We start from the raw sequence: 72,089 nt of genomic DNA, 5'->3' as shown, positions 1-72,089 counted from the left end.
TCTCTCAGTAGCCTCAGCTAAGCATCAATGTTGAGAGTTGTAGGGAACTCTGGCCATCATGAATATCTTTGCTCAACAAATTTTCCTGAATTCTCTAAAGGCTATTTTAGATTGCATTTGGATTATAATAAAATGAATTGTAAAACATTAATATGAAAAACTAAGTTTAATTTTCTTCAAAATGTTTACTTGTTTAATTTAAAAAATAGGTTTTTTACAATTTAGCTAGTCCAGGTTTGTTTTAAATTATAGACTAAGAAATGTTAGATTTTTTAATCTAAAGATTTGATATTCAAAATTATGTTGTCAAGAAAGCAATGCTCTATTTTATTAAAATGTTAATTAGAAAAGAAATGTGTAAAATGTTTGAGGGTTGAATTTGTTCTATATATAAGGATCTGAGAAAAATACCCTGTAAAATTTGATTTGCATTTCCTTGGGTGTGTTAGGAGACATTGTACACAAAATAAAATATTTAGTGTTTGGGAATTTGTATGCATGGTCTTTAAGCCCAGGAACATAACTCTATGTTCCTTTATAATTTAGTCTTTCAAGAAATTATTCTTGGGCAATGATAGAAGCTGTAAGGGTAACAAAATAATTACACACAAACATATACATACACACAAATATACACAAATGATTGTTTTATCTCATAAGCTTACATCTTAGTGTATCAGAAATAATTAATGGAGATACTATATCTAAAATTCTCAACAAAGGTCAATACTCAATAGAGAGGAGGTGTTGTTATCATGGTCAAAATGAGGAACATTTTGAAATGCAGAAGAGAATTTCTTTTTCTTATGAGAACCCATTAGATTCAAATTTAAAAAAATATATATATATAGGTTTTGGTTACTGGGCTTCTACTTAGGATTTAGAAAGTGGAAATGAGCAACACTCTCACCATTGTAATAAAAATAACAGAAAACCTCCACGTTCACAACTTTTCTGACACTAATCAGAGAGCTACGGTAAAAGGGCAACAAACTAAGTGAAAATCTGAGGAAAGACAGGTGCCTCGAATGAGTGAAGAGACACAATAACTCCCTTTCTGAGGGAAGATGCCACGAGACAACAGTAGCAGTTTTGTATCATTAATTGAAATTAGATTTTTGTTTATGCATATACACTTCTTTTACATACTATACAATGTCAAACACCTTAACATTTGAGAATTTTCTAAAATTGGTATTAAATAACAGGGTTAGCCGGACGCAGTGGCTCACGCCTGTAATCCTAGCACTTTGTGAGACTGGGATGGGTGGATCACGAGGTCAGGAGATAGAGAACATCCTGGCTAACATGGAGAAACTCCTTCTCTACTAAAAATACAGGAGAAAAAAAAAAAATTAGCCAGACGTGGTGGCAGGCGCCAGTAATCCCAGCTACTCGGAGGCTGAGACAGGAGAATGGCGTGATCCTGGGAAGCAGAGCTTGCAGTGAGCCAAGATGGGGCCACTGGACTCCAGCCTGAGTGACAGAGACTCAGTCTCAAAAAAAAAAAAAAAAAAAAAAAAAAAAAAAAAGGCACAACCTCCACCTGGACCCTTGTGTATTCCTGCTATGGAACAAAAGCCCTAAACCAGTGAGAAAAAAGGCAAAAGGGACTGTTCCCTTAGGCCCCTCGTGAAAGCCCGTTGCAGTCAAGAAAAGAGAATAGTAAAATACTCTCAGTCCTTAGCAGGAATATATGTTGGGCCCCAACTTGTAGCTTAGGAAGGCAGACTCACTAAGGCGGCCCATCCTCAAGACCTAGAAGCAAAGTACCTGCCTAATATTCAAGTTAATCAGAACAACACAACAGAGAACAACCTTCTACCACCACCACACATACAAATTTTCCATCACTGAGTTAACAAATGTCAACTGTCAAGTGGCAAATTCACCACTGGAGAGGGTCAAGAGCATAAAGAGAAGCTATCTTTGAGGCACAGCACAAATGTAAGGCTTAAAGTTGTGGATGGAGGAGACATTAAGAAAACATCTCAGACAAACCAGCCCCTACCTTAAACATAAGGTAATGCCAGGGGAATTTGAAGTGTGTTGTATACTGAGGATAAACATAAAAACAACAAAACCCAAACACAGCTTAACTACTGATGAAATGTATTAAATACTCTATAGAAGAAAATGGGTGCTCATATCTAGGCATACACATTTTACGTAACTCAGTCTCTACTGTCCTACACAAACTGTCTAGCTTCAACAAAAAATTACAAGATGAGAAAAGAAGAAAAAAAATACTGTTGAGAGGTAAACAATAGAATAGGACTCAGATATGATATAGATATTATAATTATTAAATACAGGATTTAAAATAATTATTATGAATAGGTTAAGACCTCTAGTAGAAAAGGTGGACAACATAAATGATCAGGTGGGTAATTTCAGTAGAGAGATGAAAACTATAAGAAAGGTTTAAAAATGCTAGAACAAAAAACAGTATGAAAGATGAGAAATGCTTTTGATGGGCTCATCAGGTCATCATAGCGGAGGAATTAATAAACTTGAAAACAAGTCAATACGTTTACTCAAAATGAAACATGAAGGAAAAAAGGAATTAAAAGAGGAAGAGAGTATCCGGGAGCTACGGGATAATATTTAATGGCCTAATAAATATTTATTTGGAATCTCAGAAGGAGAAGATACACAAGTGAGAAAAATTATTTGAAAAAATAGTGACTGAGAATTTTTCCAAAATTAATGAGATACCACAGTATGTGCTGAGGATCTCAGAGGACACAAATTGGATACATTTCAAAACAAACAAAATGCCAACAGAAACACAAATATTCAGGTATAACTTCTCCAAACCAAAGACAAAGACAAAATGTTTAGCATTACAGCAGATCTTACATCAGAATCTATGCAAGATAAATGATGGAATAACATTTTTAAAATGCTTATGAAAAAGAATTTTTAATCTAAAATTCTATATAAAATGAACATATATTTCAAATTTTTTAAAATAAAAGATTTTTGTCAGACCAAAAATTACTGAGTGAAAGTATTGCCAGAACTACTCGGAACTACAAAAAATTAAAGAAAGTTCTTCAGGCAAAGCAGTAAAATACAAATAAAAGATGTGGATCTAGAGGAGGTGAAGCAAGATGGCTGAATAAAACTCTCCAGGAATCATCCCCCTGCAGGAAAATTAAATAGAAAAATTATCCACACAAGAAAGCACCTTCATGAGAACCAAAAATCAGGTGAGCAATCACAGTACCTGGTTTTAAATACAAGAGGCCCTGAACAAGGTAGGAAAGAGGCTTGAATCACTGACATCACAGCTCCCTAATCCGCCAGCAGTGGCCATGTGGCATGGAGAGAGATCTGTGTGCTTGGAAGACAGAGAGCAAAGTGATTGCATTGGAATTTAGTGCTGCATGTCACAGTGGAAAGCAACACAAGGTAGAATTCAACCAGTGACCAAGGAAGAAGCATTTAGACCAACCCTAGCCATAAGGGAATAGTCCATCCCAGCAGTCAAAACCTGAGTTTCAGCCACCACTTCAGGGTAAATAGCTCTGGGGTTCTAAATAAACTTGAAAGACACTCTAGGCCACAAAGACTGCTATTCCTGGGCAAGTCCCTTGTGCAATTCTGGGACTCAGAGACAGTGGAATTGGAGTGCATGTGACATAGTGAGCCACTAGCTGGGGCAGCCAAGGGAGTGCTTGTGTCATCCCTCCCTCACCCAAGTCAGTACAACCTGCAGGACCAGAAGGCATCCTTCCTTCTGCTTGACGAGAGGAGAGGGGAGTGTAAGGGGACTATGTCTTACAACTTAGATGTGAGCTCAGCCTCAGTAGCATAGGGCACTAACAGATTCATGAAGACTCTATTCCAGGCCCTAGCTCCCAGATGACATTTCTAGACACACCCTGGGCCAGAAGGGAACCTGTTGCCTTGAAGGGAAGGATCAAGTTCTGGAAGAATCCACTACATACTGACTAAAGAGTCCCTTGGCATTGAACAAACATTAATAGTTGCATGGTACTACTTGCCATGGGCTATAGGTGAGACCCAGTGATGTGCTAGCTTCAGACGTGATCCAGAACATTCTCAACTGCTGGTGGTCATGGGGAGAGACTCCTGCTGATTCATGAAATGAGAGAGAAGAGTAAAGGGGACTTTGTCTTGCAGCTTAGCCACAGTGGGGTAGAGCACCAAGCAGGCTCCTGGGACCCTGATTCCAGGCATTGGCTACTGGATGGAATTTCTGCACCCACCCTGGGCCAGAGAGGAGACCATTGTTCTGAAAAAAAGAGACCCAGACCTGATAGAATTTACCATAAGGTAACCGAAGAGCCTGTAGGCATTGAGTGAACATTGACAGTTGTCATGCAATACTCCCTGCAGGGCTAGGGCAGGAGTGGCTATGAGGAGACTCCCATTGCTTAAGAAAAGAAAAGGGAGGAGTGGGAAAGACTTTGTATTGTGGCTTGGGTGCCAGCTTAGCCACAGTAGAATAAAGCACTAAGTAGATTTCTAAGGCTCCTGACTTCAGGCCTGGCTCCCAGATTGCATTTCTGGGCCTGCACTGGGCTGGGGGGTAGCTCATCACTCTGAAGGGAAGAACACAAGTCTGACTGGATTTTTGCCTGCTGGCTGAGGAGCCCTCAGGCCTTGAGTCAACTCTGGCAGTAGTCAGGCAGTGATTGCCACGAGCCCAAGACCCAGTGCTGTGCTGGCTTCTGGTCTGACCTAGCACAGCCCCATTGCTTGTGGTCACAGGAGTGCTTAAGTCACCCCTTCCCCAGCTCCTCATAGCTCAGCACAGGGAGAGAGTGACTCCATTTGTTTGGGGGGAATCTCTGTCAGGGAAATCTCTCAGATATTATCCAATAACACCAAGGCAATACTTCTAAAACCCAGCAAGAGTTACAGTGTTACTGGGCTTCGGGTGCTCCTTAATGCGGATACAGCTACAGTGACCAAAAACTTAGATGCAACACTCAATCCTCTTAGAATACTTTGAAAGCTTTCCCAAGAAGGACAGTTACAACCAAGCTGAGACTGTGCAGACTACAATAAACACCTCTCTCTTCAATGCCCAGACACCAGCAAACGTCCACAAGCTTCGGGACCATGTAGGAAAATGTAACCTCACCAAATGAACTAAATAAGGAACCAAGGACCAATCCCCAAATGACAGATATATGTGACCTTTTAGATGGAGAATTCAAAATAGCTCTTTTGAGAAATTTCAATTAAATTCAAGATAACACAGAAGGAATTCCGAATGCTATCAGATAAATTGAAGAAAGAAATTAAAAAAAAAAAATCAGGCAGAAATATTGGAGCTTAGAAATGCAATTGACATACTGAAGTCTCTCATCAGAGTCTCTCAACAGAAGAATTAATCAAACAAGAGAAAGAATTAGTGCACTTGAAGAAATGATATTTGAAATTGCACAGTCAAAGGAGACAAAAGAATAAGAAAGAAGCACACCTACAAAATCTAGAAAATAGCCTCAAAGGGGTAAGCCTATAAATTATTGTCTATAAAGAGGAGGCAGAGAGAGAGATTGAGGTAGAAAATTTATTCAAAGGGACAATAACACAGAACTTTCCAAATCTAGAGAAAGATAACAATATTCAAGTACAAGAAGGTTATAGAACACCAAGTGCATTTAACCTAAGACTACCACAAGACATTTAATAATCACACTCCCAAAGGTCAAAGATACAGAAAGGATCCTAAGAGCAGCAAGAGAAAAGAAGCACATACAAAAGAACTTGGACAGACTGCTCATTGAAAAACTTACAGTACAGGAGAAAGTGGCATGACAATTTAAGATGTTGAAGAAAGAAAAATAACTTTTATTCTAGAATAGTTTATGTAGCAAAAAAATATCCTTCAAACATGAAGAAGAAATAGTTTCCCAGACAAACAAAAGTTGAGGGATTTCATTAATACCGGACTTCTTTCACTAGAAATGCTAAAGAGGGTTCTTCAGTATGGAAAAAAAAAAAAAAAAACAGGTTTTTTGCTGAGCAATAAGAAATTATCTGAAGGTACAGAACTCACTAGTTAGAGTTAATACACAAACACAGAATATTATAAGACTGTAATTGTGGTGTGTAAACTATTCATATTTTGAGTAGAAAGACTAAAAGATGAACCAATCAAAAATAATAACTACAACTTTTCAAGACACTATAATAAGATATAAATAGAAAGAACAAAAGGTTAAAAAGTGGGAGGATTAAAGTATAGAATTCTTAGTTTTCTTTTGTTAGTATGCTCATTTGTTTTTGCAATCAGAATTAAGTTGTCAACCAGTTTAAAATACTGGGTTATAAGTCATTACTTGCAAGCCTGATAGCAACCTCAAATAAAAAAAAAAAAAAACCTATAACAGATACACAACAAATCAAAAGCAAGAAATGAAAACATACTGTTGCGGGAATCAGGAGACCAGAGAGAGTAATAGGGTGGAACAGGAGGATTTTATTTAGGTGAGCAGCTCAGCAGATTCACATCCAAAAGGTTGAGCCCTGGACAAAGACAGGGCTTGATTTTTATACATGCATCTGTAGCGCAAAATGCAGTGGTGTGAAAGTAGGTAGAACAAATACAGTTTATCAAACAGTAACGGGCTCATAACTCAGGCTTTCATGTGACTCTTGCTATGCAGGTCAAGTGGCTGTTATCTAGGCTTGCTCAAGATGGCTACACAATCTTATCTTGTGTCCTCTATGGTGCCCAGATGGCTGCAATCTAAGCTCGCTCAAGCACATCTCATGACCTCCGTGATGCTACAGAGACTTACAGACACTAGTTACGGAAGACAGTAATCTATAAACTCATAAAAACTTGCAGAGCAGGGTACAATGGCAAGGAGCAGGGAGGGATTCAAGGGGGAAGCTGCTTATACCAAAAGAAAGGAAGAAAATTTGATTTTTCCCTTTTTAACTTCTGTTGCAACACCAGCAGAGAAAATCACCTTGAAGGAAAGGAAGGAAGGAAGGGAGGGAGAGAGGAAAGGAGGGATGGGGAGAGGGGTGAAGGGAGGGAGGGAGATTACAAAATAACCAGAAAACAAACAACAAAATAGCAGGAGTAAGTCCTTATTTATTAAAAATCACACTAAATGTAAATGCATTAAATTCTCCAAAAATGACAGAGTGACTGAATAGATTTTAAAAAATAACATCCAACAGACACTTCTCAAAAGATGACATTCATGCAGCCAACATTAATGTTATATGAAAAAAGCATATATAACATGTAGCATGAATGTTACATATGAAGGAAATCTCAACATCACTGATCACTAGAGAAATGCAAATCAAAACCACGATGAGATACTACCTCATGCCAGTCAGAATGGCAATTATTAAAAAGTCAAGAAACAACATGCTGGTGAGGCTGTGGAGAAATAGGAATGCCTTTACACTGTTGGTGGGAATGCAAATTAGTTCAACCATTGTGAAAGACTGTGGCAACTCCTCAAAGACCTAGAACCAGAAATACCATTTGACTCAGCAATCCCATTACTGGGTATCTACCAAAACGAATATAAATCCTCCTATTATAAAGTTACATGCACACATATGTTCACTGCAGCAGTATTCACAATAACAAAGACATAGAATCAATGCAAATGTCCATTAATGATAGACTGGATAAAGAAAATGTAGTACATATACACATAGAATACTAGGCAGCCATAGAAAGGAATGAGATCATGTCCATTGCAGGGACATGGATGAAGCTGGAAGCCATTATCTTCAGCAAACTAATGCAGGGACAGAAAACCAAATACCAGGTATTCTCACTTAAATGTGGAAGCTGAATTATGAGAACACATGGACACAGGGAGGGAAACACCACACACTGGGGCCTATTTGGCCTGGGGGTGAGGGGAGGGAAAGCATCAGGAGGAATAGTTAATGGATGATGAGATTAATACATAGGTGATGGGTCGATCTGTGCAGCAAACTACCATGGCACATGTTTACCTGTGTAACAAACCTGCACATCCTGTGCATGTACCCTGGAACTTAAAAGTTGAAAAAAAAAAAAAAAAAAAAAGACCCAATAATATATTATCTACTGGAAACATACTTCACCTATAAAGACAGATGTAGACTGAAAATAAAAAGATAGAAAAAGATATTCCATGTAAATGGAAACCAAAAGAAGCAGGAGTAGCTACTTTTGACAAAGATGCCAAGAACATACATTTGGTCAAAGGAAAGTCTCTTCAATAAATGGTGCTGAGAAAATGGGATATCTATATGCAGAAAAATGAAACTAGACCCCTATCTCTTGCCATATACAAAAATCAAATCAAAATAGATTAAAGGCTTAAAAGTAAGACCTCAAACTGTGAAACTACTACTAGAAAACATTGCAGAAACTCTCCAAGACATTGGTCAGTGTGAATTTTTTTGAGTAATACTGAACAAGCAAAGGAAACTAAAACAAAAATGGACAAAATGAAATCATATCAAGTTAAAAAGCTTCTGCAAAGTGAAGAAAACAATCAACAAAGAGACAACCCACAAAATGGGAGAATATATTTGCAAACTATCCATCTGACAAGGTATTAATAACCAGACTCATAATGGTTTGGTTGTGTCCCCACCCAAATATCAACTTGAATTTTATCTCCCAGAATTCCCACGTGTTGTGGGAGAGACCCAGGGAGAGATGATTGAATCATGGGGTCCAGTCTTTCCTGTGCTATTCTCATAACAGTGAATAAGTCTCACAAGACCTGATGGGTTTATCAGGGATTTCTGCTTTTCTTCTTCCTAATTTTTCTCTTGTCACCACCAAGTAAAGAAGTGCCTTTTGCCTCCTGCCATGATTCTGAGGCCCCCTCAGCCATGTGGAACTGTAAGTCCAATTAAATCTTTTTCTTCCCAGTCTCGGGTATGTCTTTATCAGCTGTGTGAAAATAGATTGATATGCAGACTATATAAGGAAATCAAGCAACTCTATTAGGAAAAATTTTAATGATCTAATTTAAAAATGGGCAAAATACCTGAATAGACATTTCTCAAAATAGGAGAAATACTAATGGCAAACAAGATGCTCAATATCATTGATCATCAAATAAATGCAAGTCAAAACTACAATGGGATATCATCTCACCCCAGTTAAAATGGCTTTTGTCCAAAAGAAAGGCAATAATGAATGCTGGCAAGGATGTGGAGAAAAGGGAACTCCAGTGCATTTTTCTTAGTTATGTAAATTAGTATAGCCACTACAGAGAACAGTATGAAGGTTTCTCAAAAAACTAAAAATAGAACTACCATGTGATCCAGCAATCCCACTGCTATACATATACCCCAAAGAAAGGAAACTAATATATCAGAGATACCTGCTCTCTCATGTTCACTGCAGCACTATTCACAATAGCCAAGATTTGGAAGCAACCTAAGTGTCGATCAACAGAAAGAAACATTCCTTATCAATTCATCCATTCACTATTCAGCCATAAAAGAGAATAAGATAATGTCATTTGCAACATGAATGGAACTGGAGATCATTAAGTGAAATAAACTACAGAAAGACAAACTTCACATATTCTTACTCATTTGTGGAAGCTAAAAATAAAAACAATTGAATTCATGGAGGGAGAGAGTAGAAGGATGTTTACCAGAGGCTGGAAAGGGTAGTGGCCATGGAAAAGTCGGGACAGTTAATGGGTTCAAAAATATGGTTAAACAGAATGAAGAAGATGCAGTATTGGTAGCATAACAGGGTGACTACAGCCAATAGTAATTTATTGTACATTTTATAATAACTAAAAGTAGAATTGGAATGTTTGTAACACACACAAAAAAGATAAATGCTTGAGGTGATTGATACCCCATTTACCCTGACATTATTATGCATGTTTGCCTATATCAAAATATCTCATGTGTCCTATGAATATATATACCTATTATGTACCCACAACAATTTTAAAAATTCAAATACTTGTATCTACACAAAGAAATAAAAAAGTGCTAAAAGTAGAATAAAGATAATTATAAAATTTTTATTTTTAATTGCTTTAAAGAATTACTGACTTCCTAAAATGAAAATAGTTAACAAGATATTTTGAGTTAGCGCACATAATGCCAAAGTATATGCTAATAGCAGAAAAAAAAATCAGAGGACAGAATTGGGACTACATATGAACCTATATAACATGAGTTTAATGTATACTCTGATTAAGGATATATATTAGGTTGGTACATTGAAAGTAATGGCAAAAACTGCAATTATATTTGCACCAACCTAATATTGTAACCCTGAGGGAAATCACTAAAAATTCTTTTTAAAAACATAAATAATAATTAGTGAAGATGAAATAGAATCTCCAAATATATGTAAATAATCTTTAAAAAGCCAGAAAAATTGTTAAAAGAAACAAAGAGACAGAACAAATAAGAAATAGCATGATAGTAAGTTTTACTCCAACCACATTAATAACAAAATTAATTATAAGCGGTCTAAACATACCAATTAAAACATGGATACTATCGGGTTTGATGAAATAGTAAAATTCAACTCTGGTATCTACCAAGAATGCATTTCAAATAAAATGACATAGGTAGATAAAAAGTAAAAGTATGAAAAATCATACAATTATATCATCATCAAAAGAAAGCTGAAAAAATAAATATTGATAAATTACCTTATATGAAAGGCGTAAGTTATAAAATTATAAAGGAATTAATTCTCAAAAGAGTGTAACTGTCCTGAATATGTGTGAACTTAACAACAGCATGCCAAAATGCATGGGATGAAAAACAGTGAAATTCAATACAGAACTAGACAAATCTAAAATTATAGTATTAGACTTCAAAACTCCTTTCTTAGTAACTGATTAAACAAGAAGTGAGAAAATTAATAAGAAACTAGAAGACCTGCATGACACTATCACCCAAAGTAATCTAATTGACACTTATAGAAAACTCCCCCTACAGTGAGAGAATGCATAATATTCTCAATGGCACGTGGAGCATTCCCCAAGATGCACTATATTCTATGCTTTAAAACCAACTTTAAACAAATTTTAAAAGTAGAAATCACACAGATTACTGGGCAATAATAAAATTCAGTTTGGAATCAATGACAGAAAGACACCTGGAAAAGCCCACATACTTATAACTACACCATTTGTCAAATCAGAAATCACAAAGGAAATTATAACATTTTGAGTAGAATGAAAATGAAATAGAACATCAAAATTTATTGTTTTCAGCTAAAGCAATGTTTAGCGTGAAATTACAGCACTACAGGATTAAATTACAAAATGTAAAAAGATCTAAAATAAATGACATAAGCTTCCAACTTAAACTAGTAAAAAAGTTAAGTCAAAGGAAGCAGAAGGAAAGAAATAATGAATATAGAAAATTAATAATATTGAGAAAAAATACACAGGATTGGATCATCATGGCAGACTGGAGGCAGGACTAGATTGCAGCTCTGGACAGAGCAGTGTGCAGAGGCTCGCATCGTGAATTTTAGCTCCAGATTGACTGCGAGAACAAACCAGCAATCCCAAGAGGTCACACAGACCCTCTGAAGGAAGCAGACTGCTCCTGCAGGACCTGGGAGACACACCAAATATTGTGAGGGCCCCAACTGCAGAAGTAGGAAAGGGAGACCCTCCTCTCCTGAACACACACCCTCACTGGAGAAACTGAAGGTCTGTTTGTGGGAGAAATTTTTGATTGTACCTGGAGCTGGGTCAGTTTGGAAAGTCAATCGAAAAAAGGGGTAGAGGAAGCAGCAGAAAGGCCCTGGGAGCTCGCTGGCTCCCCAAGCAGGCCATTCCTGCCTGGTGCCACCAGGATCCATCCAGAGGGTGGCAGAGGAGCAGGGGATAAAACTCCACAGGGAGAAGGAAATGTCTAGCTGAACTTTGTTCACAATTTGAACAGGGTGAGAAACCTCCTGGCCAGAACTCGGGGGAGGGTGCAAATCTGGTGTGCAGAGTCCACAAGCAGGGGAAGAACCATGCCCTTTTCGTTTGCAGCTGGGAGGTGGTAGCCTGAGGCAGATTTTCAAGCCCATCTTGCCCACCACCTAGAAACGAACTTGGGGCTCTTTGGGGGAATATGATGGGAATGAGCCTAGCCCTTCAGTTTTCATGGGAGCTGGGTGAGGCCTGTGACTGCCAGCTTGCTCCCACTTCCCTGAAAACATGCATGACTCAGCAGAGGCAGCCATAATCCTTCTAGGTACACAACTCCAGTGACCTGGGAATCTCATCCGCATCCCCCACAACAGCTGCAGCAAGGCCCACCCAAAGAGATTCTGAGCTCAGAGATGCCTAGCCCCATCCCCACCTAATGGCCTTTCCCTGTCCACCCTGGCAGCTGAAAACAAAGGACATATAATCTTGGGAGTTCTAAGGTTCTGCCCACCACCCATTCCTCCCCATGCTACCACAGCGGATGCTCTCTGGAAAGTGCCTGGAAGGAAGCCAACCAGCTCAAAAATAGAGCATTAAAACATCAAAGCTAAGAACCCTCATGGAGTCCACTGCACAACCCCTGACCCGCTGTCACCTCCACCAGAATAGGTGCTGGTATCCAAGGCTGAGGGACCCATAGATGATTCATATCACAGGACTCTGTGAAGACAACCCCCAGTACCAGCCTGGAACCAGATAGACTTACCGGGTGGCTAGATCCAGAAGAGAGACAACAATCATTGTAGTTCAACTCACAGGAAGCCACATTCATAGGAAAAGGGGAGAGTACTGCATCAAGGAAAACCACGTAGGACAAAATAATCTGAACAACAGCCTTCAGCACTAGACATTTCCTCTGACAGCGTGCAGAAGCACAAAGAACACCCAGAAATTCATCACAAAAAGATCTTCACCTAGACACATTGGCATTAGGTTATCCAAAGTGAAGATGAAGGAAAGAATCTTAAGAGCTGTGAGACAGAAGCACCAGGTAACCTATAAAGGAAAACCTATCAGATTAATAGCAGTTTTCTCAGCAGAAACCCTAGAACAAGCTAGAAAGGATTGGGGCCCTATCTTCAGCCTCCTCAAACAAAACAATTATCAGACAAGAATTTTGTATCAGCAAAACTGAGCTTCATCATCTATGAGGGAAAAATACAGTGTTTTTCAGACAAACGAATGCTGAGAGAATTCACCATTACTAAGCCACAAATACAAGAACTGCTAAAAGGAGCTCTAAGTGTTGAAACAAACCCTGGAAACACAACAAAACAGAATTTAATTATAAATTAAATTTATAGGCTATAATCACATAGGCATAAATCACACAAGACCTATAAAACAAAAATTCAAGTTAAAAAGCAAAAGCAAAAAACAACAACAACAAAAAACAAAGTATAAAGGCAACAAAGAGCATGATGATTGCAATGATACCTCATATTTCAATACTAACATTGAATGTAAATGGCCTGAATGCTTCACTTAAAAGATACAGAACTGCAGAATAGATAACCCACCAACCAACTATCTGCTGCCTTCAAGAGACTCATCTAACACGTAAGGACTCACATAAACTTGAAGTGAAGGGGTGGAAAAAGGCATTTCATGTAAACGTACACCAAAAGTGAGAAGCAGTAGCTATTTTTATATCAGAGAAAACAAACTTTAAAGCAATAGTTAAAAGAGACAAAAAAGGACATTATATAATGATAAAACGCCTTGTCCAACAGAAAAATATTACAATCCTAAACATATATGCCCCTAACACTGAAGCTCCCAAATTTATAAAACAATTACTAGTAGATCTAAGAAATGAGAGATAGCAACAAAATAGCAGTGGGAGATTTCGATACTCCCCTGACATCATTAAACAGGTCATGAAGACAGAAAATCAAGAAACAATGGATTTAAACTGTACCTTGGAACAAATGGACTTAACAGATACACGCAGAATGTTTCATCCAGCAACCACAGAATACACATTTTATTCAACAGCATATGGAACATTCTTCAAGATAGACATAAAACGATAGTCCATAAAATGAGCCTCAATCAATTTAAGAAAATTGAAATGATATCAAGCACTCTCTCAGACCACAGTGGAATAAAACTGGAAACAAACTCCAAAATGAACCTTCAAAACCATGGGAATAACAAAATGTGCTCCTGAATGAGCAATGGGTCAAAAACAAAATCAAGAGGGAAATTTTAAAAATTTATTAACTGAATGACAATAATGACTAAACCTATCAAAATCTCTGGGATACAGCAAAGGCAGTGCTAAAAGGAAAGATCATAGCCCTAAATGCCAACATCAAAAAGACTGAAAGAGCACAAACTGACATTCTAAGGTCACACCTAAAGGAACTAGAGAAACAAGTACAAACCAAACCCAAACCCAGCAGAAGAAAGGAAATAACCAAGATCAGAGCAGAACTAAGTGAAATTTAAACAAGAAAATCCCATAAAAGATAAATGAAACAAGCTTGTCCTTTGAAAAGATAAATAAAATTGACAGACCATTAGCAAGATTAACCAAGAAAAGAAGCGAGAAAATCCAAATAACTTCACTAAGAAACAATGTAGGTGATTACAACTGGCACCACTGAAATAGAAATGATCATTCAGGGCTACTATAGGCACCTTTATGCACATAAACTAGAAAACCTCAAAGAGATGGATAAATTCCTGGGAAAATACAATCCTCCTAGGATTTAAATCAGGAAGAATTAGATACCCTGAACAGTCCAATAACAAGCAGCAAGATTGAAATGGTAATTTTAAAAATTACCAACAAAAAAAAGTCCAGCACCAGATAGATTCATAGCAGAATTCTATCAGACTTTCAAAGAAGAATTAGTACCAATCTTTTTGGCACTCTTCCATAAGACAGAGAAAGAAGAAACCCTCCCTAATTCATTCTATGAAGCCATCATCACTCTAATACCAAAACCAGGAAAGGAAATAACCAAAAAAGAAAACTACAGATTGATATCTTTGATGAACATAGATGCTAAAATCCTTAACGAAATACTAGCTAACCAAATCCAACCACATATCAAAAAGATAATCCACCATGATCAAGTAGGTTTCATACCAGGGATGCAGGAATGGTTTAACATGTGCAAGCCAATAAATGTGATACACCACATAAACAGAATTAAAAACAAAAATCACATGATCATCTCAATAGATGTAGAATAAGCATTCGACAAAATCCAGCATCTTTTATGATTAAAACTCTCAGCAAAATTGCATACATGAGACATATCTTAACGTAATAAAATATAGCCTATTGCTCCTAAGCTATACAACTGAACAGCATGTTACTCTACTGAATAGGCAATTAAAAATAATGGTAAGTATTTATGTATCTAAATATATGTAAACATAGAAAAGGTAAAGTAAAAATACAGAATAAAAAATAAAACTAGTACTCCTGTATCACTTGCCATAAATGAAGCTTGCAGGACCGGAAGCTTCTATGGGTAAATCAGTAAGTGAGTGGTGAGTGAAAATGAAAGTCTAGGGCATTGTTGTACACTATTGTAGACTTGATAAACACTGTGCACTTAGGCTACCTTAATTTTTATTTGAAAAGTCTTTAATAATAAATTGACCTTAGTTTACTATAACATTTTATGTTATAAGCTCTTAAATCTAACTTTTTTACTTTTTTGCAAAAAACTTAGCTTAAAACACATTGTATAGCTGTATACAATTTTTTATTTGTATCTTTTTCTATAAGTTTTTTACTATTTTATTTTATTACTTATGAAACATTTTTGTTAAAACCTAATACGCAAACACACACATTAGCCTAGGCCTACACAGGGTCAGGATCCTCAATAGCACTGTCTTCTACCTCCACATTTTGTCCGACTGCAAGGTCTTCATGGGAAATAATAAAATGCATGGAACTGTCATCTTTTATTATAACACTGCTTTCTTCCGGAATACCTCCTGAAGGAGCTTCCTGAGGCTGTTTTATAGTTAACTTTAAATTTACATACATTATGAATGGAGGTACACTCTAAAATAACAATAAAAAGCATAGTATGGCAAGTAACATGGTCGTTTATTATATAATATTATGTACCATATATAATTATATGTACTATATTTTTATATGACCAGTAGCATAGTTCTGTTTATACCTGCATAACAACAAATACAGTGAGGAATACATTACACTATGACATTAAGACAGCTAAAACATCACTAGGCAATATACATTTTTAGTTCCATTATAATCCTATGGGACTACCTTTGTGTATGTGGTCCAACATTGACAGGAACATTATATGTCATGTGGCTACATATACACTTTTCCAAGCACATTACATTATTTAAAAATTAAAAATTCTACAAGAGAATCTTGCCATGTGGTGAATGGCACAATATTTGTAGGTAATTCATCACCCGAAAATAGAATGTAGAAAAAAAGCACAAAAAGCTCTTTGGACAATAATGAAGAAGGACATGTTTGAAATGAAATCTAAGAATTTAGGAGTACTTAATTCTGTTTGCAATATGTTTTGACAGATATTAGGGGTTTGGAGAGTCCAAGCAATTCAACCAGACAACAAACTGATAGAAGTTGCATAGCCTCTTCAAAATGTTTTCTCTAAATCTTTCTCCAAGAAAGAGGATGGAAAAAATCAGAAGAAATATGTTCGAAGACAGTATAGTGGAATGGAATCTTCATTTGCTACAAAGATTAGGTGTTTATTTCTACAGCTCACTCTTGGAATAGTGATTTTAAATATAATACACAGATACTTTATGGATAATAGAATTTGTGCTTCCCAAATTCTGGGATAATATATGTTTAAATCAAGTTGATAATCCAAAACATAAGTAACACTTGCTTACTTAAAAATATCTGAAAATAAGGTATAAGTGAGTACACTTGAAGTTATTTGCATCCTAAAATATTTCAAATATATTCAGCCTATGATAATATAATATGTATGATAGTAAAGCTTAGGAAATTACTGTAGACAGGAAAATCATATAAAATATCACACACTAATATCTGACTGTCAAAATCAGTTGTGGCTAAGATAAAACTAATCTACTTCAGCAAAAGTGGAATTCTATGTGAATTTCAGAGTTCAGTCAGTAATCTATTATTCTTCCATCTGGTACTTAAGCAGGAACACAAGATAGAAAACACAGACATACATGCACTTAGCAGAATTCTTTGCTCTTTAAAATCTCAAATTGTGATTCAAGGCAACTAAAGTGATTTTATTTCTGAGAGCAACTCAATTTTTATTTCATTTGGTAGAACTCCTTTTGAAGTGTTGAAACAAAGCCAGTTTTGGTTTGGAATTCTTCTAAGCAAAGGGAAAGAAATCACAGTTACTCTTAAAGCATATAACATTAAGAAACAATAAGCAACACTATTTTGCAAATTTGAAGAGAATTTTTTACAAACAATCTGTAAAATTGGTTGTTGAAGTAACTCCCATATATAGAACAGTTATACTATTTTATTATTTAATTCTAATCCTGACAAAAAATAATGGTAAAACAGAAATCCTATAATTTAATGTATATTGGAATGCTGCTGATGAAGTACACAAACAGTGGCGATGTTCCAAAAATACATATGAATTAAAGTTTATGTTTCGACGGGAAGAGGAATTACATCTTAAAATTTCTTGTCATTTGTTGAGCCTCAGCACAAGTTTGAAGACATACTATGTAATTTTTAATAATAAAGGATTGTTTAATCACTATCTTGATTTCAATTTGTTATTAAATCTTACAGAAACATAAAGGAAGAATACTATAACAAATTAAACTAAAGTCAATCTAAAATATACTCTTTTAACATAGGTTAAAAGATTCATACACATTTAAAAGATGAAGAGCTTTTTATTAACATTGTCACCAAACATCATTATTCTTAGGAAAAAACGAAAGCCATAAAAGATAGTCTAAGGAATACCATTTTCTTGACAATGGTACCATAAAAGAATATTAGGGTTTTCTCTTTCTTTTCAATGTAAAACAAACATGTGATATTAAGATTAAACCACATTTAATCTTTTGTACCTTTGAAGGATATTACAATGAAAAGAAATTTTTTCATACATATTATTGGAGAAATGTGTCCTTCAGGAGGTTATAAGGTGTTAAGACTTTGTTCACCTGTCCCCAATTTCTCCCTGTCATGTCTCTAGATTAGTGGATGCAGACTTGGGAACACTGTTTGTTCATTTGCCATAGCAGATGGGACTTATGAAGTACAAAATCTCAATGTTAGAAAAGATTCTAGGGCATTTTGAAACTGTCAGTCTAGCGTTACTTTTAATAAGTTAGTCAAATTGCCAGAATTTGTGCTTTTATGCCTTGCTTAGCTGAAAACAAATGGATTTAGGTTGTATCTCAAATATTCCTCAATTATTATAAAAATTAACTGACAGTTCAATGACAGGTTTTTTTGTTGTTCTTGTTGTTCAAGACTGTGCCTAAAGTTATTTGCTGTTGCTTTATGGTGTTTCACTGGTCTTTTCTATGTGAAAGCATTATTCCATAATATTTAAGCATAATTTTTCTGATATGTATGAAAATGTAATTAATCATATATATTATATATATTGAAAAAGACCTCTAATTCTCTATTAAAATATGCTAAAATATATTACCAAATACATTTTTATTTGAATCCAGAGTTTTCCATGTGTCTGTAAATGCAATTATGTCCATTCATGAAGGTAAGTGTGACTTTTAAAAATTAATAAAACAAAACAGACTATTTTGGCCAAAGTCTTTAAAACCAAAATATCGCTCAATAAAGTAATTAATTTTTCTTAAAGTTTAGTATAAGAACAATGTTAGACTACACTAAGGAATTTGGTTCAGATAATTTATCAAGATAACTCACATTGATTTTTATTATGCAACAGTCTTTAAGATACCATCATATATTACATATTCAACAGTAAAGTCAGGACATACTATACTACTGTGGTTTGGTATAAGATAAAATTTTATTACATTATATGTAAGAACATTTGCTATAATTTGTTTTGCTAATAATTTTATCTAGCTAGGTTATTTCAATTTAATTTAAAATGTAGTACTCATTTTATAATTAATAATACATAGACTTGCTGAAACTCAAGTAAATATATGATATATTTCTGTCCACTAAGTTGCCTAACATAGAACTGAGAAAGCTTTGGGCCCCTAGGTCCTAAGTTAGATGACGGATACATTCACCAAAAACAAAACATGTATATAAAATAAAAAATTTATACAAGCAGATCCTCAAAGAATGTAATTTTGTTCAATGTCATTATAATGTTGATAAGAAAAAAAATCAATTTCCAGATAGGGCCACTGTTGGTGTGAAGTTGCATATTCTTTGCATGTATAATATTAGTTTTATTATACATCATTTCACTTAAATTTATAATTTCTAAGAATATATCGATGACATTCAATTAGGATTTATTGTACATATAAATTGAATCCTGCATACAGTGTCAAATATTCTAAAATGTGTGGCAAATATGAAAATAATTTCAAGTGCCCATGTAAAAGTAGGTAGTAACAATTGATTGGTTCATAAAATTATTTTTTCCATATTCTAAGATGACTCAATGTTCAATATCATGTTTAAAAACAAAAACATTTTTGAGAATAAAGCTAATAATTACAATTAATGCATGTAATTATATGCGTAAAATTTAAAAAATCAAATATTTGAATTAAAAATAATAATTTGAATCCAACATTTTCCTTCAAATAAAAATTTTATTAAATTAACAGCATGATGATATCAGCTCATTTGGCCTGTTTAGCAGGCTAATTGGCTAGTTGTAGAAGATAGTAACTGCTCAGCAAAATTTCATTCCCACTAAACCACCTGCATGAGAGAAGTATACATTCCCATTCAATTGATATTGGGCTAGACAATGTCATATCCTTTGGCCAATGGAATATGGGCAGAAGTGACTATGTGTGACACTGTGTACGCAAGTTCTGAGCACTGCATGTTTCTACTTACCTATCTGGAAGCTTCTGACCTCCACTATAAGAAGATCATGCCCCAGGGAGACCCTATTCTTCTGGGTAGACCCAAGGATGAGACATTTTAAGCAGGTTATTCAAGCCAATTATTACACACAGGAGTATAAAATAAATATGTATTACTATATACCCTGAGATATTTCCAATACACTATTCAGAAAGTGTAGTAATAACTAAGATATTACCCAAAATAACAACTAAATATATAGTACTTAGAAATTAACTTGCAGAAAAATACATAAAACCCTCATCAAAATTATTTTTTAATGTTTGAACAGAGATGATGTTCTGAAGAAATGGAGGACATTGCATACTTGACTTAAAATTAAAAAGATGTCAATTAAATATGTTAATCCAATGTAACCAAAATAAAAATTTAGTCAAATTTCTTATAAAATAAATTTATTCCAAAGTTCATACAAAGGAATATTTTTCCAGCAATAGGTAAATCAACTCTTAAGAAAAGAAAGAATAAAGAACAGAAAAATAAACCAATGGAAAAGAACAGAGTTCAGAGATACATCATTGTATACCTCATGGTAACCATAAAGAAATAAAATCTAGTAGACACACAAAAGAGAAATAGAAAGGAATCAAACATGCCACTATAGAAAATAACTGAATCACAAAGAAACATCAAAAGAAGAAGAACAAAAGAACTACAAAAAAATCAGAAAACAATTAACAAAATGGCAATAATAAGTTTGTACTTATCAATAATTACTTTAAATGTAAATGAATTAAGTTCTCCAATCAAAAGACAAAGACTGGCTGAGTGGATTTAAAAAGAAAAACAAAAAACAAAACAAGAAAAAAACAAAAACACAAGATCTAATTACCTACTGCCTAAAGAGACTCATTTTAGCTTTAAGGCACACAGAGGCTAGAAGGAATAGAGAAAGATATTTCATGCAAATGATAACAAAAGAGAGTTGGGGTGGCTATACTTATATAGACAAATGTAAACAAAATATACTTTCAGTCAAAGCCTGTCTCAATAGACAAAGACACTACATAATGTAAAAGTAGTCAGTCTATCAAGAGAAAGTAGCAATTATACATATTTATGCAGGCAACATTGGAGAACATAAATATATAAAATATTAATAGAACTGAAAAATAAACTTAGACAGTAATAGTAGAGAACTTCAATACCACACTTACAACAATAGATAAACTAGATAGAAAGTTCATAAGAAACAGTAGATGTGAACAACAGTATAGATTATGTGGACCTAACAGACACATACAAAACATTCCATCCAAACAGCAGTACAATACATATTCTTCTCAAGTGCACACAGAACATTTTTCAGAATAGATCATAAGTTATGTCATATATCTTAACAAGTTTAAGAAGATGGAAGTGATATCAAGTATTTTCTCTAGTCACTAATGGTACAAAACTAGAAATCAGTTAACAAGAGGAAAACTGGAAAATTCACAAATATGTGGAAATTAAACAACATACTCCTGAACAACCAATGAGTCAAAGCAGAAAGAGAAAAATAAAAAAGTATCTTTGAGACAAAGAAAAATGGAAATACAACATTTTAGAATATATGAGATTTAGCAAAAGTAGCTCTAAAGAGAAGTTGATAGTGATAAATGTCTACATTTAGAAACAAGAAAGATCAAGGAAACAACCTAACTTTATTCCTCAAATAGAAAAAATAAGCCCCAATTTAGCCAAAGGAAGGAAATAATAAAGATCAGCACAGAAACAAATGAAATAGTGACTAGAAAAACAATAGAAAATATCAATGAAATTAAGATATGCTTTTTAAAAGACAAAATTTTAAAACTTTTAGCTAGGTGAATAAAAAGAAGACAAAATTGCAAATGATAGAGGTGACATTACAGCTAATATCACAGAAATACAAGGAATTACAGAAGACTACTATGAACAATTATGTGCCAATGAATTGGATAATCTAGAGGAAATAAATTCCGAGAAAGATGACTAACCAAGACTAAGCTAAGAAGAAATAAAAATCTGAACATATCAATAATGATTTGAAAGATTGAATCAGTAATAAAATATCTCCTAACAAAGTAAGTCTAGAACCTTACAGCTTCACTGATGAATTTTACCAAACATTTAAAGAATAATTTGTGTCAATTCTTTTCAAAGTCAATAAGTCATCCAAAAAATTAAAGAGTAAGGAATGCTTCCAAACTTATTTTGCTAGGCAAGTATTACCCTAATGCCAAAGGGAGACCAGGACAAAAAAGGAAAATTACAGGCCAATATCCCTGCTTCAAGAAATTACTAGCTAACTAAATGAACCTCACATTAAAAGACCATATAGCATAATCGTGGGATTTATTCCTGCACGTAAGGATGGTTCAACATACACAAATCAATAAATGTGATACCACACCTTAACAGAATAAAGAATAAAAATTATACAATTACCTCAGATGCAGAAAAAGCATTCCAAAGTTACAACATTCTTTCCTGATACATATTAAGCACAGAAGGAATGAATTTCAACATAATAAATAATATATGACAAGCCCACAGGTAGCATAATACTCAATGGTGAAAAGTTGAAAGCTTTTCATCTAAGATTAGGAACAAAACAAGGGTGCCCAATTTTACCACTTCTAGTCAACAGAGTACTGAAATTTCTCATCAGAGAAATTAGGCAAGACAAATAAGTAAAAGACGTCTAAACTGGAAAGGAAGAAAATTAATTGTCTCTGCTTGCAGATGACATAATCTTTGTATGGAAAACACTGAAGACTCAACAAAAAAGACTCAAAAAACAGGATTTCTATCCTGTTAGAAATAATAATAAATTCAGTAAAGTTTCAGGATAAAAAGCCAACATACAAAAACCAGTTGTGTTTCCACATACTAACAATGAAGTTGGCAAAGAAAAAATGAAATTTTTGTATACTGTTAGTGGGAATATAAATTGGTACAGCCATCATGGAAAAACCAGTAAGTTCCTCAAAAAATTGAAAATAGGACCACCATGTGGTCCAGCCATCCCACTTCTCTCTCTATATCAAAAGGAAATGAAATCAGCACCTTAAAGATATATTTGTACTCCCATATTCATTGCAGTATTCATGATAGCCAAGATATATAAATAACCTAATATATATGGACAAATGAATGGATAAAGAAAATGTATACTTAATAATGGAATATTATTCAGCCTTTAAAAAAAGGTAATCCTGTCATTTGAAGCAACAAGGATGAAACTGGATGCCATTCTACTAAGTGAAATAATCCAGCACAGAAAGACAAATTATGTATGATCTTACTTACATGTAGAATCTAAAAAATTTTAACTCCTAGAAGCAAAGAGTAGAATGATAGTTGCCAGAGTCTGGATGGTAAGAGAAATAGGGAGACATTGGTCAAAGTATTAGAGTTACAGTTAGGCAGAATAAATAAGTTCTGGAGATCAAATGTATAACATGGTGACTACAGTTAATAATACTGCATTGAAGGTTTGGAATTTGCTGAGAGAGCACATCTTCAATGTTCTCATCACAGAAAAAGGTAACATGAGGTGATGGATATCCTAATTAGCTTATGATCCTCTCACAATGTATATATATATCAAAACATTATGTTGTACATGTTAAATGTGTACAATTTTTATTTTTCAATTGTACCTCTATATAAATGGAAAAAATGGAGCTAACAGCATTTTTGTAAGTATAAGGGAAAAAGTTAATTTAATTAGACTAAAGTATGGATATCTGTTCAAGAAAAGATACCCATACTTTAGTCTAATTAAATTAACTTTTTCCCTTATACTTACAAAAATGCTGTTAGCTCTATTTTTGATACCTGTTCAAGAAAAGATACCGGGGGCCTCACGCGGTGGCTCAAGCCTGTAATCCCAGCACTCTGGGAGGCCGAGACGGGCGGATCACGAGGTCAGGAGATCGAGGTCAGGAGATCGAGGTCAGGAGATCGAGACCATCCTGGCTAACACGGTGAAACCCCGTCTCTACTAAAAAATACAAAAAACTAGCCGGGCATGGTGGCGGGCGCCTATAGTCCCAGCTACTCGGGAGGCTGAGGCAGGAGAATGGCGTAAACCCAGGAGGCGGAGCTTGCAGTGAGCTGAGATCCGGCCACTGCACTCCAGCCTGGGTGACAGAGCGAGACTCCGTCTCAAAAAAAAAAAAAAAAAAAAAAAAAAAAAAGAAGATACCATCAGAAAAAATGAATAGACCAATGAATGGGTCAAGATATTTGTAATGTCTTGAACAGCAAGTGAATAATCTCTGTAATATATAAGAAATTGCTAAAAATAACAAGAAGACGACAGAAATCCTAATTGACAAGTGGCAACAACTATGAACACGTAAGTTATAATCAAGGAAACCTAAAAGGCCAACATGCACAAAAAGTGCAGTTCAAAATTAATTGTCAGAAAAATGCATTTAAAACTAGATTTTGAACTATAATATAGAAAAATGAGAAAGCTGAATAATTTCAGTTATTGGAGAGATGTGGTGATTTAAGAATGCTCTGCATTGCTAGTGGAAGGGCAGACTGGTACATCTGCACTGGAGAGATGTGTCATTACTCAGGCAAATACAGTGTAGGCATAACTTATGATAGAGTTAATCTGCTTCTACAAACCCAAGGAAATTTTCACACAAGTAGTTAAAGGGAATTTTCCAGGATATTTATCCAAGCATTGTGTGTAGCAATGTGGATGTGGAGGCAACCTGGGTATCCATCACTGTGAGAAATTAGTAGGTAAAATGTGTAGTAGATGAACACATGAGGCTACACAACAAATGGAAGCAATAAATAGATGCATACCTTGTGACATAAATGGATCTCAAAAACATGGTGTTTAGTTAAAAACAGGAGGTTTTCTTGTACTATCATAAAAATAAATCAAAATACCTGTACACAAAACACACACAATCTTTAAGAACACATACTTTAAAAAGACACAAATTAAACACAATAGAATGGCTATTGTTCTCATTATCTTTCAATGAGTAACAAATGACTCCAGAACTTGATGTTAAACAACAATCATTCATTTTGCTCACAGATCCATGAGCCAAGAATTCACGGGTGACTGGAATAGGTAGTATCTTGCTTACTTAGTATCTATAGAGGTCATCTGATGTGTTATAGCAGTAGTTGAACTGGCCTGTCATGTTTAAGACCTCTCCAATCAGAAGTTTGACACTTTGGCAGAGACACTAGAAGGCTTTGCTCAGCTGCAACCCTCTCCTCCATTGTATCTTCAGGGCCTTTCTATATGGTTTCTCCATAAAGGTAATCAAATTAGGAGAGCAAAACAGAGACTGTCAACACTCTTAAAGTCTAGTCCTGAAGTTTATGTTGCATCACTTCCGTCATAATTAGAATCACATAGTTGGTCATAGGTGAACTCAGATTCAGAGCGAGGGGAAGCAGATCTCATCTTTTGATAAGACAGATATCAAAGTATTTACAGTCATGTTTATTCAGCCATTGTTATCTACAGAGGAAGAGAAATGAGAGTAGGATATGGAGATAAAAGGAAACACAAGTGTATTAGTCCATTCCTGCACTACTATAAAGAACTACCTGATACTGAGTAATTTATGAAGAGGTTTAACAACTCACAGTTCGACAGGCTGTACAGGAAGCATGGCCTGGAGGGCTTAGGAAACTTACAATCATGGCGGAAGACAAAGGGGAAATGAGCATGTCATCACATGTCAGAGAGAGAGCAAGGGAGGAAGTGCCATACACTTTTAAACCAATAGATCTAATGAGAACTCACTATCACGAGAACAGCATGGGAGAAATCCACCCCCATGATCCAGCCACTTCCCACCAGGTACCTCCCCAAACACTGGGAATTACAATTCAACGTGAGATTTGGGTGGGGACACAGAGTCAAACCATATCACATAGATTAAATAAAGGTCTAGAAAAAAAAGAGTGATGATAATATACTACGAACTGAGGACTATATATTTAATATTTTGAAAAATTACATTCTGATTTTAAAAGATGGAGAATCCTTTAATACTGTGCCTGCCTTTAGTCTAATCATTTCTTTAGGCCCAATCTTTCATGCCTAAACATTATGGTCAATATTTATATGTTAATCATATTACATGTTTCAGGAGGATAGTATTGGTTAGAATGACAATGTGTACCTAAATTTTCCAGATTGGAGAAAATGTTGCAAATTCTTACGTAAAATCTGGGTGGGGATTTTTATTTTTATTTTTTACTTTTTTTGAGACGGAGTCTCTCTGTCACCGAGGCTGGAGAGCAGTGGCATGATCTTGGCTCACTACAACCTCTGCCTCCCAGGTTTAAGCAATTCTCCTGCCTCAGTCCCCCACCCCCTCCCCCGAGTAGCTGGAATTACAGGTGCCTGCCACCCCACCTTGCTAATGTTTGTATTTTAGCAGAGACAGGGTTTCTCCATGCTGGCCAGACTGTTCTCGAACTCCTGACCTCAGTTGATCCACCTGCCTTGGCCTCTCAAAATGCTGGGATTACAGGCGTGAGCCACCGCACCCTGCCTCTGGGTGGTATTTATTTGGATATTGGCTACATAACTGTAATAGTTTCCTAAAAATTCAAAATACTTTGTAATTAAAAAAACTTCCACTATCAAATATTCACGTGAGAAAAAAATGAATACTAACATTTTTAATAGGTAAGCAACCTTAAAATTCTGAGAACAGAATGGTTACCAGTTTAAACTGCCTTTAAAATTAAACAGAGGCACAGCTGCATTTCATAAATAAAAGCAACTTGCACAATAATTTTCTTCAGCTTAACAGGAGATGCAAACACATACTATTGTTTTGAGTTTGGGAAGATTTATTTTGAGAAAAACATTTTTTTTTTGGAGGGAAATTACAGTTTATACATTATACGCTATAAAACAGAATTTTATTTCTGAATTCAGAATTTTCTGTTTAAATGTTAAGAAAGTATAACAAAAGCCAAGGAAAGTGTTAAAATGACAGACACTTTAAAAATAAATCAGCATGTATGTATTCAGTACCTACCACACTCAAGGCAATTTAAAAAAATCTGTGGAATCAATAGTCAACTAACAATATTATGTTAGGGGATTTACTTAACCTTTCCAAATCTTTCCATAATGAGGGGTTGGACTAAAATCTCAAGTTTTTGTTTCTTATGAAAGTTTCATCTTTGATTAAAAAAAAGTATTGGCAAAACAAAAAATTAAACTTAGTATGTTATAAAGTCACAGATTAGGTCTTCAGATAATAAATGTATATTATCTCAGAAGAGGCTGATATTGATATAGAAACAATAGAAAAGAAGAGGTAAGATTGACATGAAGTTTGAAGAAGAGCGTGTTTGAATAAGGTACAGAACAAACAGAAGAACTTAAGTAAACATCATAACAAGGACTGAAAAATTGTCAGACCAGGCACAGTGGCTCGTGGCTCATGCCTGTAATCCCAGCACTTTGGGAGGCCAAGGTGGGAGTATCACTTGAGGTCAGGAGTTTGAGACCAGCCTGGCCAACATGGTGAAATCTGGTCTCTATTAAAAATACAAAAATTAGCTGGGCCTAGGGGTGGAAGCCCGTAACCCAGATACTTGAAAGTCTGAGGCAGGAGAATCGCTTGAATCTGGGAGGTAGAGGTTGCAGTGAGCCGAGGTTGCAGTGAGCCAAGGTTGCACCACTGCCCTCCAGCCTGGGCAGCAGAGCAAGACTGTCTCAAAAAAAAAAAAAGAAAGAAAGAAAGAAAGTTGCCTGTAAAAAAGATAACAAATCCACTTGAATTAAACACGGGAAGATGTAATCCTTGGCTAGATTCTACCATTGAGTATTGTTTGGCAAGCAGAGTAGTTTTCAAGTATTTTCTATTATAAGTTGTCCACATTAAAAAAAAATAATGATTAAAATTCTTAAAATGGAGACTTTACCAAGCACAATCTGACCCCATTCTTACATGGAAAAAATCAACTGGAGCTAAGTAGAGGTTGTCCACTTTTAGACAGAATATTACTCTGCAGTTATCCACAACTCCCACTCATTCCTATTTCACTCAACCAGTTTTACTGCTGTATGTTTACTGATGAGTCCCAAAAAGACAGTTGAGTATGACAAAGCCACAGAATAGGTCAATTTCTAAGAACTTATAGAAGTGACAATTACACAATTACCAAGCTACAAAATTTGAATTTCATCCTATGAGATTTTACTATATGCAGTTTTTGATAAGAGGATTTCTGCTTTTGAAATGCATTTTTTTATTTAAAAATAGTTCTAAGTAAGTCATTGAAGGTGCTAAAATCAAAGAAAAGTCTCCTCAGGAATTGGGAAAAGATGGAATCAAGAGCTGAAGCAGGAGGTTGATTTTAGAGGAGTACTGCTGTCTTAGAGGTGGGAGAAATGTATGATACAATGGGGTAGCAAAAGGCAAATGTTGCATCTCAGGTTGAGGCTGAGTATAGTAGTAGATAAAAAGACTGTATCAATTCATATTTCTGGGGTAGAGATCGGGCTCTCTACTACTATTTTTATGATTATTGGCATGTCATTGTCATCTGTTGACTCTTCAAAATTCTGCCAGCAAAATTAAGGATTTTAGACTTATTTCAGCATGAGGGAGTGCCACCTTGACAGACCTTTAGAAGTGTCTTAATGTTACTAGTGGTAAATCTGTGTGAGTCTGCAGCAATCTCACTTCTTGCCTCTTTGAAAGAAAGATTTTGACAGAGGGAGTGTAAGGCAGGAGAGACTGAGGCAAGTTTTAGAGCAAGAGTGAAAGTTTATTAAGAAGTTTTAGAGCAGGAATGAAAGAAAGTAAAGTACACTTGGAAGAGGGTCAATCAGGCAACTTGAGAGATCAAGTGCCCTGTTTGATCTTTGACTTCTTGGCATGCTTCCGGGGTCTCACATCCTTTTTCCCTAGATTCTTTCCCTTGGGGTGGACTGCCCACATGCATAGTGGCCTGCACGCCCTTGGGAGGTGAGCTGCACAGTGTGTTTACTGGAGTTGTACACATGCTCACTTGAGATGTTCTTCCCTTAGCTGTTAAATGTCCCTGGAAGGTCATATACCAGTAAAATGTCACCATTTTGTCTGTTAATGTGCATGCTTGAGCCCACTTCCCCAACTTCTGAGATCTTATTGGGAAGCTGCTGATCACCAGTTCCAGGTTTTTTCTATTTGTGGGGAGACTGCCTTTCCCTGGTACTGGCTATGACCAATTATTATTTTAGAGAAACAATTTAACAACTGTCTGACCATACCTGATGATCACCTGACATTTCTGGTGGTGAGGGAGCCCTCTGCTGCCCTGCTCTTGTCTGGCTGCCTACCTACTATAACATTAATATGATAAATAGGACCTTAACTTGAGTGAGCCTTAGGAGGTGACAACTGGTTGAGTTTGGGTAGAGTTTATGATTTAACAGCTTTGAATTGGTAGACACAGAAGGCAAGGGGTTCTGAAGCAAGTCCTAATAAAGTGTTCATCTTGGCTGGACACAATGGCTGACACCTTGATATGGTTTGGCTGTGTCCCCACCCAAATCTCATCTTATTGAAGCTCCCATAATTCCCATTTGTTGTGGGAGGGACCCAGTGGGAGATAATTGAATCATGGGAGTGGTTTCCCCCATACTGTTCTCATGGTAGTGAATAAGTCTCACAAGATCTGATGATTTTTATAAGGGGTCCCCCTTTTTTCTTGGCTCTCATTCTCCTTCTTGCCTGCTACCATGTAAGAAGTGCCTTTCCCCTTCCACCATGATTGTGAGGTCTCCCTAGCCATGTGGAACTGTGAGTCCATTAAACATCTTTCTTTATAAATTACCCACTCTTGGGTGTATGTCTTTATCAGCAGCATGAAAATGGACTAATACACAGCTGTAATCCCAGCACTTTGGGAGGCTGAGGTGGTGAGTTGCTTGAGCTCAGGAGTTTGAGACCAGCCTGGACAACGTGGTGAAACGTTTTATCTACAAAATAATAGAAAAATTAGCTAGGCATGGTGGCATGAACCTCTCTGGGAGGTTGAGGCTGCAGTGAGCAATGATTGCACTATTGCCCTCCAGTCTTGGCAACAGAGTGAGGCCCTGTCTCAGGGGAAAAAAAAAAAAAAGTTGTCATCTTTATAAGGACAATGCCTAGTTCACAGTCTTTTCTTCCAGGAGGAGGTATCTCCTGGAGTAGGCATTGAAGTTAGTTTTGCTTGGTGTAAACGCTGTTAAAATAGAGATAGGGAAATATATTCCTGGTATTATTTAACACTGGGACAGAAAAGTATCCCTAGTGCTAGTATGTTGGTTTCATTTCTCACCATATAACCCATGTGATCAAAACTTTATTTCTCTCACATGTGAAAAATAAATGGTGATAAAATCTTCGGAGAGAACCTGCTGGGCCACTTCATATAAAATAAAACTTCACTTCCCATCTCTTATTGGTTTTTGTCTGATCCTGTGTGTTTTGTTTATGGCACTTGACCTTTTGTCATTTTTAATTATTATTTATTGTTTTTTATTCTTACCACTTTCTTCTTTACTGGACTATTAGCTCCCTGAAGTCAGAGTCCACATTTATTTTGTTCATCTTTTTATTTGTAAAATTTGGCACAGTATCTAATTCACAGTAGAAATGATTTCCTCAAAGAAATTAAGAAAAGAACATTCAAGATTGGTAAGAAGTTAAAAGGTTCTAGGAGAAATGTGAGATTCAACAAAAAAAGAAAAAAAAGGTAGGAAGGAGATTATATTTTTGAGTGTTTGAGATGATTTAGTGATAGATATAAAGAAAACAAGTAAAAATCAAAATTGATTCCCATAAAATTAAGGAAAAATAAAAATTTATACAAGAATAGAAAAATAATCATTACATAGCTCAGCTTTTAATTATATTTATATAGGCTTAATAATGTTAATGATATATAATTATACATATATACTTATTACATAATTATATAATATTATATTGACATTACATGTGAATGTAAATAATATAGATGTTTAATCAATAACCAACTATTAATATCTATATTAAGAAATGGGAAATGATAATTGGCAGAAGGTGTAAGAAGTATATGGTTCTAAGAATACTAAACTTCTATCTTTTGTAATAAAATTCAAAAGTTAACATATACAACTAATTTTTTAAAATTAACATAAATCTATGAGTTAGGAATTTATGCAGTTACCTTAGGGAATAGAGGGCGGGGGAGGAAGAGTAGAGAGCAATGGGACAAAGAAGAGCTTTTGTTTATTGCTACAAGCTCTACAGGAGCATTGCCACTTAGAAATTATTTATATATGTACTATAATAAAATGTTAAAATTATAACAGAAAAATTTAAAACATATATAACCACTTGTGTATATAATTTGGCCAAACTTCTTCATACCTTCCCATTGCTAGATGAGAAAGTATAAACCATAAGTCTGTTTGACCTTCCCAGTCCCAAACACTATGAACACCCGCCACAGACCCTCAGTTATGGTCACCTTTCTCCAAACATACTATGCTCTTTATTATTTCCTACTGCTGTAACATGCTTTTCCTACCTTAGGTTCTCTAATATGCTACTGAAGAACTCCTACTCAATCTTGAAGACCCAGGCTAGATAGCTGCTTCTTGATGAATCTCTTCCCTCCTCCCTGACAAGTGCTAATGCCACTTTTATGCACCCTGTATACTTAAAACTATTAATGATCTTCATTGTCCATACACAGTACCCATAGCCAGTGTTCCTGAACATGAAGAAACCAGTTGAGATTGGGGATGATAAATGTAAATTCATCACACCCACTAGACAAATGATGCAAAAGGCATTCTTACTGATACATTGAAAGCATCCTCATTGTTGGTAAAAGCAGCAGTTGAGCTTTTTTGGTTGTTTTTGTTTCTGTTTTTGTTTTTAACAGGTAAGGGAGTTGAGCTTTGTTTGATGAAACTTAAAAGAATTAATCGCATTTTTTGAATATTTCCATTTAAATCTGTTTTCACACCTTAATGTATTCCATTCCAGGAATAACTCTCTTTCATTGATCACAGCCTAATTATCTTATTTAGAAGCACATTTATTATGATTTACCAAAAAACAATGTTATTTTAAATTCAGCCTAATTTCATTTTTAGCCTGCTGAGTCCGAATGCTAATATACTTCATTGGGTCCTTCAAATGACTTTGTTTTAGTAATGTGTTGATGACAGCTATTTGCTGGTTCAAATTTAAATTTTCTTTGCCTGTGCTATTTAAATTATAATCAGCACTGACAGCCAGTGGTCATAAAGAGACCACAGTTACAGAATGTGTTTTCTTAGCAACAGAAAAATAATGTGGGGAAAAAAAGCACTACAGCAGAAACACCAGGGAACAGACTTAATATGGTCTGATGAACATGTAGAATATGCATTTAACACAACGAAAATTATATCTTGTCTCAATAGCAATATTCATCACTCTCATTACTCCTACTGGTAAGATGACAGTTAAAAACTGCAATAATAATAGCAAACTCTATAGTGTCATTCTCTTTTATGATTATCTAAACATGATTTATTGCTTTTGTTTTTGTTTGCATGGATTTTGTCAATACTAACGTACACTACTCTGAATGTTTTATATAAAATAAATTTTTAATATTGCAGTAAAAACTATCAAGCTGTTTCCTTTCTCTTTGTGACATATTCATGCTATACCATTGGTCACTGCAGCACTGCACTGCATGCATTTTGATACATTCAACTGTATAGAATCAAAATTGCTCCATTCACTTTCAAGTGATTCCGATAAATGAAATGGACACTACGCCTACTTACAAGATTGAGATAAAAATCTTACCTCTTGTGAAAATCAAAGTAAACAAAGAGGAGCTGAACTCTGATGAACATGTTTGGGCCACAGTTATGCCTCTTAATTGCAAACTATTCAACAATTCTACCAGTTCCATGTCCCCAATTGCCAAAATACACCTCTCTCCAAAATTTGTCCAAGCTTTTGACTACACTAAATTACATATCAATCCTAGTGAGAATTTACCTTTACATATTTGTATTTAGAGTGAAGACCAATAGATAGCAAAATAAACCTAGCAAACTTCTAATAGACAGGGAACAGATCTTTCTAAGAACCCTGAAATGTCTAGCACAATGCAATAAGTACTTGATTATGACTGTGGTAGCAGTCATCTGAATTACCATAGGATGCATAAATTAATATTTTGGGAATTATGAAAATGATATTTTACAACTAGGTATTTTTTGCATATTATTTAATAAATTCCACATTGAGAGACATAGACTTTTTTAAAAGCAATTTCTTATAGAATGAAATGACACTAAAGATTTGTGTATGGGCCTAGTTATCAAGCCATTTCAGTGGGAAAGTGGAAGGTATGTGTGTTGAAAGACACCAACTAGCAGGAAATTTTAGAAGGGCAGGACTAAACTGATTAGTATTTCTAGGGCATAAGAAGATTGACAGAGAAGCACACCCAGAGGTTATCTGCTTACAGATGTGCACATTAAGCTCTGATAACAGTTAACCTGAAAGAAAGAGGAAGACCTACTGAATGACTCAATTCAATGCCTGAAGCAGTTTCTCACCTCCATCTAAACTCAGAAAGCCCTTAGTAATTTTACCTTTTTGTTTCCTACCCCTTCACCCTCCTTAAATCTCCCCTGAGAAAGTTACATACCCTTTTTTAGGCCCCTGCATTTCAACAAAATGCTGGAAGAAGACTGGATTCTGGATTGACCAGAATATGTATGCACAAAACCTCTCTGTTCTCAGATTTATAGACTGATCATTAAAGGAATATGGATTCATCTTGGTTAAAATGATGAGAATTTGCCATACTATGTGTCTTATTAATTAGCATTTTCAGGGCCCCAAAGCTACCGCTGCTGTACATATGAATATGGTCTTTTAAACTCTGCTTTTACATGAGATTTTAGATGATTAAGACTTTTTGGCATTATAAATTTACTCCCATCTAATAATATACTGTTACTACATTTGTATCTGTAAAGGCACAGTTGGTTTAACGTACAATTATGTAAAATGTATTGGGGATATGACATAGTAACTATAATATTTCAAACTTTAATTCTTTGTTGTAGGGCAAAACAACTAGCAGTAGTATAGCTTAACTTTTAGATATATTCTAAAACACAAAGTCATAAATAAAATAATTTCAACAAGAAAAAACCTGTAGCTTTCAGAAGCATGGGAATATACCAAAAGAGATAATTGTCTCTGTAATTGTCCATATTAGTGATTATGTAGTAGGAAAAATTTTCCAGGAATATTTAACACTAAAATTACCTCCCTTCTCTCTCCTTTCACAGAGAGTACTTTAAGCCATCCATTTTGAATTATGGGGTAGGCTGTTTCCGTTAATTTCATTTTGATGGTGTAATATTCAGAAAATTTAAAGCAACAGTAGACATAGCAGAAAAAGGATAAAAGAAAAACATGCTTCCTCACTATCTGCTTTTGACTAAACTTTAGACATTTATAATTCGCTTTGATCAGATCCTTATTTTAAGCAAAACATGGAGATCTTTAAGGTATATTTAAAATTGGTAATTTAAAAAAATGCTGATTCCCCTTGCCTAAAATTATCTTCCCATCTACATTTCCCCATTGTACAGTGTGTGTGCACATACACACACAGATAAATTGGCAAAGTGTTATTTTGCCTTTCATGATGTGTGTGCATGTGTGTGTATACATATGTATTTTTTTTTTTTCTATAATGGAGTCTTGCCTTGTTGCCCAGGCTGGAGGGCAGTGGCATGATCTCAGCTCACTGCAACCTCCACCTCCTGGGCTCAAGCAATTCTCCTGCCTCGGCCTCTCGAGTGGCTGGGATTACAGGCATGCGCTACCACTCCCAGCAAATTTTTGTATTTTTAGTAAAGATGAAGTTTTTCCATGTTGGCCAGGCTGGTCTCAAACTCCTGACCCTGTGATCTGCCCACCTCAGCCTCCCAAAGTGCTGGGATTACAGGCATGAGCAACCGTGTCCAGCCTCATAATGAATTTTTAAGTGGTTTTTATCTTACTTTGTTGTACAAACCTTTCGAAACACATGGTGAAACTTATATTTAAAATCTCATCTGATTATACACACTCAAACATTTCTCAGAAAAATAATGTCTTCTGAGAAATGATATTCCTACACCAAGGAATAGCTTCAAACCAATTTATATTAAGTCTCATCTGTAATCACCTAAGTTACAAGCATTATATCCCTGTGGGAGACCAGACTATGCTACCCCAAAATATGAAGGATTGTTGAGCTGAAAATAATTAAGCAGGAGCAGATGCTGGGAAGCTCTGAAAGCAGAATACAGATTTACAAAGACAATAGATTTATTAACACACACATACACACCAGGGAGAACAAAGGTTAGTCACCAAAGACAGCTCTATACATTGACTGGTCCAGACATGGTGCCAGAAGACGTGGCATTAACAAGCTTTACTACTATAACTAGACTTTATCTGTCACTTATTTGCCTTCCTCCAAATTGCTGCTCCTAGATACCCAAAGTCCTTTTCCTTTGTCTTCACTTCTCTAAAAATTTACTATTCTTTATTGAAGTTGTTATGTAAACTAACATTTGAAGCCATTTCTTTGAGAACTTTTCATTCTCTGAATGTCTCCCATGTACATATGAAAAACACATGTAAATAAACTTCTGTTTCTTTCTCTCTTGTTAATCTGTCTTTTGTGACAGAGATTGTTTCCAACTAAGAACCTATTGTTGACGGAAAAAAAATGGTTATTCTTTCTCTATATCTCCAACTCCTCCTTTACTTCCTGGTAGTTCTGTATAACAATATCAAGCTGTTTTCAGGACAAAAGCTGATTTAGAAGGTTTTGTAATTAGCACATGACTCTGAGAGCTTATTTCACTCATAAAATGACAAAATTATCCAGTCCTTAAATGTATCAACCATTACCATGAAATTTTACTCTATCTGTGCAGAACAAAAAAGTTGAGGTTCATTCATTTAATTTTGATTCACTGGACACCTATTATATGTTAGGTACTGTGCTAAGCAAAGGAGTAGAAAATGCATATAATAGTTGGATCTCAATGAGCATTTGATTAAATTCTGATTCTGTTGTTTATTACCTGTTGAAATTGTATGGCTGTGTCCCCACCCAAATCTCATCTTGAATTATAGCTCTTACAATCCCCACATGTCATGGGAGGTAATTGAATCATAGGGGTGGGTTTTTCCCATGCTGTTCTCATGATAGTGAATAAGTCTCATGAGATCTGATGGTTTTATAAAGGGCAGTTCCCTGAACATGTTTTCTTGCCTGCCACCATGTAAGAAATGCTTTTAGTCTTCCTTTACCTTCTACCATGATTGTGAGGTCTCCTCATCCATGTGGAACTCTGAGTTCATTGAGTCTCTTTCTTTATAAATTACCCAGTCTCATGTATTTCCTCATAGCAATACGAAAATGGACTAATACACCTGTGTAATAAAGAATTTGACTGGCTTTTGTGCCCAGTTCCTGAGAGGTAACCTCTAAACCCTTGGCATTTGCAAGTGATGAAATAGTCTTTCATGGTGGGTCACTGAGACATATCTGATAGCCTATGCCAATGAGATGACTCATGGTGTTTTCCTAAATAGTTTATGCTAATGAGATGACTCAGCATGAGGACTGGACACATCAGAAAAACCAACTGTGTAATCAGAGGTTGGGCTTTGAACCAGCCAATGTCAGCCCAACCTGTGCAGAAGGGAGGAAGGCTGGAGATTGAGCTCAGCCACCTGGACAATAATTTAATCAATGATGCCTACATAATGAAACCTCTTTAAATCTCCACATACTAAAGCTCAGGTGGTCTTCCTGAGTCAGCAGTACTCCATGCCAAGAGAATAGCATATCTTTGACAAGAGAAGCTTCACATTTAAAACCAGGCCAGTATCAGATTTTGCCCTATGCATCTCTCCTAATGTGTATCCTTTGCTTGCAATAAACATCACTGTAAGTATAATTGGCTTAAGTGATTTCTGTGAGTCGTTCTAGCAAATGATCCAAACTGAGGGTGGTTTTGGGAAACTGATGAACTTAACAGTTGGGGTCAGATTTGTGGACAGACTTGGTAATCTGGAGAACTGTGCACTAAACCTTAAGTGCACGCTTAAGAGAGTGCGGCTAACTCTAGGTACTGAACAACATTTGCTGGCAAACTGTATATCTTTTAACATCTCAGTCTTTATTTATTTAGGTAAAATAACAATACCTAAATTACCAAGTTATTATGAAGTTAAAATAATTACATAAATTACCTATCATGTTTCTTGCACAGAACAGGCGCCCCACTAATGCTTTACTATTATTGACTAGGAATTTTAAAAGATCACCCTAATACAGTATATTATAAATGAAAGACTCACTGAAAATTGCTCTCATAGCACAAAAGCAAGGGACGTAATTTTCATGTGTCATGTCTTTGACTTGTCAGATGAGAGAACTCCATCTATCAACATCTCATTTCCAGGGTCAGTGACAAATATCATTAGGAATCTTAGGCTTACGACTAGTGATGTTAACCTTTGAGAAATTTTTTAAAATATGAGAATTAAAAGAGCTCCATTATAAATATCTAAGATTTAACTAAAAGATAAATTGTTACGGAAAGTAGTAACTGATAAAACTACTGGCATAATAGTATACTAATTGGACCAGAAGTAGAAGAGCTTGCTCAGAGCCCTAATTCCAATGTAATGCTTTACTATTTCCAGCTCTGTGACTCTGGGAGAGGTCCTTGTCCATCTAGAAAATGCCATTGTATAGCCTATTATTAAAGCTGATGTGAATTAAATGAAATGGTACACATAAAAGAGCTCAGAAACTACATTCTATTTAGTCTAGGTAATCATTGATTTGGACATGTAATAATATTATAATATGGTGGTAAAAATATTTTTGAGCAGTGAGATAGAAACCCCATTGACTAGCTCAATAAAGTTAAGAGAATTGGCGAAAATAAGGTTAGCATTTAGAAATGAACCATTGCACTTGAAACTGATGTTACTTAAGGATGAACTCAGAGTACCAAAACATAAAAAAGACATGCTATGATCCAAATGTTCCCAGAGATATGCTCTGGTTGGTGCAAAGAGTTTTAAAAACTCCTTTATAATTTTATATACTTGGTTCATATTCCCAAATGGCAACCATCAAGTGGAAATAAATTGAATCATTCACTCTCCAGCTTTCTGCTGTTCTCACTCAGGTCCTATTACTGATAATGTTTGGGTCCCCTCAAAATTCATATGTTAAAACTTACAGCATGACTGTACTTGGAGACATGGTATTTAGGAAGTAATTAAACTTAAGTGAAATCATAAGAGGCCCTGATCAATACTAATAGCATCTTTACAAGGAGAGAAACCAGAGAGCTTGGTCTCTTTCTCTTAGTGCACATTCAGAGGAAAGATCACATGAGGACACAGAAAGAAAGCATCTGTCTGCCAGTCAGAAAGAGCCATCACCAGAAACGAATTGCACAGAACCGTACTCTTGAACTTCCTACCCTCCAGAACTGTGATTAAATACATTTCTGTGGGTTAAGCCACCCAGTCTGTTGTATTTTGGCAGCAATAGCTGACTGATAAAGTCCCATTTCTTCTATCACCAGCCTGGTGCCTATAAGTATGTAAGCTTCTAATTTCACTTAGTTAAGTAACTTCTAGGTACTAGAGATCAGAATCAAGATGGCTGTAAGTGGTAAAAATCAGGACTTGGAGACAGATGTGAACAAGGAAGACAGGAGAACTAGAGGGAGATAAAAAATTAAGAACAAAGACATTTACAGGTCATTAAGAACAAAGACATTCACAGGTCAGAGTAAGGCAAAGAAGGTGGGAGAAAAAATTATAGTTCAAACAATCTAGAAAGCCTTGCAACATAGCATGTCATTGGCCCAAATCTCTCGCTATAGCTGCAGAAGTACCAAGTAGTCATGAATTTAGCCTGGTCTTTCAGGGAGCCTGCGGGGAAGAAAAAGCTTGTCAGGAAGCCGCAGCTGTGGCAAACAGGTCTTGACTGTGCCCTGATCCAACGAGATCTGTAAACATTTCTGCCATTACATTAGTCAACACATCTATCTGCAAAGACTCTTTCTCAATTCTTACTGAAACATCAAATTCCTAAATTATTCTGATAATGGAAGCTGTGATAATCAAAATTCAGAATCACAATGAATACATTTACTCTTTAAAGGAGGCCAAGAAACCTTTCTTTCCATATAGAATACTGAATGTTTCTATATTCCTACTCTCACCCTAGGAAATACTCTAGCCATCCATATAATGGAGAGGAAAACAAGGACTGTCAGGTAAGAATGATGGTGGCTGAACATATGTGAGTGCTCTCAAACCTGACTGGTTAGGATTGTATTAGGACACATAGGGAGTGGGCTGAGTCATGTAGGTAGTTCTGCTTCACTCTTTCTCACCAGTCGAGAAATCTAGAGAAGATAGGGTTGAATTGATTGTGTGTGCATAGGCCCAGGATTGGCAGGAAAGCTGGTTAGCATCCATATTTCTGAGGAAGTGATTCATATCCATAATAGATTCATAATCCAAATGTTATATTTTATGGTAAAAAATATAAGCCAATATTTCCATTTGTCCACTAATTTACTGAAAAATTTGTTCAAGAAGAAATAGTTAATAAGCTAATTTGGTGACTATTTCAAGAACTACAAACTTAAAAATTTGCTAAGAAAAATAAGACATGTATCTCTAAAATCTATGTAAATCTTTTATAATTATATATCTGAAGAGCATTACTGAAAAAAACTGCTATGAATTTCCAGATAAGGAAAAGCCTGTAGTATTTGGCAGGTGCATCCCAGAGAAAGTAAAACTTGAATAAAAATATTTGGATAGGAAAAGGAAGCAGAGGATGTGATCATGCAAGCCTTTGCTTCAGCTCCTTGAAGGTTTCCCATTACCAAATAGTAACATCTGAACGTTTTATCAAGACACTCCAGATGCTGAAAATCTGGCTCCAAACTAAATTCTAGCATTATCTGTGACTGCTCTCAAGTTATGTCAATCATTCCAGATATGTTATCATTTACATTTCAAACCTCCACATCATCTCTGTTGCTGTTCCCACTGCCTTTTCTTACTCCATAGGCATTGTGAAGTTCTACATATGCTTTAATATCCAGCTCAAACACCAGTGAATGTAAGAAGGATTTTCTAACTCTGCCTCTTCGAAGAGGAAATGTTAACTGGCCCCTCCTCTGCGCTGACAGTGAACTGTAGCTACTGTTATTGTGTGGTGTGAGAGATTATCATTCCCAATCATCTGTCAGTAACCTCTGATTCTTTATAATAACTGATACTTACCTTCCCTTTTACACTGGAAACTCTTTCCATACAGCAAATATTTTTGAATGCTTACTTTTTGCCAGGCAACTCACCTTGAGTAAGCAACTATGCATTTTTCTTAAGTGTATCACCAAACAGGGCTCTAGGAAATCATCTTCACATGCCACTTGCCATTCTCCCTTGACTATAAGCTAAGCTTGGTGGGAAACGAAATTTATACCTCTAGAAACTAGCACAACGTCTGGTATACATTAATTTCACTAGCTATTCCTTGAATACATGGATAAATTTTAAGAAGCAATGAGAAGACCACTCTTTTTGGATTGGTGTATTCATGTTGCAGAGTACTAAGAAAATAAGTGTGGAATCAAACATTGAAGTCAGGTTATGGAATGTGTTAAATGCCATACTAAGGAAATTATATTTATCTTGAAAGCAGCAGGATTTTACTTTTTGAGCATGTGGTGACAGGATTGCAGGTGCGATTTAGAAAAAATTTCTCTAACAACATTTTGTAGCCCACTTTGGAAGAGGAAAATTTAGAAGGAAGAGGCACTCTTAGATACTTTTCAGTAGTCAAAACTTGAGATGATAAACTCTGAAACTAGGATGCAACTTGTGTGATTGACTAGAAAATGTTACATATTTTTATTTATTTAAAATTTTTGTATTTCAATAGGCTTTTAGGAAACAGATGGTATTTTATTACATGGACAAATTCTTTAGTGGTGATTTCTGAGATTTTGGTACACCAATCACTTGAGCAGTGTACACTGTACCCAATGTATAGTCTTTTATCCTTACCCTGCCTCCCACCCTTTCTGCTGAATCCTCGAAGTCCATGTATCATTCCTACACTTTTGCTTCCTTATGGCTCAGCTCCTACTTATGAGTGAGAACATACAATGTTTGGTTTTTCATTCCTGAGTTACTTCACTAAAATAATGATCTCAGATTCCATTCAGGTTGCTGCGAATGCCATTATTTCATTTGAAAAGGATAAATATTAACAAAAGGAGATGAATGGAAGATGATGCCATTTATTTGATTCTAGGTCACTAGGATGATAATGATAACAAGATAGGAAGATATTAAGTAATGTGATATAAATATTAATTCCCATTTTGTGCACATGTTAGATTTTAGGTGACAAGTGACAATTGGGCATCCAATCAAAATTCTATTCAATAAATATTGAGTACCTACTCTGCTAGACAACTAATCAGATTCTGAAGAATCAGAATTCAGAAAAACACTTCTTTCTTTACTCAAGGAAGGTGAGTATTAAGAAAGTAGATTGCAAATAGGTAATTACAACCATGTGGAATAATATATTTGATATTTAGAGAGTTAATATGGTAGGAAAAAGATGAAACAACTGAATGTGTTTTGAGTCGAAGATAAAAGAACAATACATGTGAAAATGAACAGAGTTGTGAGGCAAGGGCTTCATGAGAAAACTGATGTTTTCATCATTTGATCTGAATCTTAATGAAGCAGAAATTTGCATGGTAGAGACAAAGAGCATTTTAAATAAATATATGAAAATACACAATTCTTTATGAACTTGTACTAGAATAAGAAATTAAGATTTGACAGACAATTGCATAAAAGAGACTTATTTACAGTACAGAAAAGAACAAAAGAACAGAAAGTGACCTATTAGGAATGGTAGGTTGAAGCATGGAGGTACAAAATCTAAAAAATGAAAAATCAGTATCAAATGCAGCAAAATTGTTTGAAAAAAAAATGAGAGATGAGAAAAGTCTTTTGGAACTCATGAGGACTGGTGGCAACCAAGAACACATTTCCCTTCGAGTGGTGAGCAGGAACATCAGATTGGTTTTCAAAAGTGAATTGGTGTAAGGTGAACAAATGGAAGTAGAAAGTATAGTGCACTTGAGAATGTTTATTTTAAAAGAGAAAGAGATTGATAAAATTACATCACCAATTCAATATTTATTTATTGAGCAGTAGTCAACTGGGTTCTAAGTGCTTGGACATAGTGGTGAACAAGGCAGTCAAGGTCCTTGACACAATGGTGCATAAATCCATTGAAAATCTCCCACTTCAAGAAAATAGGGAACCTACTCATATTAAAAGTCAGAGGGAGAGGAATTTAAAAAAAAAAAAAAAGGAAGTATTAATATCCCGGATGAGGCTTAACTGGCGGGATTAGGTTCCTGGGGGGAACATTGAAGGAACTGAGAAGGGAACAGGTGGGGGAATCGTTCTGACATGGTTACGTGCCATTTCTTCCTTTTAAACTTAAGTTTAATCATTTAGTTTTTAGTATTCCCAACTACTTATTATATCTTATTATATTGTGTTGTATTTCGTGAATCAGGACAGTACACTTAGTCCATCTATTATTGTTGTCTACATTATCCTTCAGGGATCATGTAGAGATTCTATGAATACAGATTTTATTGGGTTAAACATCCAAAATGTTTGCTATTAAACCAATGTACATGTTGAAAGTGAGAAATCAACACTACAACTCTATACTGGATTTTATGATTTTATACATATTAATGTTCCAGAATGATTTAATCTACCTGTTAGTTTCTCCAATGTAACTCTATAATTTATTATAAACTATTATTTATTTTATAATTGAACACAATGTTATAGGATATCCCTTAACATTGATTTTTAGGTTACCTTCAAGCTAAAATAATATTAGTCATTAAAAACACATTGTATAAAAACTTTGTTTTGCCCAGTTGATATAAAACAACTCATTTCTGATTCCAAAGCTAAGTAGAGGCTGTAGATTCCAAGGAACCATTTTCTTTTCTGGTTATCTGTTGTAGTTATAATGAATCATGTGCAATTAAAAAATATCAAATATATTTCCCTGAATATTTATATTAAAAATGGAATGGAAGGAAAAAAGCATGCTGAAAGGTCAAATTCAATCTTCAAACACTGTAACTTGAATAGCTTTTTAGAAAGAGAAGGCAAATGAACAATCTCTCTTTTAGTAGAATGCTAGTTTCCAAATCTCCTGCCACCTTTTCCCATAATCATCTAATTATAGGCTAAGTGTTTTACATATTCCCTTGAAGGTGTGACCATATGCCTAAGATGGTGACAATGGAACGTGAGTGAAAGTCATACCTACACATCTTACATTATTTGCTTTAAAAAATACCTTTGGAGGTCCATTTTTGTGTGGAAGGTGTCAATGGCCCAGGTACAGACAGGAGCAATGCAATGGAGGAATCTTAAGCCCCTGAATGACCTGGTGGAGTAGAGTTGCTCCAAAAGCCTGAGATGCCATTTTTTTTTAATTTAAATGTTTAAATTTTTTAAATTCACCATAATAATTATACATAATTATGAGGTACATAGTGATGTTGTGATATATATAATTATCATATCTATCATGTTAAACATTTATCATTTCTTTGTGTTTGCAACATTCAATAGCTGCCTTCTAGCTATTTGAAACTATGTAATATTGTTAATTAAAGTCATCCTACAGTGCTACATCACAAATTATTAACTCAGTAGACTTTGGAATCTCTTTACAATAACCCAGGGACTACCCTAATACCACAATAGATTTTTGGTTCTATTAGAGAATAATATCTCCTTCAGAATAATTATATCTCTGCTCTTTTTCCTTAAATCAAAAATAGTAATCTACAGTAATTCAAGATTGTGAGTCATAAACACAAAAATGTTATAGCTAAGATTATATGTAATCTAAATAGTGCCATAATCTTAAGTTTTAAGTGTTTCATTGTAATTCAATATATAATTTATTATAATTCATTACAAAACTGTCATCACTGGAATCACAGATTATATTGTAAGACTATTCTACAGTTGCATGAAATACATGGAAAAAAAACACACACAAAACTTCAAACAGACTTCTCTGCAATCATTTTATCTGCCTCAAGTAGTGTCCCCTCCCTATTGTCCAATTCCACAATATAGTTTATAGCCTTTTCTTGAAGTACCGAAAAATAAAAAACAAAAAGTATTGTATGCTTTTATATAATCTAAATCAAACTATAAATTTAAGGGGTTGTTACACGCATATATTGTTTAGTGGTGAAGTCTGAGTTTTAGGGTTTCCATCACCCAAATAATATACATTGTACCCATTTAGTAATTTCTCACTGGCCTCCACCCTTTCAATGTACCTTTTTATCTTTTTCTGGTTTAAAGACCATCTCCTGGATAGACAGCATGTTAAGAAGTCTGAACACTAAGAAAGTCCTCAAAAGGCTAAGAATTCACATCTTAGACCACAAAGTCCCCTTCTAGCCCACTTGATCCTAAAGATCTTCCTATAAGAAGCAATTTTAATTAGGTGAAGTTATTTCAATGTTTTACTTCTCTATTTGGGATACTAAAAAATAGTTTCTAATAATTTGATAGTATAGTACAAGCAAAGCACTAGAGAAATTAGAAAAGAAAAAAAGGGAATTAATTAAGTTGGGCAGAGATTTCCTGAAAGGGGTGGGGTTTAAAATGATTCTAGCAAAACAGAGAGAAAAATAGGAGAGTACTTCCTTGTAGGAAAAATAGGATGGACTCTAAGAAAAATATTTTCAAATGTAATGGCAAAATAACATGAACTCAGACCTCATTTAAAACTGGAAAGTATGACTAATTTTAGCAAACAGTTTAGAAATTTTAAAACCTACTTCTTTACTGAGCATTTAAAATATTTATTCTAGTTCATGTAGGAAGAAAGGAATTTTTGAATGTGAATTTCTTTTTTAGTTTTAGATGACACAATTCCAATCAGTAAGAAGAAATCATCGTTGATTAAAACTGACAGAAATAGAAGTCAGAATTATATATGTATGATATATGAACTGTAATCATGTTTTACCAAGTGAATGCTAAATCACTCAGTATATTTCAAAGCAGTTTTTTTTTACATATGGTATATCATTTTCAATAAACAGGCTGATATACAAATTTTCCCAGATGGTATGTGTGTGGAAATGATCTCAATGGTATGTTACTCTTATAATTATCTTTCTTGAAAGGAAACTAAATACAAAAGATAGGCAAGTTAGCGTAAGTCTACAATCTCAGACCAACCAGAAACTTGGCTTTGGGCAAATAAAAATTTTAGTTAAAATTTCAAAATATAATTAACTGTTGGCCCTCTATTTCTTCCAGCTACGCTGACAAATTGTCATCATATATAGATACAAGACAGTTCTAGGATTTATTGCTTATCCTATTGCTTCATGTCCTCACTACTCTACTCTTCTCAGAAAAACTTGGTCATATAATCAGATGATGAGACTCCAGGATCTATTAAAAGTATGTGTTTGTTGATTGTTAATATATTTACATTTCAAGAGACTACATGAAATACCTCAAAAAGCAAAAAGGTCATCGATACAAAAAGACCCAAGTTTCAGTCATGGCTCCATCAGTTACCACTTTTGGCTACTCATACAACATGTGAGGACACATACAACTTTGAGACAGAGTGGTAAAATGGAGATAAAATTACCTGTTGTAATTATTAAACATATTTGTAAAACAAACAGTACAATAGGATCATTGACATAACTGATATACAATAAACATTAGCTACCATTACATTTCATAAAGAAAGACTTGTTTAAATGGTTTACTTTTAAAAAAATGATATTAGTATTTCTCATCATCCAAATTTCAGGTTGGAAATCAAAGGGTTTTTTTAACAGCTTTCTTTCATTTATGCATAAACAATAAAACTCAAGGTAATAAAACTCAATACACACACATAGAACCCCACACATCCTACCTTCATTTATTACTTTAGGACACTGGGCACATATTCCAATGACATTGACATTTACAAATAACTGAGAATTCTCATTTGAAATTTTCTTCACAGTATTGTTTTTTGAAAATTTTTAATGGTGTTACAATGAAATCCCCCACATTTCATGAGTGAGATTTTTTATAAGAAATTTACAGAAATAATTTAGCAAAAAAGTAGAAACAAATTTGATGAAAATATTAATCATACTAATTTTGTTAAATGCAAAGTATCTAATTTAATAAAGTTGAGCTAAAATGGACTATAAATTCACTTCATTTATTGAATATATTGATATATCTTTCTTAACCATATGAAATCATGTTAAATGTATTTACTTTTAAAAAAGAACAAATCTAAGGATATGAAATTTATTTCATAAATCATAGTTACTATAGACACATCTGAGGATGTGTTATAAATATACTAATTGGAAGATGTAAATAATTCATGCCTCAGTCTTACATTTGGGCTTTTATTGGGAGTGCCTTCAGCATTTGAAAACCCCCTAATTTTAAGTATATGCTTGTATGACAGTGATGGTTGTAGCCAAGTAAGACAGATGATAGAAGAGGTAAAACACAGTTGTTGGAACCATATTGGGGAAAAGTCTTCTTATAAACTTAAAAGGGAATTATTTGCAGTCAGCTTCAACAATTATTTATGGAGCATCTGCTCAGTGTTCAGAACTGTGCTATTTGGCATCATTTTTCTTTCTAAATTTGGATATTCCAGTTAAAAATCCTTAACTGTCAAGGAGAAATATTTAGCCTTTCCTTGGGACTGTTGAGTCATTGCTAAATTACTTGAAATGGCATTTAAACATAAGGATAGTTTTATTTCTGCTAAATCTCTACTTTAAAAAGCAGTCAATTATCAATTTTAAAAAGCTCCTTCACTCCTATTTGAAAATTATAAAACTACAGCAAATAAGTCAAATATTTTGAGAACTTGATTTGCAAAATGTTCAGTATAATAACTTTTGAATATTTAATTAAATGCTTTTTAGATAGTAAGGACAGAGATCACATCTTTGTAATGCATCCTGAATACCTTGAAAGTAATACCTGGTACAAAAATAAAGACATTTAATAAATATTTCTTGAACAGATCTGAACTTACCAACAACTCAGAATGAGTTTGAAATAAATGTTAATTTTAAGAAAGAGAATACTGTTTTCTAGATTATTATTTTAAGTTGAGGAGACAGAGGGAATAATAGAAATGCCGATTGTATCTAGAATACTGTGAATATGCTAGAAAAGATCGTATATACACACACAAAAAATGAAATATTTCTATTTTCAATTTGCTAAAGTACTCTTTTGAGAAAGGCATTTCCTCTTCATCAGAATGCCTTTACGATGTATTTATTATAGAATAGGGCTTGGGAAATAGTGAGATTTTTGGAAACAGTTTGGTTTGCTTTTTATGAAATATTTCATAAGTTGTGCTTTAAAAAAAATACCGCAGACATTGTTTTGACACAATTCAGTGAAAATATGGACAGACTTATGTAACTCTATTATTATTCAATAATTTCCAAGGAGGGAACACATTTGTATTTTCATATTGATACAATTTTAGATATAGAAGAGGGTGCAGCACCCACAATGTAAAAAGAAGATTGTGTCAATGGCTAGCAAGTCACTACACTTAGTAAGGGTCAACAAAGATGACCAAGTAATAAATGTACTGGGAAAATCAAAACACAGATGGCCTGCTTTTGTGCTCTTTTATCAGAGAGGAAAAAGCACCTTTTACAATGTGCCATAATTGATTCACCTAGAGATTAGGCTCTCATGAAGGCAATTATGCTTTTGGAGCTCTAATCACTCAGTGGCATGAGGAACATTCTGTATCGCTCCCTTAAAATGAAGGGACCACCTATTATTTCTGTACCATATAATGGAAAATGAAACTAAAGTATAAAAGGCTAACAAATGAAATAATGTTTATGCTTTAAAAAAGGTAGCACATTAAAAAGCACCATGATATTATTTCTTTTTTAATTTCTTGAATACATGTACAGGATGTGCAGATTTGTTACATAGTTTAACGTGTGTCATGGTGGTTTGCTGCACCTATCGACCCATCACCTAGGTACTTAATCTCAGCATGCACTAGCTCTTTTCCCTAATGTCCTCCCTGCGTTGCCGCCCCCACAACATGACAGGTCCCAGTGTGTGCTGTTCCCCTCCCTGTGTCCGTGTGTTCTCATTGATCAGATCCCACATATAATTGAGAACATGTGGTGTTTGATTTTGTGTTCCTGTGTTAGTTTGCTGAGAATAACGGCTTCCAGCTCCATCCATGTCCCTGCATAGGACATAATCTCATTCCTTTTTATGGCTGCATAGTATTCCACAGTATATATGTACCACATTTTCTTTATTCAGTCTACCATTGATGGGCATTTGGGCTGATTCCATGTCTTTGCTGTTGTGAATAGTGCTGCAATGAACATGTGTGTGCATGTATCATTAAACAGAATAAGTTATATTCCTTCGGGTATATACCCAGTAATGAGATTGCTGGGTAAAATGGCATTTCTGGTTCTAGGCCTTTGAGGAATCACCGCAATGCCTTCCAAAATGGTTGAACTAATTTATATAACCACTAACAGTGTAAAATTGTTTCTATTTCTTCACAGCTTCACCAGCATGTGTTGTTTCTTGACTTTTTAATGATCACCATTCTGACTCATGTGAGATGGTATCTCATTGCGGTTTTGATTTGCATTTCTCTAATGATCAGTGATGTTGAGCTTTTTATTTTTTTTTGTATGTTTGTTGGCCACATAAATGTCTTCTTTTGAGAATGTATGTTCATGTATTTGGCCTACTTTTTAATGGGGTTGTTTTTTTCTTGTCAATTTATTTAAGTTTCTTGAAGATTCTGGATATTAGACCTTTGTCAGATGGATATATTACAAAAATTTCCTCCCATTCTCTAGGCTTCTGTTCACTTTGATGATGGTTTATTTTGCTGTTAGACTTCCACACAATAATAGTGGGAGACTTTAATACTCCATTGTCAATATTAGACAGATAGTCAAGACAGAAAATTAACAAAGATATTCAGGACCTAAACTCAGCACTGGATCAAGTAGCCTGCTAGCTATCTAGAGAACTCTCTATGCAAAAACAACAGAATATACATTCTTCTCAGCTCCACATGGTACCTACTCTAAAATAAATCACATAATTGGAAGTAAAACACTCTTTAGCAAATGCAAAAGAACTTAAATCATAAAAGTATCTCAGTCCACAGTACAATCAAATTAGATCTCAAGATTAAGAAACTCACTTAAAATCACAAAACTACATGGAAATTGAGCAACCTGCTCCTGAATGACTCCTGGGAAAATAATAAAATTAAGACAGAAATCAAGAAGTTCTTCAAAACCAATGAGAACAAGGAGACCCAGAATCTCTAGGATGCAGCTAAAACAATATTAAGAGGGAAATTTATAGCACTAAATGCCCACGTCAAAAAGCTAGAAAGATCTCAAATTAGCATCCTAATATCACAACTGAAAGAACTGGAGAACCAAGAGCAAACAAACCCCAAAGCTAGCAAAAGACAAGAAACAATCAAGATCAGAGTAGAACTGAAGGAGATAGAGACATGAAAAACCAAAGTTTTTCAAAAATCTCAATGAATCCAGGAGCTGTTTTTTTGAAAAAATTAATAAAATAGACTGCTAGCTAGACTAATAAAGAAAAGAGAGAAGAATCAAATAGACACAATACAAAATGTTAAAGGGGATATCACCACTGACCCTACAGAGATACAATCATCAGAGAATAGTGTAAATACCTCTACGCAAATAAACTACAAAATCTAGAAGAAATGGATGAATTCCTGAAGACATACACTCTCCCAAAACTGAACTAGGAAGAAGCTGAATTCCTGAAAAGAGCAATAACAAGTTCTGAAATGGAAGTAGGAATAAATAGCCTGCCAACCAAAAAAAGCCCAGGACCAGATGGATTTACAGCTGAACTGTACCCACGGTAAAAAGAAGAGCTGGTACCATTTCTTTTCAACCTATTCCAAACAATTGAAAAGGAGAGACTCCTCCCTAACTCTTTTTATGGGGCCTGCATCATCCTAATACCCAAATCTGGAAGAGATACAACAACAAAAAAGAAAACTTCAGACCAATACCCCTGATGAACATTGATTAAAAAAAAAATATTCTTAACAAATACTGTGAAACCAAATCTAGCCACACATCAAAAAGCTTCTCCACCACCATGAAGTTGGCTTCACCCTCAGGATGAAAGTCTGGTTCAACATACACAAATCAATATTAATTTTTACCCAGATCTTTTCACATTTCAGTTAGAATATAACTTTAAAAAATTTTAAATGGCTTGAGCTGAAATTGGGCAAGAGTAGCGAACACTGTGAAACTAAACTCTTGTATTCACTGTAGGGTATTGAAACCAGAAGGATTCAATCTTTTTGAAAGTCACTTATGAATAGTAAATCCCTGTTTTTTTCCTACTGCAATATGTATGATACCATGTTCACAAGGATCATTATTTAATACAATGAGCATACTGAGATTTTAATAAAACATCTAAAATATTTTGCCCAGCACTATAATAGCTGAATGCTATTGCTAAGCAATTGTTGCTGCACTTGATAAATTAACAGCCATGTCATAAATAGGACAACTTGATGATCATACTACATCCTATTGGTTTCTGTTGCTCATTTGTCCACACTCAAGAAAGGATAGTAAAATCAAAGTAAATAGAACATTAATTTAGGGAAAGGCCTTAAGTGAACAGCATCTGGTCCATAAAATATGTAAGTATTTTAACTTCTACTAATAGTATATTACTTATAACATACTTCATAGAAAATCCTAACATCTAAGAGTAGTATGTCTGAGTGGGAAAGTTGAAAGCCAATGCATTTCACTCATAAATAGTTTTCACTAGATAGAAGTTTTCATAACAAGAAATCACACACAACTGAGAGAAAAGTGTCACTGTGTATGTCAAAACTAGTTGGCCCATGCTGAATTAAGTTTTGATTATTGCACTGTGGGACACTGGTCAACTTCTCTTTCAGGGATATAATTCTATATAAATTAGCCTATATTCACTTACAATATCCCAAAATCAGACATAGAGAAATGCTGGTTTGATAACTTTGGTTTTGTGCCATCAACTGCCATTTTTAATACTGAGATTTGCAATTGCATTACCTAGGTTAAATATTTACATATACCTACATATATATGTATGTATAAATTTGTATAAATTTATATGTATAAATTGTAATCTGATAAAATAAGATCTTTTAAAATATTGAAGATAATAATATTCATTAAATGCTGATAATTATTTTCATGCTTGTTAAAGTGGGGTAGGTATATTTTTTTCCTGCTTGGAGAGTGAGGCTTACTAATATTAGTGAAATTATCAAATACAATGCATTATGAAAGGCTAAAGTTCAAGAAAAACTGAACAACGATCATGTCTTCTGTATCTAGGATGAATGAAAGAAATTTATTTGCTCTTTAGATAGTTGTAACTGTAGTTAAGAATAATTTATGAACCTTTCGACACAATAGGAATCTGGAAAATGTCAAATAAGTGGTAAATATTTTAGTTCTTGGAAGTCTGCTTAAAAATTGGGGAGGCATGAGTTCCGAAAGCACGGGAAATAGATAAAATACTATCTTGACTAAATAACATGCTTGTTATTTTAGTCTTAGTAAGAATTCCTGTAGTGCAACTTGTTAAGAACTATGCTCTTTTCCACTTGATAGGCTGCACACAGTAAAAACACACTTGCTTGAATACATTTTTTAACTAAAGGCTTAAACCATGAGAATTAGGGTAAGGCACTCTACATTACCCACCATTGTGCTTCATAGGTAATGATGATTCCAGTTGGCATTCACTAAGCAGGCAGAAAATTGTAGCAATTATTGAAAATTGTTGGGTTTTTAACACGTTGTACTCAACTCTCTCCTCCCACCCTCTAAAACCATATTCAAATTCTTTTTATTAGGAAAATAATAAATCATGCTGCTTCAGCATCAAAAAACCTAGATTTCATGTAAAAATTATTTCGTATGATATTTTATTGCTGTTTGTTATAAACAAAAAATACATATTCACTTTTTTCCCCCCAATCAGAATCATAGTTTTCACTTTCCGTCAATTTCCCTATGCTTAACATATTTGCCTATCCCCACTGAAAGTTAAAACTGAAATTCTACCTCTTCCAAGAAGCCTTTCCTAATCCTTAGAAAAACTTTATACTTTTCTCGATCACACTTTGACAATATTTTTTGTAGCTCCATCAAGCACTTAGTATGCCTGTTAATATAGTTAGGTATATGTTAAATATCCCTATAGTAGGGATAACAGAGTAAATATGCTCACTATAATGTGAATATGTGGTTGAGCCCAGGCATCTTTATCTCTGTTCCTAATGTCAATAACCCACTCAATAACCAGCATATTATTGAAATTAATTGAAAACAAAGAAATCTAAAGTTTAGTGACTCCTAAACAGGATACCTTCAACTTAATGACTCTTAAACAAAAATACCTTCTTCTTCTTAATTCCACAAAAAGGACAATTTTTTGTTTAGTGTTGGATTTAAGAATGTCTGTTTACATTGCAATATGGCTATTATTTAATTTAAAAATAAAAAATAAAAGAAAAAAGAATGTATGTTTAGATGAATATTAAACTGAAGTAACATTAAAATATCATATAATTACAAATGAACTACTTACTACAGTATCTCTTAATATTTTCTAAGACAATTTATCCTTGGCTTAGAAAATAACAATTCTGAGTAAATTTGTATCTACTGAGCTGAATTATTTATAATCACATGCAATTTGAAACATAATACAACTAATTTATAACAATAAAATTCAGTTGAAATTAAATTTTAAAATGTTTATGCAAATTAGAAATGATAAGTAATCCTATGTTGAACTAGATTCAAATTTGACTTTTCACAAGTAAACACTATTTACGTTTATCATAAAAATTATTAATACCAGAGACTATATCTTTCAACTCATGTCACCGTCTGAGTAACAAGTAATTATTAACATATACCTTAGGCCATTGATAATTCAAAGATTTACTAAACCAGATTCTTAAAGAATCCCACTCCTGCTATTCTGAAGTAGAAGAAAATCTATGTTCTCTAAGTGAGCCTTTAAAATTCAGCAACATAAGCAGAAAACTGTATTTGTGAAACAAATTTAATTTTATGGCTAAGGAGATTTCTTCCCAAATTACTGGTAGCTACTGAGATTTTTGTACATAATGCCATATCACGTTAGAAAGAATTGCCAGTTTTGTCCTGAGTCTATATGGATTCAGAAATGTTATGAAATAGGCTAAGCATGTATTATGTTGTTATTTTGCACATTTAAATTAGGTATCTATTTTATGGGAAGCCTTGCATTTAGCACTGATTTGAGTCACAAAGACAAATAAGCCTTGGATGTCTTCCTAGGGAACATCACAATATTAGCCAATAATACATAAATCAATGTTTCCTAACTAAAATTATGTTTACTAAATTAATCAATTTTAACCTGGATTTCTAAGAACTACAGATTCTCAATCATTATAAACCCCCAAATGATAGCTTCTCCAAGTAGTAACGATGAGTAAAACAGAAGATAGCAACTCATTTCCTATTAGTTGCAATTACTATAAAAAGAGATGACATGTCAGGCGCGGTGGCTCTCATACTTGTAATTCCAGCACTTTGGGAGGCTAAGGCAGGTGGATCACCTGAAGTTGGGAGGTCAACACCAGCCTGACCACCATGGAGAAACCCCTTCTCTACTAAAAATACAAAAGTAGCCAGGTGTGGTGGCGCATGCCTGTAATCCCAGCTACTCTGGAGGCTGAGGCAGGAGAATCGCTTGAACCTGGGAGGCAGAGGTTGCCATGAGCCAAAATCGTGCCATTGCACTCCAGCCTGGGCAACAAGAGCGAAACTCCATCTCAAAAAAAAAAAAAAAAAGGAAAAGAAAAAAGATGACAGGGGTAGCATTCAATATTTTTACTTAAGTTGAAACCTGAATTCTTACAATAAAACATTTCAGGTAAAAATGATTCATAATATATTTTTCCAGAAAATTCTATTTCCTGATTGGATGAAATATCTTCTCAATTGTGTTGCTTTCACATGAGAAGAACTTGTCAAGAATGAATATACTATTTAGCAAACATGCATATTTCTAGCTCTCTATAAAATACTACTAATGCTAATTAGGTTGCATATTATAATCAAGGATCCATGGATCCTAAAGTCAATTAATTTCCACTCAGTTGAAGTGAGTTATTCACTAGGTAATAAGAAAGTAGCTTAATGCTTATTTGTCATGCCAATTAAGTTATTTCCATATCTGAGAGGCACATAAATTCTAAAGCCAAATAGATATTTTGGGGAGAAGTCAGGATGGGACAAAAGTAGAGGACGCTGTCAGAGTTTCCCAATTTAGTGTTTAAAGAAGCATAATCTTTGCTTTTATGTATCCAACTAGACCATGACAAATTAATGTTAAGTAGCATAAAACAATTTACAATAGACTGCTGAAAAGATAGAATGAATGTAAAATCTCAGTTGAAAAATAGAATTCTAAATAAATTGTATTTTCTACAATCTGAAAAATCTTGGCTGGGATAGGTATATATGTACAAGTACCATATCCATCTCCACAATTTTAGCATAAACTGAGTAGAAGCTTTACATTGTTATGAATACTTCCTAATTATTTAGAATTTACTATAGAATGGCAGTTACACATCAAATTGTTTTAAAATACACAGGCAGACCATACGGTGAACATTTACGTTTGATGGATCATTTTTTATCTGCACATCCCTTTAAATTTAACAAGCCAGTTTACGTGATGTTCCAATATTATTTTTTGTTTTTCTGAGACAATGTAGAAAATTTCGATGTGGAAAAAGGAAGAAGAAAACCATGCCATATTTGTGCTTTGACAATGAAATTTTTAATCCAAGAAGTAAAGGTAAAGAACTTTGTTGAGATTCTGCTTCATTCTGATATTTATTATCCAGCTTTACAAGGGAATCAGCATTGTAGATATTTAGGGCATCCTTCTTTAACTCAGAAAGATTATTAGAGGAACCACTAAAGTAAACAGGCTTCAAATAAACATTCAGTTGGCATACATTTTGGTTTGGCCACAATAACCAAGTTGAGGCTATGGGGCTACTGTGTCAGACTGAATCAGTGAAAGATGTGGAATTTGAATTCAAAATTAAGTTTGAGTTCCAAATTCCGGACTTCTAAGTTTCCAGTCAGTCCACAGATTAATGCATTTCTTATTAATATTTCTATGGTTATGCTTAAGTATGCATTTTGTAGATAAAAACACAATGAAAAAGCATGGATTCCTTTTGACTTAAGCCTCAAGAAATCATGGATTAGGTCATCAGCATGCGCTTTTTAAATTTATGTATTGTGAAATTGTAAAGAGGAAAAAATGAGCTTGTGTTAGTTTTGCTGTGCACCTTAAACTGCAAAAGTTAACAGCCACAGTGCACAGTAAGCACTTACAATGAAAAAGGCCTAAATTTATGGGTGAAAAACATGAACAGAAAACATTTTAATTGACAGCAATGTGTTTGAACATATCCCCACAGAAGGCTACTGTAAATACAAATAATGTATTAATGTATTATTTGAAGGTGACCTTTAAAACTCAATTGCAACAATCTAAAAATAGATTTTACTCTGGTAAGGTTTGTTTTGTTTTCTTTGATAAACAATGAACTTTCAAGTATTCTGCATAGTGGATGATAATAGTAATCAATTGTGAGCACATTTCCTATAAGTCACATTTAAGGGTGTTTGAATCCTCTAGGGAAAATAGTAATGTTGAAAATAAATCAATAAGCTATTTAACATGTATTACCAGCATGTGGTTTAAGTAGTCTGACTCACATGATTTGTTTTCAAAGCTGAAGACCAGAGGTACTCACTCTGATCCCTTTGTTATTTAAAAATTTAATCCTCACGGTCTGGCCAAAACTCTTTTGTATATATGAGATAAATTATGCCACAGAAGGCCCTTCATTATTAAAAGCAAACTGAAATATGTATCTCTACATTTAATCATTGAAGCAGGGAAAAAGGAGACAACATCCTACCAGCTAGGCTATCAGATATTGATAATTGTCAAAAAGAAGATGTTCAAGAATGTTATCAAATAAAGCAATGATATCTATGAAAGCAGGATATCATTTTTAGTTATTTTGCCACTTAAAACATTTGACACTTTAGAAAATTAAGATAATTTTTATTTCTCAAATACAAATAACGTGTAAGAAAGATGATTAGTTATATGAGGTTTTTATTTATTTCTGGCTTAACATTTATTTCCCAGACCTGACTGATTTGTTACAGCATTGTAGTTAGTTAATGGTGAATAGTTTATTCTGTACAAATAACATAAACGTCATTTTCCTACATACTTTATAAAAGAGCATGTTCTTTTCTAATGTGAACTAACCACTTTATTATTTCAACAGTTATTTAATATCTAACCACTAGGGGAAAAATCATAAGCTTGACTTAAGATTTTCATGAATGCCTAATTATGCTAATTTCAGTATTTCTTATTTTATCATCACAATATCAACATATTACAACCACAGTAAGTTTATTCAAAGTATTCTAGATACACCCTGATTAGATAGGCTATTAATAAATTTTAGCAGTAATTCCAGGGAATGTCCAAGAGAAATGATACAAGAGATGTGTTCTGGGTAAAAATCTTGATAAAAATGGAAATCTTCTGAAATGCAGATTAGTAAGACAAAAAAGATACTTATTGCTCCACTTTGGTTTCTCATTCGGAGAAGAAAAGAAAGAAATACGTATATATTTACTGCTAAGTCAGAACTTAAGGATGAATATTTTATTGAGTATTATCCTTGAAAATAGATGCAAGTTAGAAGTCTAAAGGGAACTTCCAGTTACTTTTTCAAAAAGGACTCAGTAAATTTTGATCTTGGACCATGACTGTATGAACTGTGTAAATGTAATTTTGTTTTTAACTCCTCCATTTCTGTACTATGGACAACTTCTGTTACTATGGCCTTCCTAAAAGTAAAGAATTATAAACATGACTTTGTGGATAATTTATTTGTGGGAGAAACAAATACTATCTTCGTGGTGAGAATACCAAAATATAAAGTGGATACATGAATCTTTATAGGGGAAGGACAAGAGCTAGTTGAGGTTGTAAGGACAGAAAGAGAATGGGAAAAGCACCCTAAGTCTTAGGAGTCACCTTGGGGCTGCATAATATGAATACTCCTGTGATTCCCTAGCAGGACAGTGTCCTGTGGTTCTAGTTCTCGACACTAAAAGTGTCAAATTTAGTCTCTATTTATCATAAACCATTCATTTATTCATAAAACAGATAATTAATGAGCCCTAACTCAGGGTCAGACACTGATGACATACTTATCAGCAAGAAAGATATGATCTTTCCCCTTGTGGTTCATTGACCTACTGAGAAGAATGGACAAACAAGCAATTATAATGAAATATGAGAGAAAAAAAATAATAGGGTACCTAACCCAACTGCTTGGGTCAGGGAAAGCTTCCTAGAAATAGTCAGATCTAAACTAGAACTTAATTTATGAGTAAGAATTCATTAAAAGAGGAGAGGATGTTGGCAGGACACAAGCAGCCAGAGGAGAATATAAAGTGTAAAGAATATGTACAAATATCTGGAGCAGAAAGGGAGAGAATGGGAAGTTTAAGATCAAGGCAGCAGCATCTTAGGAGGGTCTTTTTGCTGCATCATAACATGGCAAAAGGCATCACAGGGACAAGAGAGAATAAGAGAGGGCCTAACTCACTCCTGCAATGACAACAAACTCACTCCTGCAAAAACAGCATTAATCCATTTATGAGGCAGGTGGCCTCAAACCCAAACAGCCCTACCAAATCCCCACATTGTGGATCAAATTTCTAACACATGAACTTTGGGGGACCCATTCAAGCCATAGCAGACATTAATAGGCTTTTTTTAAAATGTATTTTTTGCTTAGTACCATGATCACATTTTACCGCAAGGAATCTGTATGCTGTCTATTGCTATGTAGCAAATTACCACAAACTTAGTGGTTTAAAACAACACATTACCTCACAGTTCTGTGGCTCAGAAGTCATGATATGGCTTAGCTGGGTCCTCTACTTTTGATTTCACAAGTCCTCAGTCAAGGTGTCTACTAAGATTTGGTTCTCATCAGAGGCTCAGCTAAGGAAAGATCCTCTTCCAGGCTTCCCCAGATTGCTACCAGAATTATTTTCCTTGAGTCTGTAGGATACATGGCAGGTTATTTCTTCAAAGTCAGAAATGGATAGAGTGTATATTTGGAATATGGTTGTATATGACATAACTACACAAGTAAAATCCCTTATTTGTCATTCTATTAGTTATCAATAGAAGCAAATCACGGATTCCCACCTACACTCAAGAGGACAGGATTATGTAGACATCAACACCAGGAGGTGGCAGGCATGGAGCTACCTTCAACTCTACCCATCAGACCCTCACTTACTTGAGGTGAAAAAAATAATGGAAAGATGGAGTCAAGATGTATAGTTGGTATTAACCTACACTAAGACAGGGGACTTGGAAAAAGTTTGCCAGATTCTGGAAATTTCTAGCATGTAGAATGGATACAGTAATTGAATTTGGGGATTGAATAAGAGGGAGAAATCTAAGGGGAAATCTAAGATAACAGTTCTGGACAACTAGATGAGTGCTTATCACTGAGATGAAATTCTAGAAGAGTAACAGGTTTTGAAGGTCTTCATGATAAGTTCAGTTGAACATTTTGAATCTGAGTTGTAAACATTGCAGTTTGAGATAACTAATGACAGGGCATCCAAGAGGTAATTCTATAGGCAGTTCTGTCTATAGAAATAAATGTAAGGGAACATAATTTGGTATATTTAAAAAAAAAAAAAACAGTTTGAGTTTCACATGCTTTCTAAGAGTGGCAAGAATTTGTCTCCAGCAGAGATGATTCTTTTAGCAAGTGAATGTCTTGGTCTTGGAATAAGAGGAGAAAGGCAAGGACTTCCTCCTATTAGATATGGTCAAATAGGTGCTATTTAGATAGCGATTTTTAAATTAAATCTCCCTGGAGAACAAATAACAAGAACTTTGGAGCTGTCTGCTAGTACCTAGAGAAGAGACCAAGTCCTAGCATAAAGGATAGGAAAAATAAAGAATCCCAGCTAAAGCCTGTGGAAGTACACAATGCATTAGAAATTCTGTAAGGAAAAAGATCGGAGGATTTATACTGTGTTACTTTTTATGTCAGTTGTTTTAATTGATTTATTTTACCTCAAATCTTTACTGAAAGCCTACTTTAAACATTAACTTTATTTTAGCAGTATTTTTTTTTCTATGTAGGAAATGTTAAAAAGATCTTTCAAAAAATCATCTCTAAAGTTATAAGAAACATTTGGACTAGATGACAGAGAAGTTGTAAAAGCATGATTTAAACAATGTATACCCTCTAGATAATCTATGTCCCTTCATCTGGAAGGAAAACGATTTGTAACTTGTTTCCACACAGTGTGACAAATGGGAGTTGGAGCCATTTTCTTTAGCTATTAAAGGAAAAGGTAACTCAGAAAAGTGGAAGATGAGAAGCAGACATTTGTTATGATGTCAACTGCAACACAACTGCCAATGGTAATTGTAAGACACCACTGATTTATCCTGATAGAGATGTGAGTAAATACACTTTTTTAAAAAGTCAGTTTGGTAAACAGTAATCTGCTCACCACTGGAAAGGGTAAGAGAGGGAAGAGCTTCTCAGTACTTGATTGCCTTTCCCAGTCTTTGGTACAGCTTCTGCAAGTCTCAGCTCCCTCTGCACCTTTGGGTAGAGGAGACAGCACTAGCAATGCACCTAACATCTTGTGAAGAACACCAGACAAATGCTGGGAGTGTATAGGATGCTTCTTCTGCAAAACTAATGGAGAAATGTGAAAAGACGGTGATTTATAAAAATTCAGAGGCCTTCTAATTAAATGCACTTCTCACTTTCATTGTCATAATCAGAGGAAGCACTGCATAAATAATTTGCTCTAATCACCCAGGAATAGCTGAAGGTAGAAGTTAGGAAACCACATTTTAGTTAATTTTGCAATTGTGTTTTTATTAAACTAGAATAAGAAGCTCAAAGTTTTTTTTTTTTTTTTTTTTTTTTTTTGAGACGGAGTCTCGCTCTGTCGCCCGGGCTGGAGTGCAGTGGCCGGATCTCAGCTCACTGCAAGCTCCGCCTCCCGGGTTTACGCCATTCTCCTGCCTCAGCCTCCTGTGTAGCTGGGACTATAGGCGCCCGCCACCTCGCCCGGCTAGTTTTTTGTATTTTTTAGTAGAGACGGGGTTTCACCGTGTTGGCCAGGATGGTCTTGATCTCCTGACCTCGTGATCCACCCGTCTCGGCCTCCCAAAGTGCTGGGATTACAGGCTTGAGCCACCGCGCCCGGCAGAAGCTCAAAGTTTTTCGAACAATGCAGCAAACTAGAATGGAGGTGACCCAAAGCAGTCTCTTAGCTCCATCCAGCTTCAGAGTAAGTGAGGAGGTCAGACTGCAGTCAATGTCTTGCTCTTAGTCCTAACAGAGGCCACGTGGCACAATATGAGATTATTATATCTTACGCAATATATGATCAGTTTTTACCATTCCAAATCTTGTACAAGTATACAACAAGCTTGTACAATTAGAAGAATGAATTTAGATATTAACCTACTAATCAGAAGTACAAAAATAAACATACATATTATGTGTTTTGAGTTAAGGAAAAGAAATAAAAATAGATCTCAAAAGAAATGAATTTTCAGTTCACTACGAATATAGAGCTATACCTGCAATAAGTGAAGAAAATGTCCCATTTCCCATCCCCACCACAGTGCGTTCAATATTCTAACAATGCTGGATCATTTCCAAATAAAAAGACTATTGTAGGCTAAACTATGACCTCCAAAATTCATATGGTGAAGCCCCCATTACTTCAAACATGGCTGTATTTGGAGATAGGGCCTTCAAAGAAATAACTTAGGTGAGGTTATTAGTGTGAACCCTAATCCAATATGATCAATGTTCTTATAAGAAAAATGACACAGGCATAGATGGAAGGTGATGTGAAAACACGGTGGAGAGGTCCATCTGCAAGCCAAGGAGAAAAGGCCCTAGAGGAGACCAACCCTACACACACCTTAATCTTGGACTTCTGGTCCTCAGATCATGAGCAGATGAGTTTCCATTGTTTAGGCCAGTGGTCACCAACCTTTTTGGCACCAGGGATTGATGTGTGGAAAGACCATTTTTGCACAGACTGGCAGTGGGTGGGGAGGCAGATAGTTTCAGGTTCAGGGTGAAACTGTTCGTCCTGAGATCATCAGGCCTTAGATTCTCATAAGGAGCATGCAACCTAGATTCCCCACATATGCAGTTCATAATAGGGTTTGCGTTCTTATGATCTGACAGGAGGCGGAGCTCAGGCGGTGATGCTTGCTTGCCTACCTCTCACCTCCTGCTATGCAGCCCGGTTCCTAACAGGCCCGGGACTGGTATTAATTCATGGCCCAGGGGTTGGGGACTCCTGGTTTAGGCCACCCAGTTTGTGGTATTTGTTATGGCAGCCATAGCAAACTAATACAAAGGCTAAAAAGTCATAATGAAAACAAGATAAATTTTTTTGTAGATCAGAAAAACAGAAATGTAAATTAGTAAACATGACAGGAGTCCTGTGTTGGTTGAGAGAAGCGGGCAGAGGCACCAGGTATTTGGCTTCATTGGGGTAAAGTGGACTAAAAGCTGCCTCACACAGGCAGGGGCTGGACTCCACTCACTGCTTAAAGCTAGAGATCAGGGTGCAATTTGCTTTTTATAAAAAAAATCCCAGAAGTAGCTATGGGATTGTTTTGTTGTCTTTGTTTAAGAAAAAGTAGCATGCCTAAGAAGGTGGAAGCTTACAAACAAAGCTCTTCCACTAGAAAGTGAGCCAAGCCACTTATTGACTTGGTAATAAAATCTGTGATTATTCTGAAATCATCTAGGGCAGAACTCCTAGTACTGCCATAATAAGACTTGGTTTTGGAGTTACGGGTAGAGACAACCAAAGCCAAACTCATGAGCAAGCAGAAAAATTAAAAAGAGCAAGAACAAACTCCACACATGTAATAAGCATGCTAACCAAAATTCCAAAGCACATGAAATCTAATATTAAAAAATACCCCCTGAAGATTCAATTCTAGATATAACTACATTAACAAAACTCTTGATACAGATTTTAAGGTATGTATATTGTTAGTATCCTCATTAATGAAAATGAAAGAGTATCTAAAAAATTAACAGTAATACTGAAATAAAATTAGAAATTTTACAAAGAAAATATATTCATTAACGTAAAAGAAAACATGGAAAATGATAAACTTTAGGTGGGAAAGAGTTTGTCTTAATTTTTTTTTTTTTGATACGAAGTCTCACTCTGTCACCCAGGCTGGAGTGCAGTGACGCAGTCTCGGCTCACTGTAGCCTCTGCCTCCCAGGTTCCGGTGATTCTCCAGCCTCAGCTTCCTGTGTAGCTGGGATTACAGGTACGTGCCACCACACTCAGCTAATTTGTATTTTTAGCAGAGATGGGGTTTTACCATATTAGCCAGGCTGGTCTCAAACTCCTGACCTCAGGTGATCCGCCCTCCTCAGCCTCCCAAAGTGCTAGGATTATAGGCCTGAGCCACCGCTCCTAGCCTTAGTTTTATATTGTTGCATAACCAGTTACCACAAATTGGGCAGCTGAAAACGACAAACATGTATTATCTAACAGTTTCCACAGGTCAGAAGCCCAGGCAAGGCTTAGCTGGAACTGGGATTACAGGTATGTGCCACCATGCCTAACTATTTTTGTATTTTTAGTAGAGACAGGGTTTCACATTGGTGGTCAGGCTGGTTTCAAACTCCTGGCCTCAAATGATCCACCTGCCTTGGCATCCCAAAGTACTGGATTGCAGGTGTAAGTCACTGCACCTGGCACATTTGTTCTTTATTTAGATGTTTGGTGATGTTTTTGTGACCAGAAGCACCACGTAGTCACTAAACTCTTGTTTATATCAATTAGCCTATGATAAAATTGGTTTCTTTGTATGTTGTTTCACTTAAAGTCAGTTTGCAACCTGTTGACAACATTAAATGAGGATTTACTGACATTCATTAACTCTGAGTCCTCACTAGACTGGTTGTATTTATTCAGCCTCTTCAAGATTTAAGTTAAGGGTTTACATTTTAAATTATGACAGATTGTGAATCAAATTTTCAATCCTTTGCTATTGGAATTCATTACTAACTGGAATTTATTAGCCCCAGATCTAAATCATTGGCCTACTGGATTAATGTTGGTTTTATCTTGTTTCTCCTACTATCAATGATAAGAAAACTAATACTAGCATCTTTACAAACAGATGTACAGTTAATATAGAGTACAGTGCAAATGACAACCAATTGTTGAACTGAACCTTGTAATGACAAATTAATTTGGTACCAAAACACTTGTGGAGAGAGATCCTTCTAGTTGTCATCAAGAATAATACCAAAATAGGATCTCCTTAAAGCATGAATCTCACAGGGCCTAAAAAACAATGCACAGTGGGAAAAAAAAAAAGTATTTAGGCAACAACTAATGTGATAAATAGAACAACTACCTCACATCTTAATACTAACATTGAATATAAATGGCCTAAACACTCTACTTAAAAGATATAGGATGGCAGAATGGATAAAATTCCACCAACCACGTGTCTGCTATCTTCAAGAGACTCACCTAACACACAGGACTCACATAAACATAAGGTAAAGGAGCAGCAGGAAAAGATATTTCACACAAATGAAAACCATTAAGTGAGCAGGAGTAGCTATTCTTTTTTTTTTTTTTTTGAGAGGGAGTCTCAGTCTGTTGCCCAGGCTGGAGCACAGTGGCATGATCTCAACTCACTGCAAGCTCTGCCTCCCGTGTTCACACCATTCTCCTGCCTCAACCTCCCAAGTAGCTGGGACTACAGGTGCCCGCCACCACGCCTGGCTAATATTTTTTGTATTTTTAGTAGAGACGGGGTTTCACCATTTTAGCCAGGATGGTCTTGATCTCCTTACCTCATGATCCATCTGCCTCAGCCTCCCAAAGTGCTGGGATTACAGGTGTGAGCCACCGTGCCTGGCCAGGAGTAGCTATTCTTATATCAGACAAAAGATATGTTAAAGTGAGAACAGTAAAAAAGGAAAAGACATTATGTAGTAAAATGATTAGTCCAATAGGAGGATATTACAACCTTTAATATATATGCGTCTAACACTGGAGCTCCTAAATTTATAAAACTACTACTAGACCTAAGAAATGCAACAGACAGCAACACCATAATAGTGGGGGACTTCAATACTCCACTGACAGCACTAGACAGGTATCAAAGACAAAAAGTCAATTAAGAATGGACTTAAACCATACCCTAGAACAAAAGGACTTAGATCTTTACAGAATACTCTATGCAACAACTGCAAAATATCTATTCTTCTAATCAGTGCATGAAACATTCTCCAAGATAGTCTACATGATAGGCCATAAAACAAGCCTCAATAAATTTAAGAAAAATCAAAATCATATCAAGTATCTTCTCTGATCACAGTGGAATAAACCCGGAAATTAACTCCAAAAGGAGTTCTTAAAAACTATACAAATACATGGAAATTAAATAATCTGCTCCTGAATAATCTTTGAGCTAACAATGAAATCAAGATGGAAATTTAAGAATTCTTTGAAATAAATGAAATTAGTGGTACAACTTATCAAAACCTCTGGGATACAGCAAAAGTGATGCTAACAGGAAAGTTCACAGCATTAAATGCCTACATCAAAAATTCTGAAAGAGCACAAATAGACAACCTAATGTCACATTTCAAGGAACTGAGAAACAAGAACAAACCAAACCCAAACCCAGAGAAAAGAAATAAGATTGGAGCAGAACTAAATGAAACTGAAACAACGACAACACAAAAGATAAGCAAAAAAAAAAAGCTAGTCCTTTGAAAAGACAAAATTTATAGACCATTAGTGAGATTAACAAAGAAAAGAAGAGCAAAGAATCAAATAAACTCAATTAGAAATGAAATGGGGGATTTTTTACAACTGATACCACAGAAATACAAAAGATCATTCAAGGCTACTATGAATACCTTTGTGCACAAATACTAGATAAGCTAGAAAAGATGGATAAATTCTTGGAAATATACAATCCTCCTAGATTCAATCAGGAAGAGATAGAAACTCTGAATAGACCAATAACAAGCAGCAAGATTGAATCAATAATTTAAAAATTGCCAACAAAAAAGTTTAGGACCAGATGGATTCACAGCTGAATTGTATCAGACATTCAAAGAACTGGTATCAATCCTATGAAAACTATTCCAAAAGATACAGCAAAAGGGAATCCTCCCTAAATCTTTCCATAAATCCAGTATCACTGAATACCAAAACAAGGAAAGGACATAAAAAAAAGAAAACTACAGACCAATATCCCTGATGAACATAGATGTAAAAATCCTCAACAATACACTAGTTAACCAAATCCAACAGCATATCAAAGATAATTCTTCATGATCAAGTGGGTTTCATACCAGAGATGCAGGCATGATTTAACATATGCAAGTCAATAAATGCAATACATCACATAAACATAATTAGAAACAAAAATCATGTGATTATCCCAACAGATTTTAGAAAAGCATTTGACAAAATCCAACATCCCTTTATAAAAACCCTCAACAAAATTGGCTTAGAAGGACACATCTCAAAATAATAAAAGCCATCTATGACAAACCCACAGCCAACATCACATTGAATGGGGAAAGTTGTACTGGAAGTCTTAGCCAGAACAATCAGACAAGAGGAAGAAATAAAGGGCATCCAATTTGGAAAAGAAGGAGTCAAATTGTCACTGTTCACCAATAATATTATCATAAACCTAGAAAACCCTAAAGACTCATCTACAAAGCTCCTAGATCTGATAAATGAATTCAGTACAGTTTCAAGAGACAAAAATCAATGTAGACAAACCAGTAGCACCACTATATACCAACAGTGACCAAGCTGAGACTTAAATCAAGAACACAATCCCGCTTACAACAGCTACAAAAAATATATAAAATTCTTAGGAATATACTTAACCAAGGAGGTGAAAGATCTCTACAAGGAAAACTACAAAACACTGCTGGAAAAAAATCATAGATGACACAAACAAATGGAAAAACGTCCAGTGCTCATGAAGGGGTTGAATCAATATTGTTAAGATTACCAGTGCCAAATGCAATGTATAGATTCAACGAAATTCCCACAAAAATACCATCATCATTCTTCACAGAACTAGAAGAAACAATCCTACAATTCATGTGGAACCAAAAAAGCCCTCTTAGCTAAAGCATTTTTTATTTTTATTTTTTTCTGATTTGAGTTACCTCTACATTTTTGATATTAGTACTTTGTTGGATGCATAGTTTGCAATATTTTCTCCCACTCTGGGGGTTGTCTGTTTACTCTGATAATAATAATAATTATTATTATTTTGCTATGCAGAAGATCTTTAGTTTAATTAAGTCCCACCTATTTATACGTGCTTTTGCTGCATTTGCTTTTGGGCTCTTGGTCGTGAATTCTTTGCCTAAGCCAATGTCTAGAAGAGTAAGCAAAAATAACAAATCTGGAGGTATCACATTACCAAACTTCAAACTATACTACAAGGCTATATTTGCCAAAACAGCATGGCACTGGTATAAAAATAAGCATGTAGAACAATGGAACAAAATAGAGAACCCAGAACTAAAGCCAAGTACTACAGCCAACTGATTCTAGACAAAGCCGACAAAAACATAAAGTGGGGAAAGGACATCCCCTTCAACAAATGGTGATGGGATAATTGGCAAGTGACATGTAGAAGAATAAAACTAGATCCTCACTTCTTATATTATACAAAAATCAACTCAAGATGGATCAAAGACTTAAACCTAAGTCTGTGAATTAGAAATTTTGTGAATCCACAAAAATTCTAGAAGATAATATTGGAAAAACTATTCTAGACATTGGCTTAGGCAAAGAATTCATGACCAAGAACCCAAAAGCAAATGAAACATAAACAAAGATAAATAGATGGGACTTAATTAAACTAAAAAGCTTCTGCACAGCAAAATAAGTAATTATCAGTCTGGGCACTTTGGCTCACACCTGTAATCCCAGCACTTTGGGAGGCCAAGGCAGGAGGATTGAGGTCACTTGAGGTCAGGAAATTGACCACTTGAGGTCAGGATTTCAAGATCAGCCTGGGCAACATGGTGAAGCCCTGTCTCTACTAAAAATACAAAAATTATCTTGGGCATGATAGCACATGTCAGTAATCCCAGCTACTAGGGAGGCTGAGGCAGGAGAATCACTTGAACCTGGGAGGTGGAGGTTGCAGTGGGTCGAGATCACACCATTGCACTCCGGCCTGGGTGAAGAAGTGAGACTCTGTCTCAAAAGAATAATAATAATAATAAATTAATTATCAGAGTAAACAGACAACCCAGAAGAAAATATTTGGAAACTACATATCCAACAAAGGACTAATATCCAGAATCTACAAGTAAACTACAAGTGAACTCAAATCAGCAAGTAAAAAACAAATAATCTTATCAAAAAGTGGACAAAGAAAGTGAATAGACAATTCTCAAAAGACATACAAACAGCCAACAAACATGAAACATGCTAAACGTCACTAATTATCGGGGAAATGCAAATAAAAACTACACTGAAATAGTACCTTATTCCTGCAAGAATGGTCATAATTTAAAAATCAAGAAATAATAAATATTGGTGTATATGTGGTGAAAAGGGAACACTTTTACACTGCTGGTGGGAATGTAAACTAGTACAACCACTATGGAAAACAGTGTGGAGATTCCTTAAAGAACTAAAAGTAGAACTATCATTTAATCCATCAATCCCACTACTGGGTATCTAGACAAAGGAAAAGAAGTCATATAAAAAAGACACATGTACATGCATGTTTATAGCAGGACAATTTGCAATTATAAAAGTATGGAACCAACCTAAATGCCCATCAACCCACAAGTAAATAAAGAAAATGTGGTAGATATACACCATGGAATATTACTCAGCCATAAAACGGAACAAAATAATGGCCTTTGAAGCAACTTGAATGGAGTTAGAGATCATTATTCTAAGTGAAGTAACTCAGGAATGGAAAACCAAATATTGTATGTTCTTACTTATAAGTGGAAGCTAAGCTATGAGGACACAAAAGCATAAGAATGATATAATGGACTTTGGAGACTCAAGAAAAGTGAGAGGGGATGAAGAATAAAAGACTACATATTGGGTACAGTGTACACTGCTTGGGTAGTGGGTACACCAAAATTTCAGAAATCACCACTAAATAACTTATCCATGTAACCAAAACCACCTGTTCCCAAAAACCCATTGAAATTAAAATTAAAAAATTAAAATTAAAATTAAATAAAATTGAAAAGAATATATTTTTAAGTATGGATTAATTTTATGCCTAATTTCAACAGAACATTAAATTATTTTCAAAATAAATGGTTGAATGAAAAATAAAAAAGCATAATTGCAGTAAGGTTTCTATGTGGTTACAGCTCCATAAGAAAGCTAGACATTCACCTGGAAAGAATAATTTATTACTTTACCAGAAAATACATACAAATACTTCAGAGAATAAACTTTTATATTATTCCCAAAGCTTTTTAGAGGGCATGGCTCACAAGTTACACAGATAATCTTTTCATTCTAATAATATTTAGCTATTTTTGAAAATTACAGTCTCCGCTATGATCACTTCAATTTCTCTTCTCTTTAGCATTGCTGGTAAGTAATCTTATAGATATAAGTATACAATTTAAAATATTTAGCTAATCAAGTAACTAACTACTGAGTTACTCTAAAAAAACTATCATCCATAATGGAAATAGGACACCAAAAAGCAAAAGAAAAATATAAATACGAAGAGTTATAATATACAATTGACAAATACAGTGGTTGAAAAATTTCACTAATAGGCTAATAACAGAAATGTAAGTCTCAACATTTCATTCTAACTGTTCAACAGCTTCCTACTCGAAACGTTTGACACGTCCTTCATATGACCCCAAAGCAACAGTGTCATATGGAAAATTGAATTAAAAAGTTTACAATGCACGATGTGTCCAGTGTTAGGTGAATAGTGCAATTATCAACAAAGGTGATGAGCTCTGAAAAAGAATAAAAACAAGAGGTTTTTTGGTTTGTTTCTGCACAATTGCCTTTTCAGAGTACTAGAACGATCATAATTCATCTGCCCTGAAAATTGGGAACTTTCAGAAGAACCTCAAGTACAGAATATAAGAATGTCGACAGTTCCTATGTCATGCATGATATAAAATATTTTACACTTTAGTGAAATTGGCTTATCATAGTGGTCAAAAATAGACTCTAATTCTGGTTAACAAAAGTGTAATAGCATAGGTCTGGTATTTGTGTGTATCTCCCTTCCCCAAAAAAGTAAAAAGCAAGATATAAGATGTACTTAAAAGGCCAAATAGAGTATCTATAAGGGATTTAAGCTTTCTTGGCTCTTAAAACCAGGATTTTGTGATTTAATCCCATTGGCTGTGAAGTCTGACTGGATGCACATATAAGGAAGGGAGGTAAGCTTCATTACTGAGCATTTTTGGTTCCCAAAGACTCTGAGTAGTGTGTTGTGTTCCATTTTCTCCATTTGTTATGTGGTTGTAAGAGTGTGGATGGATGCACACCTGCATCCAATTTGAGTAACACAAACACAGGGCTCTGCTGGCAGAAGAAGTAAAAAACTGGAATGCATCGAAGGCTTTTCTCAGTGATGCCAGATGCCTAATTTTACTGTCTCCTCTTTTGTGAGGCTAAAGAATACGCAAGATTACAGAGCAAGCAGACAAGTTTTTTTTTTTTTTTTTTTTTTTTTGGCAAGTCCAAATAACCTGAAAATAGCAATGATAATAATTTTTACATAAATGTCATCCAGCCTCATAAATGTTTAAATACTAAGTTAAATGACTCAGATTTTAAAACAGCCTTACATGGTAAGTATAAGTCAGTGTTTAATTTTACAATAGGGGAGCTAATGCAGAATAGATTAATTGCTTTATCAGGGGATATATATACATCCTGTGTTAGAATCAGACATGGAATCCAGAACTTGTGAACTCTAAGCCCTCATAGCAGTGTAGAGCTGCTTATAATTCTTTCTCCCAGCACTTCTATTTGGAAATACTGTAACAAATTACATATAAATCTCCTGAATATATTATCTATATTTTTGGTAAATTCCTTTCTGCTACCCTATTATGTTATCAAAACTTTTCTTCAATATTTCAGAAGTCAACTGGAATAGCTACAAAAGTAGGGCTCTTAATAAAGAATGTTCAGTGTATCATTTTCAAACAAAAAAAGAAAAGAGCTAGTTTACCTCTAATAAGTATTCACTGACACTTGGAAAATATGTGCCTGTAAGTTTGGAGATAATTACAGATAATGTTTTTGTGAAATATGGTAATACCCTATAGCTATTCATTCCTGATAAATGTCCACAGTTAATTCATTGTAATTCAATTTAATGGATTACTGGAGTCAAGCTCTGAATCCCATATTGAACATAGTGAATGTCGTCCTCTTAGGAGGCATTTAAGAAACAGTTCTGCAATAACTGCAGGATTTCAAGTAAACACAATAATGATGTAATATCTACATGGTTTTTATTTTTGAGCAACTTTAACTTCTAGAACCTTAAGTCTTTCATGGTCTGGCTATGTATTTGGCATATGTGTATACAATTTTTCTTAAGTTAAACTGTGAAATAAAGTCTATAACTTTTTTTCCCTACATCTTACTTTCTCATGATTCTAGGAAAAGGTAATTTAAATAATCATTTTAGTTGTCAACATGAAAATCATTATATCTTTTAGGAAAACAGGCAACACTGCCTTATTCTACTAACATAATAATATGGTGACAGTAAAATCCACTGTTAGTCTCTCCGATGAGAACATAATGGGGTCAGCCTGGCTTGGGTTCATTCTGGATTTCATCACATTTAACCTATTAGTCAAAATCTCTAGGCCTGTTTCCTCTGCTATAGAAGAATTGTTTCACAGAATTATCGTGAAGGTCAATTAAAAGAAGCATTTGAGACTCTTTCTGGTATATATCTTAATATGTAAAATATATGTAAAAATATATACACACATATCCCTTCCATTCTCAAGTGCACTCTTCAAACTCCCCAAAAATCTACTTTACACCTTTTCAAATACAGTAAGAATTCATGAAGTGTTTACTTAAACCATTCTAGTTATAATAATTATGGCTAATAAGTATTAGTGATGTCTTCTAACAATTTTCTAATATTATTTAGGAGGCAAGACATACAAGCTCAGGTATTTGTCCCCTACAAACCTCTTGTTGCAATTTGATCCTAGTGGGAGGTGTTTCAGTCATGGAGGCAGATCCCTCATGAAGGGTTTGGTGCTCTCCTTGCAGTAATGAGTGAGTTCTCACTCTGTTTTTACTGGAAGTGACTAATAAAGAGTCTGGCTCTCTCTGCCCTCTCTTGCTGTCTCTCTCACCATGTGACACACCAGCTCCCCTTCCCCTTCTTCCATGAGCCCCCTCCACAGAACCAGATGCTGGTGCCACATTTCTTGTACAGCCTGTAGGACTGTGAAATAGTAAATCTCTTTTCATTATAAATTACCCAGTGTCAAGTACTCCTTTAGAGCAACACAAAGCA

Source organism: Macaca mulatta, chromosome 5 (assembly GCF_049350105.2).
Source record: "Macaca mulatta isolate MMU2019108-1 chromosome 5, T2T-MMU8v2.0, whole genome shotgun sequence".
In the NCBI taxonomy this organism is placed as follows: domain Eukaryota; kingdom Metazoa; phylum Chordata; class Mammalia; order Primates; family Cercopithecidae; genus Macaca; species Macaca mulatta.
This window is presented reverse-complemented; position numbering follows the sequence as displayed.